Source organism: Vipera berus (assembly GCF_964194415.1).
Source record: "Vipera berus genome assembly, chromosome: 9".
NCBI classification, from domain to species: domain Eukaryota; kingdom Metazoa; phylum Chordata; class Lepidosauria; order Squamata; family Viperidae; genus Vipera; species Vipera berus.
Window position 1 is genome coordinate 24193396 of NC_138212.1, and position 70723 is coordinate 24264118.

At 46.8% G+C, this 70723-nt stretch overlaps 3 protein-coding genes across 7 annotated transcripts; 1 reads left to right on the plus strand and 2 right to left on the minus strand.

Moving 5' to 3' along the window:
- Positions 1 to 1830: 1830 nt before the first annotated feature.
- On the minus strand, positions 1831 to 12564 carry NDUFS5 (NADH:ubiquinone oxidoreductase subunit S5; the record flags this gene model as incomplete). The annotated part of the gene is given in 5 exon segments (XM_081334868.1): positions 1831 to 2015; positions 2017 to 2079; positions 3483 to 3700; positions 12364 to 12481; positions 12538 to 12564. Coding segments are annotated over 5 exon segments (450 nt in total). The 3' UTR covers positions 1831 to 1991.
- A 102-nt stretch (positions 12565 to 12666) lies between these two features.
- AK2 (adenylate kinase 2) lies at positions 12667 to 57857 on the plus strand. 5 transcript variants are annotated; one of them, XM_081334751.1, is made up of 7 exons: positions 12667 to 12846; positions 31732 to 32034; positions 49047 to 49172; positions 50772 to 50882; positions 51131 to 51225; positions 52276 to 52348; positions 54973 to 55340. In XM_081334751.1, exons 3-7 carry the CDS (start codon positions 49098 to 49100, stop codon positions 55192 to 55194), a joined length of 576 nt encoding a protein of 191 aa, XP_081190877.1. In that variant the 5' UTR covers positions 12667 to 12846; positions 31732 to 32034; positions 49047 to 49097; the 3' UTR covers positions 55195 to 55340. The 5 variants fall into 5 exon arrangements, with proteins under 5 accessions (XP_081190877.1, XP_081190878.1, XP_081190876.1 ...); XM_081334750.1 differs by lacking the exons at positions 12667 to 12846; positions 31732 to 32034 and adding exons at positions 46219 to 46349; positions 57609 to 57857 and having other exon boundaries at positions 54973 to 55168; XM_081334752.1 differs by lacking the exon at positions 12667 to 12846 and having other exon boundaries at positions 31716 to 32034.
- On the minus strand, positions 20425 to 30022 carry AZIN2 (antizyme inhibitor 2; the record flags this gene model as incomplete). Its single annotated transcript, XM_081334559.1, has 9 exons — positions 20425 to 20628; positions 21475 to 21689; positions 22736 to 22848; positions 25218 to 25380; positions 26442 to 26607; positions 26996 to 27130; positions 27261 to 27433; positions 29288 to 29461; positions 29915 to 30022. The coding sequence occupies 9 exons, from the start codon at positions 30020 to 30022 to the stop codon at positions 20484 to 20486; spliced, it is 1392 nt and encodes a 463-aa protein (XP_081190685.1). The 3' UTR covers positions 20425 to 20483.
- Positions 57858 to 70723: the final 12866 nt, after the last annotated feature.

Below are 70723 nucleotides of genomic sequence, written 5' to 3' on the forward strand. Positions count from 1 at the left end.
ATTAGCATATCTCAAGCATGAAAATATGCGGACACTTTGTTTTGAATGCCATTTATTCTATGATGTTTCATATCCCAACAGGATCTTGGAAATGGGATATGCAAGGGTTGTTTTTTTTAAATCACAACGCACACAATATTCTTAATGAGAAAAATCACCGCCTTCTTTGTCTGTTTCCCGCCCTTCCCCTTGAATTACAGAAGAGGCTGCAGAACCAGGCTTGGTGCCTAAGAGCCCAAGTCGGGTTGCACAATTGGCTGGATCCCCAGCCTTTTTTTTGGAAGCCTCTGCAGGAGGGACCCTGCCTGTCCTACGGTGAGCACGCCTGTTCTCCCAGGGGAAGCCCCAGCCCCGGCCAGGTCAGAGGCTGCGGAACCTTGACAGAAACCTCATCCCTCTTCTCTTCTTCTCCCCCACCCCCAGTACTGCTCAATATACTTGCAACTAGCCACACGAACACTTACCTTTGTTGCCACTTTGCTGTTCATCCTCAGGGGCCAGGAGACAGGCAGGCAAGGTCCCCTCTTCCCTCTGCATGGACACATCCAGACTTGTGGGGAGCAGCTCAGCGAACCACAGCACAAGAGCATGCAGGCATCCTAGCCGTTACGTTCTGCCTCTGTGGTGCCCAGCATTAAAGGATGCAAAGAAAACAGATTGACTTCCACTTCTTTCCTATGCAATTTCCTTCTGCCCTCGCTTTATTGGGCCCAGCAGTGACCTTCCAGCTTAGTCTGCAGCATCAGAGCCCCAAAGCTACCCTGTCTTGCCCTCAATAGATCCAGCCCACACTTTCTGTCCTGACGCAAAGGTATGCCTCCATTTTTTCTGTCCAAATAGCCCAGCCAGCCTCTTCTCAGCAAGATGATCGTCCAGAACTTCTTAACCGAGCCAGTGATGGGCTGTGCTGCCTCTCTGACCAAGGACCCAGATGCTGTGGGCATTTGCACTGTGTCGCAGGTTCTGCGGGAGGAACAGTCCTCCCAGAATCTGCTTTGGCCACCCTATTCCTACAAGCAGCTACTGCATTAACAAGCAATTACAACGCCAGAATGGGCATCATTTTCTGGATCAAGGAAAGTGCCAAGGACAAACAAGGGGCTGAAATCCACCCACTAAGTAAAGAGACCCCAAGCCCATCCCACTTTCATACTTCTAAAACCCTTCTTCATCACAATGAATTGCAAGAAGTAGCATCATGTCCACTTTGAAATACTTTTTTTAAAATGTTAAAATTTCTCCTTTTAAATTGCCCCAATCTGCGTGCATGGCTGTTTTGCTGGTCAGGGCCAACTGGAATCCATAAATGGAGTTTTAGAAGTTACAGGCCTCACATTGGAAATCAGCAAGATGGAAAATGCTAGAAACTGAGCCCTTGTGGGGGAAGAGAGTGGCTGGGGAGGCTGCATGCAGCTCAAGGGTGATGTGCCTGTCCCATTGCAGGCCCTGGTCTCTGGAAGCTCAGCGGTCCCAGGAGAGGATGGAAAGGGCTGGTTCTGCCAAGAGTGGAAAGGAGAAAGTGGAAAGGGAGGCCTGCAAATGATGAAGGAACAATGCTGGGGTGATATTTGGCCAACAAAATATGAATTAGCCCAACCTAAGCTGGGGACGGGGGGAGGAAGAGGAAGATATAAGAGAGACTGCAACAGGAAAGCATTAGGGAAAGAGTCCAAGTGGCACTAGCCAACACAGGGAAAACATCTAATTATTATGCAAGAGAAACTCCCAAGCCTGCAGTGTTTGACTGGCACCCTCGTATTCCCAATTTTTCTTGCAAGAGGCGATTTATACTTTTGACATCACACAGGCAGAGCCACTCAACCAATTACATTTCAGGTCCCAAAGAAGAATTTTATTCACAGGTTGGACTAGAAACCAAGAGAGAGAAATGACAAGGTTCCAACAAAACCATTCTTTAAGTATTAAGAACAGATCTCTTCGGCTCCTAGGGAGCAAAGAAAGTTTTCTCCTTCAGAATCACAGCGCAATTTTCAGTCATTCTGGTGGTTGGGGGGGCGTGTATTTCCCCTCCTTAATCATTAAGTCCCTTTGCTTCATGATGGCTCGGATACGTTTCATCTGCAAAAGGGAAGGAGCAGAAAAGACGGGGTCAGAATGAAATTACAGGCCTCTCCTGTCCCACCCAAGATGGAAGTGGTAACAATAATAGTAATAATAATAGTAATAAATAATAATAATAATAATAATAATAATAATAATAATAATAATAGTAATAAATAATAATAATAATAATAATAATATTGTAAAGGAGCTTGGAGATCATCTAGTCCACCCCCTGCTCAGGCATGAAACCCTGGCCTATACCATTTCAGACAAATGGCTGTCCAGTCTCTTCTTAAAAACTTCCAGTGTTGGAGCATTCACAGCAGGTTGTTCCACTGGTTAATTGTTCTAACTGTCAGAAATTTTTCTTTAGTTCCAGGTTGCTTCTCACCTTGATTAGTTTACATCCGTTGCTTCTTGTCCTGCCTTCAGGTGCTTTGGAGAATAATTTGACCCCCTCTTCTTTGGGGAGCCCCTGAGCTATTGGAACACTGCTGTCATGTCCCCCCTCATCCTTCTCTTCATTAAACTAGACTTCCCCAATTCCGGCAACCGTTCCTTATATGTTGGCTGGCTCATATTTAAGTGATTGTCCACTAGGACTCCAAGATCCCTCTCACAGTTACTATTAGTGAGCAAGGTACTACCTATAACACGGGTGTCAAACTCACCATGTCACGTGACATGTTGCAATGTATCGTGACTTTTTTTTCATCACTGGAGCTCGGGTAAGCACGGCCTCCGTATGATGCAACCAGCCCATTTGCATTTGTTTTTTCACTTATTCCTATCACAGTTCATATAAATTTCACTTTCCACAAAAGAACTCAGCTGTCACTGCAATTTAATATCGCCTCTCCCACACAAAAAGACATGATTTTTGCTATTATTGGTAATAATAATAATTATGGCCTTGGCAAGGGATATGGCCAGTGATTCCTTCAGGAAAAGTCGAATTCTAACATGTCTAGTCAAAGGGGAAAAAATAACAACTCACATTCCAGTTGTGACAAAACAGGGAGTGGGGCAGATGCAGCCCTTGGCTTTCCCCTTTCTAGCCTCTTGCTCACCATCTCCCACTGGTGGTTCAGGGTCCTGAGCCAAACTTTTTAGGGGACCGTTTCTTACATAAATTGCAATTTGTTTGGGTCTCACGTAAGTTGCCAAAATATTTTTTAAAAATGTTTGTGACTGTAGCTGCTACGCCCTGCAACCAATCCCCCCCTTGGCTTTAGTGCAGCGGGTGAGCTGGTCAGGACGGTACCGAAGTGAGAAGCAGACCGCAGTAACACGCCTGTCTGGGGAAGGAACCACCCAATCCTTGTTTCCCGCTGCCCGCCCAGCCTGCCGCCGAAACACCCGAGGAGGACTCAAGGGCTCCCAAGAGGCGTCGAGTGTCCCAGCTATGCCCCTCTCACCATCTTGCGCTTGGTCATGCACTCCTCCAGATCTTCGGCCTCCAGCCGGCACTCCTCCTTGGCCCGGGTCATCCCGATGCCTTCCGAGCACTCCAGCCACTCCTTCTCGAACGTGTGGCACACGCTGGGCTGCTGAAAGGGCTGCTTGCTACTCAGGCGGAGCATCCATCTGTCTAGGTTAATGCCCAGCTGGTTTTGGAGATCAAGAAGTGGCATGGCTGAAAGGCAGAAGGGACACATAAGGGGCGAGAGGGGATTCAGTCCCTAGTCAGGAGCCGAGATGGGATGGAGTTGGGAGGAGCTTCAGGTGTGGAAGGGGAGGTTTTCATTTATTTAAAAAGTTTTACAATACATTTTGACTTTAATCCCCCCCTCCCCCACCCCTATCCCTCTCCCCCACTCCCTCCTCCCCCCCCCCCGACTTCCCAGAGCTAAATACAGGGCATAAAATCAAAAAACAAACATAAACACCCCTATGTTATCAACAATAAACTATAAATTCTATCTCTCTCTAGCTCATATAAAATGAGTACAAACAATATTAATATTACAAATAAAGTAGAAAAAAAAGAGGAAAACAGAAAAAGATCTTTACTCAAAATAAATTTTCTTAATCCCAGTCCTTATTCATATTAATTTCAAAAAAAAAAGAAAAGAAAAAGAAAAAAAACTTTCACCTGCTATTTGCATTCTACCACCTTTCTCTAATTTCCAAACAAATTCTCAGTTACGCACCAAAAGCGCTTATCTCTATTAATCTTAATAATCTCCGACCAAACTAAACTATAATCAAAAATAGTTCTTGCATGTATCACGCCAAATGTCTCGCAGTTCCAAATCATCCTTAAGTTCAAATAAAAGTTCAAATAAAAAGAGTATATAAAAAAAATTTAGGCAATCTCTAAGACAACTTGTTGTTAATTAGGAGCTTACATACCCATTCTTAGTTCAACACATACTTTAAATCCATAACCCTAATATACTTTTCTAGCAAGCAAATAACATCAATCTTAAATTGTGTAAAATATTAAAAAAGAAAAAAAACTTTCTTTCTCCTCTATAATAATTTTACTCCATTGACATTCTAATCTAAAAATTTAATCAGCAATCTTAACGCCCCAAAACTTTTGGAGCACCTCTGTCATGACCCCCAAAACGTCTTTAGACCGCTCTCCTGCCACATCTTCACTGTAAGCACACTTTGAAGATTCCATAACTTTCTGCTGGTCTTGCTCTTGCTCTCGTCTCACTCTTCTTAGGGCGGCACGCGTCATCTTCTGGCCTCCTGCAGCAACCGATGAGACTGTGGCTTGATCCCCTCCAACACCATTGTCCTCTGTCTGTCTATCTGCAACATCTTGAAGCTTTCCCACACCGTATCCTTTTGCAGCTTCCAAAAATGATAGGGGGGTTGCTTTTAACACATTACTATAAAAATCACGTGCCTGAGCCACAGTAACCAAACGATGTCTTTTACCTTCGTGCGTCGCCACCAACCCAACTGGAATCTCCCATCTAAACTTAATATCACATTTCTTAAGTTCCTGTACTAGAAATGCAAAATCTTTCCTTCTCCTTAGGATCTTCAGAGGGATCTCTTTTAAAACCAAAACTTCTTGCTCAGCCACTACCAAATTAGTATCATAAGCAGCTTGAATGACTTCATCTCTAATTACTCTCTTTGTAAAATAGACCACCACATCTCTGGGTAACTTCCTCTGTCTTGCAATCCATGAATTTACACGAAAAACTTTGTCCATATTTCCCTCAATTTCAGATGCTGACTGGCCCAGTACCCCTTCCAGAACCTCAGAAATCAGCTGCTTTAAATCTTCTTTACCATTCTCCTTTAAACCCCTAATTCTAATAGCATACTGCATCTGATTATACTGAACAAGGCTCAATTCTTCGTCCATTTTATCCCTTATATTTTCATTTTCTAATACCTTTGCTTCTAATATAGAGTTCATTTGACTGAGATCCTCCACTTTTATATCCAGCTGTAGCACACATTCAGCTACGGATTCAACCTTAGACAAGATGTCCACCCTCATTGCTCTCAGCTTCTCTTCCATCTTCTTCTCCAATTTCTCCATTTTCTCCTCCAATTTCTCCTCCAGCTTTTTCAACTTTTCATCCATCATATCAGACATCAATTGTGCATGCTTTCCAAGAGCGTCTTGTAAATCCTTAAGCGTCAATACCGGGGGAGATGCAGGAGGAAGCAAAGCTTGCAATGAGGTCTCTTGCACCAGGGAAGACCCCGCATTCCGAAGAGCTTTAGAAGTTTTAGTCGCCATCTTCCCCCACTTTCACTTATTACGCACTTTCACTTTAAAGCTATAAAATCCATTGAGCTAGAGAGTAAAAATAAAGAGTCCACTTCACCTTGACCTCCTGTACCGCTCTGCCTGCATCTTGATAATCAAAAGTATTTCCTTTTGGCAGGGGTGGTTGCTAACGCCTGGCTCTGCTCCAAAAATCCCAGAGCAGAGGCGCTGCGCAGCTCGGAGCAACCCAGGCTTCGGGGGGGCTCATCCTTCAGCCGCCCAAGCTCTCAGCTCAGGCGGCCCCGGAGAGCTCAACCCCTACCTGGGGCCTCACCCCCTCCTCTTCTCCCGAGGAGGGGGCTTCAAATCCATCTAAACAGCTGATCGGCGCTGTTTACGATGGAAAAACACAGCTGCGGAGCGGGCAGCCCGAAAACGGCTGTCTTTCGACGTCGCGTCGCCACCGGAAGTCGGGAGGTTTTCATATGCAGGGATAAATCATCTTAGGCACTGGAGGAATACAAATCTACTTTCTCTTTTTAAAAAAATATATTTTATTAATTTTCTACAATAACAATCTTCAGTGCTTCATGAACAGTGTGTTGTCTGGGTTCATATATTTAAAACAATCAATGATAATTAATTTCTACAATTAATCAATATGTTGGTAATATATTTCTAGATCCTCTCTTCTTCCTGTAATATTCTCCTTTTGTCTACATTAAGGTAAAGGTAAAGGTTCCCCCGCACATGCATGCTAGTCGTTTCCGACTCTAGGGGCCGGTGCTCATCTCCATTTCAAAGCCGAAGAGCCAGCGCTTGTCCAAGGACGTCTCCGTGGTCATGTGGCCGGCGTGACTAGACGCCAAAGGCGCACGGAACGAACGCTGTTACCTTCCCACCGTAGTGGTCCCTATTTTTCTACTTGCATTTTTACGTGCTTTCGAACTGCTAGGTTGGCAGAAGCTGGGACGAGTAACAGGCGCTCCCTCTGCTACGCGGCACTCGGGATTCGACCCGCCAAACTGCCGACCTTCTGATTGACAAGCTCAGCATCCTAACCCACTGAGCCACCACGTCTACATTAAACAAATATAATTCTTAATATTTTCAGTATATACCAAATTGAATATAAACATTTAGTATTTATGCATATAATATAAACATATAATATTTTTAATCAGCTTATTTCCATTGCATTTATAAAAGTCATCTTATTAAGTCATTATATGTCCTGTTTTCAAGATTCTTATTGAAGCTTAGTTTCCCCTCAGTATTCAGACCACTCTCATCAGTCAGTTTTCTCAAAATTCAATACCTTTAAATATCCAAACTTTTCATTTAAATAGACCCTCTCAATGTTTCAACATTTCATATATTCTAAAAGTATTATACTACTTATATATCGTATTCCTCTTTCTACAGGGCCTCTTTACAAGCTTTATTTTTTGGGCCATATTCCAGCAATATTTAATCCTATAATACACCATCTAATAATCTTTCCCTAGGACAGTGATGGTGAACCTTTTAGAGACCGAGTGCCCAAACTGCAACCGAAAACCCACTTATGTATCGTCGGGTGCCGGGTGGGCTTGGCCCATTTGATGGCTGTGGCCCATTTGGTGGGTGTGGACAATTGGGTGGGCGTCACCGATTGGGTGCGTGGGCTGCAGTGGTAACGGCAGACTGGATGGGACTAAAAAGTTCAGTCAATTCCAACTTTGCGAGATCTCTTTTTTCCTGCAAGAAGTTGAAATTGATCGATTGATTGAACCTTTTTTTTGCACACGGCAGCATAGGGCTAAAGCGAAAAGGTTTAATAAAACCCAGCTGAAGGCCTAGGACTGGGATGACGGCGCGCGTGCCTACAGAGAGGGGTCTGCATGCCACCTGTGGCACGCGTGCCATAGGTTCACCACCACGGCCCTAGGACCTCTTTTTATCCACATACATACACACACAAACACACACAAAAATTGTATTCAAACAAGTGTTTAGTCATATAATATTCCATCTGATAAGCTGAATCACATCTCGACTCCAACTTTGATTTTCTTTTGCCAGGTCATTTTCCAAATCAGTAAGTTTGGCTTGCCAGATTGTATTTTTGTAAGTGTTGTTGGGGACAAGTATCATTCTTTTGACAATTCTTTAATCCATTTTATTAGTTCTTTTTTTATCCTCAAATTTGTTTTGAAGTCCTGGAGAATAAAGCATCTTTTTTGTCTTCTTTATTATAGTGAGTTTTTGCAGATTTTTTTGTATTAAATTGTAGTTTTCTTCATTTGTAGTTTTTGTATTTAAGTCACTTTCATTTATGTTCTGTTGTCTCATTTGTTTGTTCATTCTTTGTCATTTTTTGACTGTTATTTAGTTGTAGGTTTAAGTTAGAGATATATTTGTTTATATTGTCAAACTTATTTCTAATCTCATCATGGTTTGAAACAATTGTTTGAATCTGTGTATATTTTCTCCTGGAATGTATTTGTTTTGTCTTGAGTTCCTGCAGATCTTTGAAGATCCAAACTGGGGTCTTCAGGAGGTGCTGGATATGGTTTTCTATCACTTTTAGATAGGTATATAATATCTGCTTTATCTCTCCCCTCTAAGTAGTTTTTCATCGGTGTCAAATCTTTTTAATTAGCTTTATCAAGCCAGCCCATCTTAAAATCCAAACAGCCAAATCTTATGTAGTTCTTATCTTTATATAATGGTTTAATCTGTTTCCAATTGTCAAGGCACCGCTGAAAACAATATTTTGTGACGGTTCTTCTTTTCAGGAGTCTTGTAATTATCAACCAGTCACCATCTAAAAGTTTTCCAGTAATTTCTCCTTTAGAAGATTAGCCAAAGGCCAATATTTTTGTTTCTCTGCAAACAGTTCTTAGGTTTAAGAATGAATGAATGAATGAATGAATGAACCTTTATTGTCAAAGTACAACCATGTATACATTGAGATTGGCTCAGCCTCAATGCAGCTCAGTATGTCTATAATCCCAGAAGGTCAGCAGTTTCTAAACATATGTAGTTTCACTCAGTAGTAGATAGCTCAATGCTTTGTTCCCAGCTGTTGTTTTTTTTTGCTATTTCTAGGTGTCTTGCCAAATTCTGGGTCAGTGCTGCTATAGTTTTCTCTAATTCTCCACTAGATGTCACTGATCATTTTTCAACATAGTATTTTATATTTTTATTCCCCATAAGAGTTTAATACACCGCTTCCATCTATAGAAGGGTGAGGTATAATCCCCTCCCTTCTCACTTTGGGAGGCTTTTTGCTTCTTGGGGAACTTTTCCAGGAAATCAGATATAAAATAGGAGACAGAAGATCGAATTCCTCACCCAGTTTCAAGCACGCTGTTCACTGTTGTGCTGGTTAGTGCCTTTGGACTTTGCCTGCAAGTAGCTTGGGTTGGTTAACAAAGTGTGACCAGCCTTTCTCCTGTCAGGTTAGAAGGCTTCCCCCAAATCGAGCAAAACGACCACCATCGTTCCAGAATCGTCAGGGCACCCTTCTTTTCTTCGCCGCCTCTCCGGGGCGACTTAGACCCATTTAGGGTCCCCTGGCAGGGTGAAACTAGCTGTGGGGTGCGGAGGTCCATGATTCCACGACTGGGCAAAACTGGAAGTCCTCCAAAAATCTACTTTCTCACAATTTTATTTACTCTACTCCAAACATTGAAAACCCTGCTCATGAAAGCTTGTATCCAGATAAAATCATGGGAAATGTTTAACCAGTTGAAAAAAGTACAAGTATTTATCTATACTGCACTAATAATGTATCTACAGTACACTGATTATGTACCATCAGCTCTTAGCAATCAGATAGACCGATTTTCTCCAGGAGGATCTGTCCCTAAGCAAGTCCTTCAGATCTTCCAATGGTACACCTGTCTCCACTGAAACCGAGTCCCTCCAGCTTGCTGCTGATTGTTCTCTTCTTCTTTTTCCTTCTACCTTTCCTAACATAGGAGCTTTTCCAGAGAACTGAGTTTCCATGTATCTGAAATAGGGTCACTTGAGCCCTGAGTGAGAGTTCATTCGTTCAATGGTCCATTGGTTTGTGTTCTTCACTGTTCATGGCATTCTCAGGTGTCTTCTCCAACACCAAAGTTATCAATACTGTTTCTATCCTGCTTCAAATTCCAACTTCTGCCTTCACAGAAGATTACAAGGAAAACCTCTGTGTGCACAATTCTGATCTTTGTAGGGCTAGATACAGCATCTGAATCTCTTTTCCAAGGCTTTCACTATTACGCCAATCTAGACTATGGTGTATTTCTTGACTGTAATTGTTGATCCTAAGAGGCAGAAGCTTTCCACTTCCCTATATTCACTGCCAATTCTAAAGCAGGTTGTTCTACTGATGTTTTCTTTACATTTAACTTTAGACCCATTTTTGTTCCTTAAACTTTTATTACTAGAACTTGCTGAACCTTTGCATTTTCAACTATCAGGGTAATGCTATCTGTCAGGACCCACTTCAATCCCACATCTTAAGAAAGCGGAACTCTTGGAAACAATTTCTTCCAACAGGAACTTTTATTAAGAGTAGTTGATAGCAGGCATAATAGACAGGATCTGAGATTTCCCACGCAGAGCGATAGATTAAAGCAGGGCTTTTCAACCTTTTCACCCATTGTACCACTTTTAGGATATGGCAACATCCGAGTACCACCAGTCGCCTACCAAGGTGTCAAAAACGTGATGATCAAAAAAAAAGAAAGGAAAAAAGTGATGAAGTATAGGTAGTCCTCGACTTACAACAGTTCGCTTAGTGACTGTTCGAAGTTACAATGGCACTGAAAAAAGTGTTCCCCAAGCCACAGCCAAGCAAGACACCTGTCTGCCTGCCCAGCAGCGCTCTTCCTCCTGTCCGAGGTTTTCATTGTTGTGAGCATTTCTGTTGAGGATTGGCAGCGAGTGTGTGTGTGTGGGTGTTTGGTTTTTATTTCCCCCCCCCTCTGCTGGGTGGTTGCAGCAGGTTTTGGTCACTTCACATGACCCTGGGACACTGTGACTGTCATAAATATGAATCAGTTGCCAAGCATCTGAATGTAAATCACAAGACCCTGGAGGTGCTGCAACATTTGGCGCTTCCAGCTGGATCCTGGCGCTGATCCTGGTGCTTCCGCTGAGCCTTGACAGCCCTCCAGCTCCAGCCATCTTTTGCTCAGGCTTGTGCGGTGCTGCCACCGGTTCAGCTCATTCCCCTCCCCCGCTACCACTTTTCTAGGATGTTTGCGTACCACCTGCCAGGTGCCAATGTACCACAGGTGGTACACGTACCACTGGTTGAAAAGCCCTGGATTAAAGCATCTCCAAACAAGACCTCAACCCATAGTCTGCCCGCCTGGTATGGGACGGCCAATTCCCAGGTATTAAGTCCATTGTGGGGAAAAGGGGAGATAACATCAGCCCGCTCCAGTTCACACAGTGATGGTCAGTGGCTTCTTCACACCTTCCTCTGAGAGCATAGACAAAAACCAGGCACTGAGGTTAGTTCCTCATTTCCTCCCTTGTTCTAGCTGACAGTTTAGGGAGATAGAGTTCAGAGAGAGATAAGGCAGGCAGCAAATTGTTACATTGCAGCAGGTGGGTAGAGGACACAGAGGCAATAAAGGAAGCAAAAGGTTACATTGTAGCGGACAGAGGAAGCAAAGGCAATAACCCCACATCCCCCCTCCCCCCTGGGAGTATGGCAGAACCCAGAGAAAGGTGAGATTTGATTTTGGGTCAGAGGGGAGAGAGAGAAGTGAAATAAGAATGGGTTCTGATGCTATCAGCATAGCGCAAATGATTTGCTTTCCTCCTATTTTAAAAACATGCTCATCCTCTGCCAAACCACTCAAATGCAATAGCTGCCATAAAGTGAACACCACAGTTCATTGATTAATGTATATTTGGCATAAAAGCTGAATAAGTAAGAGGAGAGGATTAATCCTTGAAAAAGTTGTATCTATTCAAGCAAGTTTAGTCTGCTTCAGTAATGGGCAGAGACCTTGTTTTTTCCAGAAGGTCCATTTTTACAGCAAAAGCTTTGGGGGGGGGGACCTATCACATCCACTTTCCCAGTGGTGGGATTCAGCCAGTTCGAACCAGTTCGGCAGGACCAGTAACTAATCTTTTGTTGCCCAGGCCCAGAAGGGACTCCCGGAAGCGGCACCCCCGCAGAGAACCGGTGGTTCGGCTATTTGAATCCCACCGCTGCACTTTCCTGACACGCGCACACAGAACGGCGCAGCCAGCCGGGCCTTCCGTCCTTCCCAAGAACCCGGGACGCCGCTCGCCTCGTCTCCGGACAATCCTGTTGCGCGCAAAGCCGCCTTCCGCACCCGACCGAGGGCGACCTTCTCAGGGCGGAGGGGGGCTCAGGGGCTGCTCCGGATTCTCCGGGACCCAGCAGGGCTGCTGCTCTCTTTCTCTCGCTCGCTCTGCCGCTTCCTCCCGTCCTGCCTCGCCTCGCCCGCCGCCCCCCGCGCGCCCCCCGGGCCCGCCGCGCTCCGGGCTTCCTCGTGGGCGCCCGGCCTTTCCTCCGCCGCTGGGGCGGCCACGCAAGGCGCCGGGCGAAGCAGCCCCCACCGGCCGCGCAAGGCTCCGGGGCCGCCGCCTACCTTTCCTCGGGCAGCGGCGCCGGCGCTCCCTCTCCCCCCGCCGCCGTCCTTGCGCGCCTTTTACGTCACCGCGGCGGCCGTCGCGCAAACTCGCGCCGGGAGGGGGCGGGGCCCTGAACTAGGTATGCGCCATAGAGGGGCGAAAGGACGGAGGAGTCCATCCTCCGTTCTGACAGGCAACTTCCGGGGGCTAAATGGCATCGTCCGTTTTCCCACGGCCGGGACTTGCGCAATGTCCCATAAATGCTCCTGCGGGCAGTTTTCGCCCCCAGCAGTGAAGGGCGAGCCGGAAGACTCGCAAGGCCACGCAAAGGAGCTCCCTCCGCCCCCCCGGAACATTGGAACCACTCCCGCAGCCCGGTCCCAGCTGCCCCCCTCCCGTGATGAGACTTGCACCTCGGGGGTCTTCCAGTCCAGCCCCTGCTCGGGCAGGAGACCCCAGGCCATGCAGATCCGTGGCTGTCCTTAAAAGCCTCCAGTGAGGTAAGTTGTTCCACTGGTTAATTGTCTCAGGAAACTTCTCCTTAGTTCCAGGTTGCTTCTCTCTTTGGTTAGTTTCCATCCGTTGCTTCTTCTCCTGCCGGCTTTGGAGAATAGCTGGACTCCCTCTTCTTTGGGGCAGCCCCTGAGATATTGGAACACTGCTATCGTGTCACCCCTCATCCATCTCTTCATTAGATCAGACATACCCAATTCCAGCAACCGTTCCTTATATGTTTTAGCCTCCAGTCTCCTGATCATCTTTGTTGCTCTTCTCTGAGCTTTCCAGAGTCTCGACATCTTTTTTTACATCGTGTTGACCAGAACCAGAAGCAGTATTGCAAGTGTTGTCTTACCACAAGGCATAATAAAATGGTACTAATCTCCACGTGATCTTGATTCTATCCTTCTGATAGTGCAGCCTAGGATTGCTTTGGCTTTTTTTGCAGCTGCAGCACATTGTGGTTTGTATTTAAATGGCTGTCTGTTAGGACTCCAAGACCCATCTTGCAGTTACTACTATTGTGTCAAGTACCACCTAGTCTATACTTGTAGATTTGATTTTTCAAAGACATTCATAGAGCAAACCTGCTGAAGCCTCAACAGCAATGTTCCGGTTCAAATGAAGTCACTGCTTTTTGTCCATTTGGGAGGGGACAGCGCTGGTCTGCAGAAGAAACAATGAGCTATATGTTATGACCTAAATCTTCTACAAGGCTTAGCTCTACAGATAGAAGATCTAATTGCCTCATTGTCAACACCCTCTGGTGGCCATGGACAGGAAATGCTTTCGCAGCTCAGCTGGTTTGACCTTTGCTTGTTGCATAAAGGCCAATTTAGAGTTGCCAGCGATTACACATAGGTGTTGCAGGACTAGATGCGTGAGCGCAGGCTGGAGACAGGCTGATGTGCATCTTAGATACTGGGTTCGTTGCTTCAATGACAAGACGAGGCGAGTGAGTTCAGTAAAGATCATTGTTTATTTGGTTGCAGGAACTGAACTGGGGAAAGGGCTGCGAATGCAGCAATTTATACCCTGGCCTCTAGGCGGCGGCCAATAGGTTTAAAGCAACCTATTGCCGCCTTAGAGGCAGCCAATGGTGGCGCTGGAAACGGTTTGTCTGAGCTGGGCCAGCTACCCTGCTTGAGCAACCTTCCAGCAATTAACCCCACGTGATATCCCTTAGCAAGACAAAACCCAATACATTACACCCCTCCCCCCTAGAATGTACACACATTATAACAACAAAGGGAATGATTACAACAATTGCAAGTTTACAGAAATACAAAAGTAGTATGCAAGCGTACACATTTCCTGGTACTTGCTAATACAGAGGCTCTCCTGGCTAGCAGCAATCAATGACACATTCAACATTATAGCTTAGTTATTTTGGAACAAAATCTTGTAAATATGCAGGAGGCTTGTGAACCCTTGTGGATCGCCTGGGAGAGCCAGGCACTCCCTGGCCTGCCAGCTTGCCCACCGGGCTGGGTAGACCAGGGTCCATACGTTCAAAGGAGTCTGGCTGACTCGGACTTTTCTGGCTGGACATTTCTGGTCAGCCCACCCCAGAGTCCAATTGTTCTGCCACATTAGCACATCGGCTATAGTGTTCTGGTTGGCTTTCTCTGTCAGGGGCCCCATGTTGTACTCCTGGGCTTTGCCCCCCTATGACCACCTCCCCGTTGTTCTGACTGCTTGGGACATCAGAGCGTATGGACTGATTGGTCTGGCTGCCGGTTTGCAGTCTGTGGATGGGACCTGGGACGAAGTCCTCGCTTTGTGGCCGTTCTGGAAAATGTTTCCTAAGCTGATCGATATGGCGATGGATGACTCGCCCACCTTCTAGGCCCACTTCGTATGAGAGAGGGCCCGATATTTTGGTGATTTTCCCTGGCACCCACAAGTTCCCATGCCCATAGTTCCTGGCCCACACCCCGTCGCCCACTTGCAGCCTCCTCAGGGGTTTTGGGCGAGAGGCCTCAGCTGCCACCCGGTCTGGGTGCAACCTGTCGAGTTTCATGATTAGTCACCTCCCCCAGCACAGCTCTGCTGGGCTTTTACCTGTTGCCGTGCATGGCGTGGAATGTTGGCAGAGCAAAAAGTCGGCCAGTCTGTGATGCCAGTCCCCAGTCACTATGCTTCAATGATTCCTTCATGGTGCGCACCATTCGTTCACCTTGACCATTAGTAGATGGGTGAAATGGAGCCGATGTCGCATGCCTAATGAGGTTTGCCCTCAGGAAAGCCTGAAATTGTGCTGCAGTAAATTGGGTCCCATTATCGGATACTACTATGTCCGGTAGCCCGTGCATTGCAGAGAGTTTCCTAAGCACCTGGATGGTCCTAGCAGTAGTCATATTTGTGATTGGTATAACTTCTAGCCACGTAGAGTGGCTGTCAACCACTATAAGAAAGAGCTGTCCTTGAAAGGGCCCAGCAAAGTCTATATGAATCCTCGACCAGGGGGATGTGTGTCTCCTCCACCTGTGGACGAGAGTGTGCAGCATTTCAGGCCTGGATTGCTGGCATGTGTAACACCCATGCACTTGAGCCTTAATGGCTTTATCTAATCCTGGCCACCATAAATAGCTTCATGCCACAGCTTTCATGCAAACAATACCCGGATGACCTTCATGAAGCGATTGCAATACCCTGTCCCTTAATGAGGTGGGAACAATGATTCTGTTCCCCCAAAGAATACAACCCTTGTGAGCTGAGAGCTCATGTTTCCTTGTGAAATAGCTCTGAAAATCAGGACCTGGGCTTTTATCTAGCCACCCCATGTGTACTTAAGAGAGCACTCTGCTTAGATTCTTATCTGCTGCCGTTTCTGCAGCTAAGTCCCCCGTGTGGAGGGGAAACTCTGGCAAGTCCTGAATGGACAAAACGCAGGCCGCTGGGGCTGGATCTGGTTCGATTTGAGGCAGTGGAAGCCTGCTCAGGCCATCTGCATGGCCCATATCCGGGTTTGTGAATTGGCTTAAAGCTGTAAGCCGATAAAAAAAATAGACCATCTTAGCATCCTAGGGGATAAGATGTGGGGTGTCTGTCTGTAGTGAATATCCCCAATAGCAGTTTATGGTCTGTGAAGACCGTGAAGTCCTGTATAAGTGCTGTATAAGTCATGGAATTTTTTTATTCCAGCTACTATAGCCAGTGCCTCCTTGTCGATTTGAGCGTAATTACGCTCGGCGGAGGACAGTGTCCTCGAGTAAAAAGCAATTGGAACTTGAGTTCCATTGCTCTCTAAGTGACTTAGGACAGCCCCCACCCCGTATGGAGACATGTCACACGCAAGGCATACCGTCATCGATTCCTTAAAGTGAGCGATCGTGGAACTGACTGACAGAAGAGCCTTCAATTCCTGAAAACTTCTTTCGTGAACACTAGTCCACTTCCACGTAGTATTTTGTCCAAGATCCGGTGTAACGGCTCTGCCACTGTGGCCTTGTTAGGAAGGAACACATGGTAAAAATTTAGGAGGCCTAGGAATGCCTGAAGCTCTCCTTTCATTTTGGGGCTGGGTACCATCTGAATGGCTTTTACTTTAGACTCAGCAGGGTGGATGCCATCAGCATCTATACAGAAACCCAAGAACTCAGTTGAAGGGACTCCAATACTACACTTGTTCTTTTTAAGCTTGAGGCCTGCTTCGCGCAGCCTTTGAAGGACGGCTCTGAGCCTCCTTGCTAGCACCTCAGTGGACTCACCGGTGATGCGCACGTCATCAAAATAGGGGCAAACCCCCAGAATGCCCTTGAGCGTCCGCTCCATAATGCCCTGAAAAAGGCCGGGGGCTATGCTGACCCCAAATTGCAGGCATTTTACTTTAAACGTCCCCCTGTGGGTTACAATTGTCTGTGCCGCGGCTGTGGCCTCATCAACAGGAACCTGTTGGTAGGCCTGAGCCAAGTCTAATTTTGCAAAAATTGTACCGCCTTGCAAAGACACCAGGATGTGGCTTACTACTGGTACCAGGTATGCATGCTGTTTGAGTGCACAATTAATTGTGCATTTGTAATCGGCACAGATTCTGACCTCCCCGTTGGCTTTTAGTGGCGTTACGACTGGGGTCTCCCATTCACCCCCATCTACTGGCTGAAGTACTCCCTGTTCAACAAGTTTATCTAACTCAGCATCTATCTTGTGTTTAAGAGCAAATGGCACCCTATGAGGTTTAATCCTGACTGGCTCTATTTTATTTTTTTTTATTTTAATTCCATTTATATCCTGCCCTTCTCCGAAGACTCAGGGCGGCTTACAAGCTTAGCAGTAGCCTTCATTCTATGTATATGCCTGCTTATTAGGGCTTTCACACATACGCCCAAGCGGCATTATTACAAAGTCAGCTTAATTGCCCCCAACAATCTGGGTCCTCATTTTACCTACCTCGGGAGGATGGAAGGCTGAGTCAACCTTGAGCCTGGTGGGATGCGAACCTGCAATAATTGCAGGCAGCTGGTGTTACTTAAGGAGGCATTAGCCCACTGCTCCACCAAGGCTCTACAGTAGGATCTAGTTTAAATGTGATTGGTGGGCCTGTGTATGTCCCCAGAGCTGAATCAAACACATCTGCGAATTCCTCGCATACTGTTGCTAAACTCGCGACTTGCATCTGTTTGATTCTGGTTACTTGGATGCCTAGTGCATCAAACCAATTGAGCCCGATCAGGCTCATTCACTGACCCCCTACTACAACAACATCCAGGTGCCCAGAAAACCCCTTAAATTTAACAGCTTCACCCTTGGCTGCGACTCTGGCATTCTGGAAATCAGTTAGTATAATATCGGATGGCCTCAGCTTGGCCCATCTCTTATTACGATTACAGACAAAATTAAATGTCTCAAGTGAAATAATAGATACAGCAGAGCCCGTGTCCAGCTCCATCTTGCAGGGGACCCCTTGCAGCTCCACCTGAAGTCTAAACTTCGGTTTAATAGGGTGGTGAGCTCCTGTACAGCAAATGCTTCTGCGGCCGGAGCAAAACCCTATGCTATACTGTCCCGGGGCCCCGGTACTTCTCCTGGTCGGGATGTCCAACTGGCGATTCGATGGCCGGTCCCTCTGGCGACCTCTGCAGATGGACGCGATGTGGCCAGTCTTTCCGCAGGCCTGGCACATGGCTGTCCGGAACCTACAGTCCATGCGTTGGTGGTGGCTACCACACCCTGGGCATCTAAGGAAGGGATCTAACCTTGTAAGTTGCCCCTTGTTGCTTGTCGCTGAGATGCTGTTGGTCGTTGTGTCTTTGTAGCTTGTTGACTTCTGTGTCGTCTTCGGGGTCTTCTGTGTGTTCAGCGTCCTGGTGGTGGATGGCTTCCTCGTGCTGTGCTGTTTTGGTGGGCCGCATGGCTCGTACTGCCCCACCGGCAGCTTCATCCACCATGATTTCTTTCAGTACGTCTGGGAACGACAGAGTCTCTTTGGCGAAGTGTTTTTGCTGTAACTCTCAATTCCGGAGACCGCAGACAAGCCGGTCTTGTAGCCTCTCCTCGATGTCGGAGAACTGGCACAGGCGTGCGACCTGCCTCAAGGCCGCAATGAATTTAGTTGCTGTTTCACCTGGTTGCTGACCTCTCTGTTCAAATGCATGGCGCCAAGCAATCACTGACAGCTTGGGCTGAAAGTGGTCTCCAAGCCTCTTCTTCAAGTCCATGAATGTTACGGACTCCAATAGCGTTGGCGTGAACAAGTTCTCTGCTATGTCGAACTTGGCTGGGCCACACACACAGAGGAGCGTAGTGGCCTTCAGGCCGTCCTCGGCGACTTGTTTCGCCCGTAGATAATTCTCGACCCCGGATAGGTACAAAGACCATCTTTCCAGGTGAGCTATGTCAAATTCTTCCAGCTTTCCGACCTTTGCCATTCTGCTGGTTTTCGCGGCTGGGGGCTCATTGTCTTCTTGTCCTGCTCCTCCGTTGCCCAGGGACTGGTCTTCTGGGCACGTGGTTGCTAGCGTGACTGTGCTAGGCCGACCGTAGGGGGGGGAATTGCTTTTCCCGCCAGGCATGTTCGGCCTCTCCCCTAGTGACTCTTCAGCTCAGCTGGAGGAGCAGGATCCCACCTTCGTCGCCAGTGTTAGATACTGGGTTCGTTGCTTCAATGACAAGACGAGGCGAGTGAGTTCAGGAAAGATCATTGTTTATTTGGTTGCAGGAAATGAACTGGGGAACAGGGCTGCGAATGCAGCAATTTATACCCTGGCCTCTAGGTGGCGGCCAATAGGTTTAAAGCAAACTATTGCCACCTTAGAGGCAGCCAATGGCGGCGCTGAAGATGGTTTGTCTGAGGAGCTGAGAGCCGTTAGCCATCTTCCCTGCTTGAGCAACCTTCCAGCAATTAACCCCATGTGATATCCCTTAGCAAGACAAAACCCAATACATTACAGTGCACATCTCCCAATTCCCAAATATGTGTTAGGTGTCCTGTGTGTTGATTTGTCTGCCTGTTCTGTGCTTTGCTGTTTTGACGGCCCCCTAGCCAGAATGTTACATTTGCAGAAATACAAATGGAACTCGTATGCACCATCTTCGAAGGATGGATGTAGAGTTCCTTCTGACGTGCAGTGCAGGAGAAGTCTGCTTAACCCTTTAGCCAGCACATGTGGTGGGGGTAGCAACCTGCTGAACCCCAAAGAGGAAACTGATTTTTTTTAACCTGCAAGAGAGCCAGCTGCGGTCCATCTCTGGAAAAGTTAGGCCTCCCTTTGCCTAACTCTGGATTCTTCCCAAAATCTAACCACAACTGTGTTCTCAGTTGCATCCCAATGTCTCTGTGGCCTCACATTCACCGAAAGCGCAATGCAGGTGTTGAACCAAACGGAGTTCTGCTGCAGTGAAAGTAAACCTTAAGGGTTTAGAAGGCTTACCTCTAAGGCAGGATGCACATTCTTGTCCCCATTTTGTCCCCATTGGCAAAAGACATAAAAATGGGACATCTTTTCTGAGCAGCAAGCATGCCTCTTTGTACCAGCTTGTGAACTCTGAACAGCCAGGTGGGGTGGAGATCAAATGAGATTCAATTTAACTTAAATGATATTAACTAAATGTAATGGATAAGATGGCTCTCTAGTCACATGACTTCCCATTCATTAAAAATGTCATTTTGGTATTAGCTTTTGTGGGGTGAGGGCTGGGTCCAGGTGTTCAGGACTCCTTGAACCTGCATAGATTCCACCTTGTTATTTTAAATGCCCAGGTTGCCTTCACACATCAAAAGTAACTCTCCCCGAAGATCAGACTCCGTCCCGTGGAAGGAAGCACTAATGTGCAGCCACAGCAGCCCCTGAACTGCCTCATCTGGAAGTCGGTAGAACTAAGGGCTGCTGTGGCCGCCCTTCCCACTTTGCACAGCTGCAGGGGGCTGGCCTGGCCTCCAATCCCTGCGCCGGTTTTGCCCCCAGTATGCCCTCAAGAACACCCAGACCAGGCTAGGAGGAACAGGATTTATGTTGCATACTTAAAAACCACACTGCTCGATAAGGAAGGAGGAGGAGGAGAAACCAGGTCCTACTTCAGGGCAGAATATGCAAGAGGCAGGCGGCCACTGACAAAAAGAGGAAGAGGTGAGGCAGGAGAGGACATGGCAGGACTCTGCTGGGAGGGGTTTGCCCCCGTGATGAAGGACTGGCGCAGCTTACATGATGCTCGCTGGAGTGAAGACGGGGGCAACGCACAGGGTGTCTGCGATCTCCCAGCCACAGGAGGGAGGGGCACACGTGCTCTCCCGATCCTCTTCTTCCGGATACAGCGGTTTCCCCTGGAGGAGCTGGACGGCTTCCCTGCAGGAGAAAGGAGTCAGCTGTGGGAAAGTCTCACAGGTGTGGGGGGGGCTGAGCTTAGAGCCCTTGCACTGTAGAAAGCGGCAGAGGCCTGACCTCTCCCGGGGTCCTTGAAGCCTCAGATGGCCCTTCCCAAAGGGATGCAGTCAGCCAAGTGAGATTCTTGTAACAGAGGTGACTAACAATAAAGCTTTTGCTTGAGACTATTCACAAGTGTTTCTGGTGGTTTGCAACCGACATCAGCTCAGTGTCTGGAACTGAGCTAAGTGGTCATGGGGCCAGGGGACCGTTCCCACTCTGTGACTCAACGGGCATTTAAAATATCAGTTGCAGAAGTCTCAGCCTAAGAGGTGGACCAGATCAGAAATGGGCTCCATTAGGTGACTAGAATTCTGTTTTACTCGGACAGACTCCAGGAACAGAATTTGGCTTGTTGGTTTTTGTTTGTTTCTCCTTTCTCCCTCCCCCTTCAGGGACCTGGGGAGCCAGGCTGAGCTCTCTCTCCCATTTGGACTCAGTGCCGGCTTCTGCGCCTGTTGTTGTGTACGTGGCTTCTCTGTTTTCTTCAAGTCATCTCTTGGGTTCCCTACAGGCTTTGGGGTAGCCTGCAATTCTTCTGTATTTTTTAAACAATGGGAGAGAGAGTCTTGTATGGGAAGAATGCGGTCCATATGCTCTCCTGGTTTCAGCATGCTGCGTGATCACCCTGTGCAATTTAGGGGCCAGAGCAAGACGCAGACCAGCATTTTCTGGTCCCTGGTGGATTCTATTTCGTAACCGGTGGCTTTGTGGAGTGGACATGCAGGTGCTCCTCCCCCTTTCCTTCCACTCTGAAAACCATCTTACCAGGCCACTCTTGACATAGCATAGTAAATTTGGGTAGGCGGAGGTCCCAGGGAAGAGGAGGGAGCGAGCACAGTGTGGGCCCCCATGTTCTCAAAGATCACCCAGTCCCCGACCTGCAGCTCAGGCAGTTCCAGACCATCTGCAATTTGGTCCAACCTGTCACCAGTTGGTCCCCAGAAGCTGCTGTGGTGCAAAGGGAGATCTGGTGGGGGTTTCTGAAAAGACAAGAAAAGAGCTGTAACCAGCCAGATCTTCTGGGATCCTCCACAGCTACAGTTTAAGCTGATTTTCTGATGACTGTAGAGTAATGATCTCCAGATAGTCCTTGATTTATGACCACACTTGAGTCCAAAATGAAGGCTACTGCTTAGATTGTAAGCCGCCCTGAGTCTTCGGAGAAGGGCGGGATATAAATGGAATTAAAATAAAAAAAATAATAAATGGAATTAAAAGACTGTTAAGTAAGCTTTGTCCCATTGTACAATCACTGCAGTTGTCAAGTTAGTAGCTCTTGTCAAGAGAATGTCTTCTCCCATTGACTTTGCTCATCGGAGGGCCACAAAAGGGGACCACGCGCCCCTGGGACACTGCAGCCATCATAGATATATATGCCACTTGCCAAGCGGCCAAATTTTGATCAGGTGATCACAATCTGCAACGGTTGTAAGTGTGAAAAACAGTCATGTCACTTTTTTCAGTGCCACTGTAACTTTGAATGTTTACTAAATGAATGGTTGTAAGTCAAGGACTATCTGTATTCTGAGATGTTTTATAAATTCTCAGAATCCTAAATCCTATTTGCAGAAATTTTATATATTCTTAGATATTCAGAATGTCTGTGGCAGACAATTTCCAGTACTGCAATGTTACCTACTCTCCCTCTGTATGCCTGGATGGCTCTGCAGGAAACCGCTGCCCTTCGAGGCAGACCCTTCCACGTAAGCAGACTTCGAGAGTTCAGGGCCGCTTCCACGGGGATCCCCCTCTCTGCTTATCCCCATAGCAGCAAGTGGAAGAAAGAGTCACCCACTGATTTCCCGGGTTGTGGGTGGAAGTGATCCTAGCCCCATAAGCCTGGGCAGGCCTTCCTGGCGCGATCTGCACTGTATCGAAAGCACAAGCGCTGCCCTGCTGGCCCTGCTGGGTGGTCCCTCCAAGGCCAGAAGAGAGCCCTTGCGGCAGGGGAGACCAGAGGGAGGGAGGGAGGGAGCAGGCCTTGGCACTCTGGCTCCCCTTGGCTGAGCCAGGGGCCTCTCCTTACCTTAGGCAGGACGGGGACGGGGCGGATGTCGCTGAAGAGGACCGAGCCAAGAGACCCATAGACGCCATCGTTAATATGGTAGACAAAGCTCTTCTTGCCCTCAGCGTCTTCCTCTGAGGAGACCAAACGGCAGTCAGGGAGGCCTTGGGAGACGGAGGATGGGGGCTGATGGGTGGCTTCGATCTTGAGTTGCAGACCCTCCCACCTGTGGGAACCTGGACACCCAGCCCTCCCACCCTGGGGGGGAGGGGGATTGAACCTCAGGGTGCAAAATCAGAATTGCACTTCTCTGCCCAGCCAGAATCGGGCCACCCATTGGGTGGACGTGGGGAGGTTGCTATGCTCCAAGGGAGAAAAGCAGCGGCAGCAGAAACCCCTCCATTGCAGGCCAGGCTGATAAGGAAACGCAGCCGTGGTGACAAAGACCTAGCACAAATGTCGTTTCGGCATCAGTTGGACCCAGGGTTATTTCTGCCTCAGCTGGGATTATTGTTCTCCACCTGGAACTGACTTGGTAGCTGCATTTGGTCCAGAATGTAGCTGAGCTGGTTGTTCTGTCCCAGCCTATGTACATCCTTGTTAAATGCACAAGGACAAAACCCTTCTGACAAGTATGCTGGAGACTCAGAAGAAAACAACCCCCTTTTAATATTGGTAACAAACCTGCCAAATGGTCCAAAAACAAAGGCAACAAAACACAATCCAAATGGAGAAAATTGTCCACACAAAACACAATGCAAAACAGCGAATTATTCACCGGCAAGACCAACAGAATATGATCCCATGAAGTACTTTGCAACGGTTGCCTTAAGCAACCAGCACCGCCCACACATTTCCTTTTTGTAATTCAGTTCTCAAGGTGTGGCTTCCCAATGCCTTCTTCCCCTTTCCCCAGAGTCGCCCCATTGCCTCCCTCTGGCCTACTCTCCTGGCCTGTCTTTGTTTATGGGCGTCTCTAATGTCCTCCAGCTGTGCGTCCTCCAAGTCCGACCCAGCCTCCCCACATAGCTGTGTCTCATCCTGAGCATGAGCGGAATGTAAGTCACTGGAATGTAAGTCTTGAAGCTCATCAGAGCCTTCCTCTGACTCTGATGGCTCCCCAGGCCCCTCCTCCTGCTCAGATTCCCCGGACTCAGCTGCCAGGATCACAGGCTGGCACAGAATCACAACACTGGTAGTTACAGACATGCAAAGGTGCCCGTGTGGGCACTGGGCTAGGGGGCCAAAATTTAGGTGGTGCCAATTTGGCCCCTTCTTCCCAAAACAAGGGACGCGGTGGCTCAGTGGGTTAGGACGCTGAGCTTGTCGATCGGAAGGTCGGCAGTTTGGCGGGTCGAATCCCGAGTGCCGCGTAACAGAGTGAGCGCCTGTTACTCGTCCCAGCTTCTGCCAACCTAGCAGTTCGAAAGCACGTAAAAATGCAAGTAGAAAAATAGGGACCACTACGGTGGGAAGGTAACAGCGTTCCGTGCGCCTTTGGCGTCTAGTCATGCCGGCCACATGACCACGGAGATGTCCTCGGACAAGCGCTGGCTCTTCGGCTTTGAAACGGAGATGAGCACCGGCCCCTAGAGTCGGAAACGACTAGCACGCATGTGCGGGGGAACCTTTACCTTTACCTTTACCTCCCAAAACAAAGGCCACAAGAAAAATGTTTAAAGTAGGTAAAATGCAAATTTGTGTCAGTGGGAGGTGGCATTATCTGCCCACGTGGCCTAGAGCTGTCTTGGGGCCTTGCACCCATGTTATACCATCGTTCTGGAAGCTGCCCTGGCTTCTGGTGGATGCAGTGCAGCCGATCATCCTTTATGAAGGCCAGCTGGGCAGAGGGCCAGGTCATTTGCAGTCCTATGAATTCTGCCTGGGCCCACCAGATCTGAAAGAGCCAACCGGCTCCCACTCCCTCCTGTCAAGCAGGGCCACCCGAGGGGAGCCACGGAGCGCCGCCTCTGTCAGGGTGCCGGTCAGTGGAGCAGCCTACGCCCCACATTTGCACAGCCCCAATCCTGCTATTCCTCTCGACCGACTTTGAGCGATGGTCAAGAGGTGTTTTGCGGAAATTTACTCAGTTGCTACATTTTGCTCTGAAGTTGATGATTTCATGATTTTTAAACATGAGTGGTTTTGAATTGGGCCACTTTATAAATTGAATAATTAAATAAATTCTAGGTTTGCGAAGCAGCTACAGCTAAGGCTGAGTTTTCATTGGGTTTAGAATGGGATGGACAGCAAGGAGGTTGGCTTCTTGATTTCCAACTGGTCATGTCCAGCCAGGCTCCAAGAGAGGCAAAGCTGGGCAGTCCCAGGACAGCGCTGCCCCTCCAAGGACAGACAAGCATGGTCAAATTAGGGGCAATGTGTCCAGCCAGGGTGAGGCTCCTTCCTCCTAGACTTGGGTCTTCTATGCCCCCAGTTGCTGGCTGTAAGCCAGGATGGAGGGTCCCTGGGAGGGAGAAAATCTGCTTGGGAATGCTGAGCCTACCATCTGAGCACAGCTGACCCAGAGGAACTTCCTTCTTGGCGATGATGCTGACCACCAGGGTAAAGGCCGAATGCACGTAGTAGCGCCCCAGCTCAGCAAGGATCTCAACCCCACAGCCTTCAGGGAAATAGAGGTCCAAGGCAGAGTTGATCACAGCTGCTGTCTGAAAGAGTCCGGTGGGTGGGAGGGAGAAGAGCGGAAACCTCACCATTATACCCAAAGGCACCCGAAGTCCTGCCTGGACTTTGCAGCCGTTGGGAAAAGAGGCAGCTGGGACCGGGGGGGGGGGCAGGCAATCTGATAACTTTTGGTTGGTTGATTTTCATAGCAGCCTATAGCCAGTAAGATGGGAAGGGGTGCTAAGTAGGATGCCAGTCTGGCACAAAGCATGGAAGCCCTTCCGTGTACTGCAAAGACCTAGTTCTTTCTTTCTTTCTTTCTTTCTTTCTTTCTTTCTTTCTTTCTTTCTTTCTTTCTTTCTTTCTTTCTTTCTTTCTTTCTTTCTTTCTTTCTTTTTCTTTCTTTCTTTCTTTCTTTCTCTTCCTTCCTTCCTTCCTTCCTTCCTCCCTCCATCCCTCCCTCCTGCCCTCCTTCCATTTCTCCTTCCTTTCTCCCTTCCTTCTCTCCATCCTTTCCTCACGCCCTCCTTCCATTTCTCCTCCTGCCTTCCTTCTTTCCTTTCTCCCTCCTTCCATTTCTTCCTTCCTTCCTTTCCCTTCTCTTCATCCATCCATCCATCCATCCATCCATCCATCCATCCATACATACATCCTACCTTGCCCTCTCCCAGCTCACTGTTGATTCTTAAGAGAAGCATTCACCCAGTAACTCTGCACAGGATCTCGTCCCATTGCAAAGGGTCCTGGTTATGTCCCAAAGGCCCAATGGCAGGTACCTGACCCAAGCCTGCAGGCTGGGCAGCACAGCAGCCGACCCCATGAAAGTGAAGTGGAGCCTCAGACCGTCCCTGTGGCGTTTCTGGCCTCTGCCTTACAGAGCCCTGCTGTTTCTGCAGGACACAGGCAGTGTGCCACCTGCTTGAGCCACTCCCATTGATCCTTCAGGCTAATATTTTGTTTTTTTCATACACCATTCAATTCTTGACTTGATTTTGGAGCATGCCCCTCCCACCAATCAAGAGGCCAAAGTACTCCTGGCTGGCCGAGAGGACTTTGGGGCCCTCAACGTGCTCCCAAAGCAGGATTCAAACACAAGGGCTCCTACCTCTTCGAAGCGCTTCCTGGACTCTTCGGCACTGGGAAGCCCTCCTCCGATGACCAGGAGACGCATCTTGTAGCCCAGCTCTGCACCCATTTCCATGACCAGGCGAGCGTCTGCTATGGACTGGGTGAAGATCTGAGGGTCAGTGCAGCTGCTTCCAATGTGAAAGCTAGAAAGGAAAGCAGATGAATTCCCTGTGAACGCTTCTTTCTTGAAGACTTACTCAGTGAAACTGTGGGGTGCACTGCTAATGTTGCCCTCTGCCTGATTGGGTGGCAACTTCTGCAGGTCACCACCCAGATAGTTGGGGTCCCTGTCTCTGACACTTCCATGGTTTTCTTTCTTTGGTCAGAATTGCACCTCCTGAGTACATCAACACAAGGGCACCACAGCAGGGGCTTTCAGGTATTTCTGGGTGCTGCCTGTCACTCAGTCTTTTCACCAGGCACTGAGACCTCCAACCAAAGGGGAAGGAACCGTGCCCGTTGGACTCAGTGCACAGTGGAAGGACCAGGGAGAGTTGGCAACTGGCATGAGAGAAGGGTCTCTTCCCCTACCTGATGCCCACCACCTCGATGTTCATCTGCTTTGCAATCTCGAGGAGATGTCGGCAGGTTTTAAGGGTGGCCCCAAATTTCACACTGAGATGATTGGCGCACCTGGAGTCATCAGTGGCCAGCTGCAGAATCATTCTGGGGAATGGGAAGAACAGACTGTGCTTTCCCTTCTGTTTGCACGATGCAACTGCGCATCACAAGGTCGTCATACAAATATGTAGATTACATAATTCCTGCATAACGTCCACAGATGCCTATGCCCTACCTGGCAGACAGGTACCTCCGTGCTACTTTCCCAAGCTCCACTTCATTGTCAAAAGTCATCAGCTGCACCCCTTGGCTGGCCGCATGTCGGATCAGCGAGATCTGCTTGCAGGGACTGGTGCAAATGATCCTCTCTGGTGGAACTCCAGTACTCTTCACCAGGTCCATTTCTGTCTGGTGGGGTGACATCCAGAGAAGGTCATCTGAACTTGGGGCTGGGCCTGATGGGGGCCATACAAGACCAGCACTAACCCCCAGATTCCTGCATCCTGTGAAACCCTACTGGAGAGAGGCAGTGGTAAAGGGTTCAAGTCACCACGAAACGCTGACCTTAAGGGGTCAAGGATCCAGAAAGCCAATGGTGGGCTTGAGAGCCAAATGCCCATGGAACTCTGCTTTTCTTTCCTGTTGTTCTCACTGCACGTGTTTCCTTGTGGCAAGTCCCTTGGCCTGCTCAGCTCTATTATCCACTCGAGGGTGGCAAATGTGGGCCCTTAATAAATGGGACAAATGTGATTCGCTTAACTACCATGACAAAAAGGTAAAAAAATCAGGCACGACTCACTTAGCCAGCACCTCACTTAGCGACGGAAAGTCTGATCCCAGTTGTGGTCATGAGACAAGGACCACCCCCAGTGCCTTCCAGTCAGGATCACATGGCAGGCAGACACTGGCCCCTCCCTGCTTCTAGGAGCCTCCCCCCCTTTCCTTCCAGCAGCTCTGATGGCACTAATGGAGCTGATTGAATTCAGACCGTCTAATATCTGTGTACACTTACCCAGGTAGTATGGCTGTAATATTATTGTCTATTCTTATTTTCTTCTCTACTCCCCCTCTGACTGGTATGATGATGATGATGATGATGATTCTGCTGCTTTGCATGTACACTAAGAGCTTCTGCACTAGAGAGAAATTGCTTGGGTGTCTAATAACACTTGGCCAAATAAAGTATTCGATTCAATTCAGTTTGACTTCCATCTTAATTACCATCAGGTTTTTAACCTTCTGAGGCCTTTCTGGGCACGCTGACCTTTTCTTTTTTAAAATATCACATGTATCTTACTGATGCACATTGATCTTGAACCTTTTCTTAAAGGAAACATCTGAGGAACAGTTTGCAAAACCTTTGAGGAAGTCATCCCTGGAGGAGTTGCAAAGTTAGACAGAGCTATTAGAGCCCTCTGTGTAGAACTGCTCCATCCTCAGAGCATGCAACGCGTGTTCCAAGCCTCCACCTGGTCTCTCTTGGAAGCCTTTTTGCCTGACTGCTTTTCTCCCAGGTTACTGAAGTAGCTAAATCCAGATGTTTCTGAGTACCAAAGGCTGTAGTGCCATCGGAGCTGCTGGATGGAAACTGGGTGGGCTCCCAGTGGGCTCCCCCGACTGGAAGGCACCACGGGTGGTCCTCAACTCATGACCACAGCTGGGATCAGACTTCCCGTCGCTAAGCATGGTGATGGCTAAGTGGGTCGTGCCTGATTTTTTTAGGTAGTTGTTAAGCAAGTCACACAAATCCAGTGGCCCCATTCACTTTGTCATCAAGGGCCGTCACGTGATCCCCGGGGCACTGCAGCCGTCGTAAATGCACGCTGGTCTTGTGGCTGTGAGGAGGGTAAGTGGGAGGACTGGTCATAAGTTACATTTTTCAGCGCCGTTGTAATCTCGAACAGTTGCTAAATGGATGGTTGTAAATGGAGGACGGGCAGCAGCCAGACTGTCTATCAGGATTCCAAGACTGACATCCACACATGCTTTTCTTTCCGTGTACATAAGGGCGGACCTGCTGCAGGAGAGTTCCACAACTCAGGGGGTCCTGCCTCAGATGGAAAGGGAAAGCCCCCCAAAGGTGCTTTTTTTGAGAAGGCAACGGGACTTCCTTTGCTTTCCCATTTCTCAACCGAGAAGCTTCTTCGGTTGGGGTGCCTGGCTTCATGCGACTCAGTGTGACTGAAACTCCCTGCCTCAGAACCTTTTTGCCTGCACCCTGCAGCCCCCCCCCCAACGTCTCCCCGGGCCACTCCACCCCACCTTGTTGGTGCAGCTGAATCCGGCCCCCAGCCCTGCCAGGATCTGCACCACTCCCCTGCTGCTGTTGCACTTCAAGGGGTAGACAGGTGTGACCCGTGGCAGGGCCTTGAGGAGGCGCACGTGTTTCTTCACCACGTCCTCCAGATTTACCACAAAAAATGCTTCTCGGCTACCCTGGAGAGGAAGAAGCACAAACAGCACCATCAGAAACAGATCTGTTCTGCACGCACTTCCACAAAGATTGGAGTCAGGATAGTTCCCTCCAGACACCGTGTCCCCACACCCCCAGCCAGCTCCACAGGGGTGTTAGTTTGGTCATCGTGGCCTGTCTTAGGACCCTGCCTCACAAGATAGTTGTACACACCAAGCAGAAAACTCTCCTTCCACTTTTGCGGGGGGGGGGGGAGAGGGACACTTAACTTTGATTGCACAAATTCTGCAATGGAAGAGCTGAATTCCGTGTACATTGTGAGGTCTTGCACATCGAGGCGTCCTATCCTTTATCCCAAATGGCTCAGCCACAATTGCCAATGGGCAGTCCATGCCTTGGGATGAGTATCCACCCACCCACCCATGCTCACACTCCCTCCGTCCTCAGTGCATGGAAAGCCAACTGTTGGTCCTCACCGTCTGGGCAGCCTTGAGGAGGAGACTTTCCAGGAGGTCCCTAGCGGTGAAGCCCTCCTCCACCATCATGACATCCGATTCGTCTGGGTACCTGATCATTGTTACCATCAGAGAAGGATCTTTTTTGGAAAGACTCCGTCAGTAAGGGGGATAGTTTTTAAGTATGCAACACACTGTGGAGGGAAAGAGACAACATCGGGAAGCTCCTTCTCAACCATCTGAGATGGAAAGCAGCTACTTCACAGCTCTTCTGCCAGGCACCGGATGGTTTCTACACATTGAAGCAGGAAGATCACCAAGGCTCCTGGATCTCTTTCTCCACACTGATGCCCAGGATGGCAAAATGTTTCAGGTTGGAAAAGGTGGTCCGGAAAGTCTGATGATCTGTTGACCAGCTATGATGATGAGGATTTTTGAAACTTACACCTTTTAATACAATTGGTTAGTTGGAAAAGGTGCTACCAGCCTTGCAATCAGCACATCTACATGTACAGTAAGGACCTTTCAGTGGCTACGATATGAGGCCTGGGGTGCAGACTTGTGTTTTACAGGTCCAGCAGATGAGGCTGACCCGAAACTTGGTCAGTGTGTTTGCAACATCTGCTCTGCTTTTACATCTTCTGATCAGATACAGATGGTGACTTTGTCTAGCTTGCTGAAATGCAAAACGCCAGCCTGCTGCTTTCTCCCACACCTATAAAAAGGATAAATGTGGCTGAATGCTTTGCACATTGCCTGTCCTGTTGTTTAATGGAACTTTCCTATGTTGGATGGCAGGGCCGACCATGAGCCCTGTTGGTCCACTTTGCTCCAGAAGCTTCTTAGAAGAAGATAATGGGGTGGGGGCACTGCAGTCCCTGGCCTACTTTGTAACTGCAGACAAAAGAAGTCTCTGTGCAGAAAGCAACATCCCAAGTTTGTCCTTCATCTCTAGCCCTCTGGTAGCCACTGGGTAAGTGCGCAACCCTTCCCATGGCACCCAACTGCCGTCAAAATTCACTTGTGGCCTTTGGGACACAGTAATTGCTGATTAGCAGCCTTCATGTCAGTTCTACAAATGTGCATGGATGTAGCCATTTTTCCTACTCCTTTTCAGTTGCCACATAGCATGTAGGGACGGGGGTTGCCCAGGTGCTTCACTAGTTAAAGTAATCTTTTGTCCCGTGGGAACCAAGGTCATCGGCTGCTCCCGGGACTAGAGACTGGGTGTTTCATAAAAAGCCCGCCAAATAATCATATTGGGGAACGTAGTTGCTTACATAGCTTTTGTGGGTGGGACATTAACTTTGTATTGGGGAATTGTTGTTTATGTATCCAGACTTGGTTTCACTCTTGACTATGCCAATACTTTGTAACTAATAAACATGTTCTTTGAGGAACTTGCAAGCCTCGGAGTTCTGCTTTATTCATCTCTGTTGGAACCATGACACTTCTCTTGTTTTTGATTATTGTGTGTAAAATAAAGGGTTGTGGAAATACTTGGATTGAGGCAGATCTGTTAGTGAAGTGATAAATTGTGAGGGTAGCAGGCATCGGGGGGGGGTTTCCCTATTTTTACTGATGAACAGGAATAAGTCCTGCCTTAATGATGAAAGCCAGCTGGGTGACTTTGGGCCAGTCTCTTGCTCACAGGGTTGTTGTTGTGGGGAAAGTAGGAGGAGGAAGGAGTGTTGGATAGGTTTGCCCTCAACTTATTTGTAAAAAATAATGAAGATGGGATATAAATAAAATATATAAATGGTCATCCAAGTGAGGGTTTAGAAAACATTCTAGAAGCAAGGACATTGATTCTGATTTCCTTATTTTTGCTCCAGCAGATTTACAAAAAGGAAGAAAGGAAAGAAGGAAGGAAGGAAGGAAGGAAGGAAGAAAGAAAGAAAGAAAGAAAGAAAGAAAGAAAGAAAGAAAGAAAGAAAGAAAGAAAGAAAGAAAGAGAAGGAAGGAAGAAAGAAAGAAAGAAAGAAAGAAAGAAAGAAAGAAAGAAAGAAAGAAAGAAAGAGGAAATAAATAAATAAGCAAGCAAGCAAGCAAGCAGGTTCAACCAGTTCTGATCAGAGCCCTGCTTGTTCCATGTTTTGGGAAGCATCAAACAAACCCCTGACGGAGAGGAGCTGCATACAGTAAGCTGAGGAGAGAATTTTGGATTGCATGACCAGGAAGGGATTCATAAAGGGGAAGGATCTGTGGAAATAATAATAATAATAATAATAATAATAATAATAATAATAATAATAATAATAATAATAATAATAATAATAATAATAATAATAATAATAATAATAATTTTATTTATATACCGCCCTTCTCCCGAAGGACTCAGGGCGGTGAACAGGGCAGATATATAAAAAATACAAAAATACAAAAGTTTAAAAAAAAATTAAACATATGCCCAACTAAAAACAGTAAATACATATATTAAAAATGACAATAAAAACCAAACCCATCCCCCATCAGGCCAGGCCGGCTTGTTCAAATAAGAGTGTCTTCAGATCGCGACGGAAGAAGCGAAGGTCGGGCGCCATCCGGAGCTCAACCGGCAAACGGTTCCACAATTCCGGCGCGCCCACAGAGAAGGACCTCCCCCTGGGGGCCACCAATCGACATTCTCTGATCGGTGGCACCCTGAGGAGGCCCTCTCTGTGGGAGCGCACAGGGCGGAGGGAAGTTGATGCCGGCAGCAGGTGATCCCTAAGGTACTCCGGACCCATGCCATGTAGGGCCTTAAACACCATTACCAGTACCTTGAATCTCACCCGGAAGACAACTGGTAACCAATGCAGCTCATGGAGCAGAGTAACATGGGAGTATCGGGAGACTCCCAACACAACTCTCGCGGCTGCATTCTGTACCAGTTGGAGCCTCCGAGTGGTACTCAAGGGCAGCCCCATGTAGAGAGTGTTGCAGTAGTCCAGACGAGAGGTCACGAGCGTGTGAGTGACCGTACATAAGGCATCCCGGTCTAGATAGGGCCGCAACTGGTGCACCAGGCGAACCTGGGCGAAGGCCCCCCTAGTCACAGCTACTATATGGTCTTCCAGAGTGAGCCGTGAATCTAGGAGGACTCCCAAGTTGCGAGCCCTATCTACGGGGGGGGGTAATAGTTCACCCCCCCATGGAAAGAGATGGAATGTTCTGAATATCCCGGTATGCCGGTATGCACAGCCACTCAGTCTTGTTGGGGTTGAGTTGAAGTCTGTTCCTCCCCATCCAGACCCGAACCGCCTCCAGGCAACGGGACATCACGTCGAGGGCATCACTGGGGTGGTTTGGGGTCGAAATAAAAAGCTCAGAGGAAACCCTCTGAGACTGAGAGATCTCGTCAAGTTCATTCAGAGAATAAATCCTGTTCCCAGACAAAGCCCTTACTCCAGGGTCGGCAACCTGAAACAGTGAAAGAGCCACTCGGAACCGGTTTTTTCACAAAAGGAAAAACTGGGAGCCGCAAAAAAAATGTGTGTGCATGCGCGTGCATGCGCACATGCACAGAACAGGGTTTGACTAAAGAGTGGAGCCAAGGCGAGACATGCACCTGCCCGGCCCCCTCCACTCTCATTCACTCACGCTTTGTTTGGAAAAGCTTCTCTCTCGCTCTCATTCACTCGAAAGCCAGCCGCAGCGCCTCCATTGACTTCCATGGGGACACTTGGCAATGAAGGGGCCGATTAAAACCACTCCCGGTAGTGCTGCTACTGCTAAATTTTCCACTTGCTGCTTGGTTCCGATGAAACCGGAGAACCTCCGGATGCCACTGCTGGGGGTGGAGGAGGCTGCCTGGGTTCGGCCGTAGCAGAAGCCGATAGTAGTGGTGGAGGTGGCGGCGAGAGACACTGGAGGTCTGCCACATCTCCGTCAGCCTTCGCCTCCACCGCAGAAACAAATTCCCGAGCCAGCCCCCATGGCAGCAGCGGGCCCCAAGGGCTGAGCAATCGCTCTGACGGCGGCGGCTGCTGTTGGAGCAGCCTAGTGCGCTCACTGAGACACACTGGAGGTGCTCCAGGCCGGTGTGGTAGCCGCTGTGCTCGCTGTCTTTAGCCCGAAGGAAGAGGAGGCGAAGGCAGAAGCTCCGCCAGCCTCTGCCGCCACCTTCCCTCCGCTGCCTGGCCCGAAGTGGAAGGGGGTGGTGGAGGCTGGCGGAGCTGCTGCCTTCGGCTCCCCTCCTCCAAACACACCGCTTCCATCTCGCCCGACTCTCTTTCCACCCCACTTTTTCGCAGCAGAGCCGTCCGGCCCTTTTCCCCTCTGCTGCAAATTCCTTGGGCTCCCCTCCTCCAAACACACCGCTGCCACCTCGCCCAGGGAAGTTGCAGCCCCTGCGCAGCTTTGGCGGAGGGGTAGCAATCCCTGCCTGCTGGGTGAAACAGGAAGGTTGGCGGCGGTAGCGGCTGCTGCTGTTGAAACAGCTTACTGCCCTTGCACAGATACTGGAGGTGCTCCAGGCTCGGCGGATCCACCACGCTCCGCGGCTTTGGCGGCAGGAGCAGCGGTGTGTCTGGGCAGCACCGCCTGGTACTTGGAGGGGCGGGAGCTGCCGGTGCATCGCCAATGCCCGCTTGCCGAGTACTGCCTGCCGGGCATCCTGCTGCCGCCGCCTTCCTGTTTCTTCCTCCCGGCAGACAGGCGTTGCTACTCCTGCTGCGGAGCGTGACGGCAGCCTCCGCCTCCCCTGCAGAAACAAATTCCTGGGCCGGCCCCCATGGCAGCAGCGGGCCCCAAGGGCTGAGCAATCATTCCGGCGATGGCTGCTGCTGTTGGGGCAGCCTAGTGCACTCGCTGAGAAATGCTGGAGGTGCTCCAGGCCGGCGTGGTAGCCGCTGTGCTCTCTGTCTTTGGCCCAAAGGAAGAGGACACACACACACAGAACTCCCCTTCCCCGGCACGCCCCATCTGACCGACCCACTCACCTTTCCAGCAGTCCTCCTGTCTCTTCCTCTGCTGCCACCATGTACAGTCCGAGGAAGAAAAGAGGTTTGTGGGCAGTCCCACAAACAGCTTGTGGGAAGTCCCGCAAACCAAAGAACCTCAACCAATCAATTCAAGCTTTGCAAGGTTTTTTTTCCATGAGAAGTTTGAATTTATTGGTTGAACTTTTTATTGGTTGAACATGCGGCTCTGGAGCCGCGGGTTGCTGACCCGTGCCTTAGTCGCTTGCGGAAATCCCCGCTCCATCCACCCACCCACTCACCCATAGAAGCCTGGAAGAATAAAACTTAGTAGGGAGTTAAATGGGATAACAATCTGGATAAAAGTTATCTGAGAAGGTGCATGTTTATATTTGTTTGTGTGCATCTCTCCTGTCCTTTAAATAAGTATGGCATTTCTTTTTAAAAAATTGAGCTTTTGTGAGATTCTCTCCAGTGCAGGCCAAAATCCACCTCCCCTCCCAGGTTCTCCTGCGAATCCCCACATGTCAGAGGGAGGACGGGTGGCAGTTAACCCATATTAAAGCGTTTAAAGGGGTCAGAGAAAAGGGAGCAGCAGATTTCCATTGCTCCTGGCCTTTTTCCATGCTTTGTGGGGGGCAGGATGCTTCCCCGACCCCTCCCTGCACCCCCAATTCCTTGCCCGGGGGGCCTCACCGTCCCGAAGCCTTCCTCCTTCTCAGGTGGCTAGGTGTAATGCCAGGGGGGTTCTCCGGTGAACTCTGAGCTTCTGCAACACCCCGAGGCGCAGTTGCTGCTGGGGATCCGAGGTCTCTGTAGAGGGGCAGGTGGGAGACAGGCGGGAGGATCAGGACCCTGCAGGCTCCCTAAGCCACAACCCAACCCCTCCCCCAGGCCTACTACTCGACCCATCTCCTCCCTTCCACCCACCTTAAAAAGCATTTAAACGGATTTTGCCCATGGGTCTCCCAAGAGTAAATATAGGCTTCGGCAGTGGCTCCTCCTCCTCCTCCTCCTCCAAAGCCTACACCATGCAAAGCAGCACCAGCTAATCTTCAGCTCTGGGTGGATGCTGGTCCCTTATATATTCCCCCCCCCCCGCGTCTCTCCTCACAAGAGTCTCCATGGTGACCAAGCCCAGCAATCCGATTGGCTGAGGGGGAAGAAAGAAAGCAGGTGTCCTGGAGAGATGCTGAACTGGTGGTCCAGAGGCTGGAAAGAGGGAGGCCACAAGGGCTGAGGATGTTCTTTGGGGGTGGAAGCAGTTCCCCAAATAGCAGTTCCCCAGGAGAAGCAGTTGCAGATCGGGGGTCTCCCCGAGGAAGGACGCCAAACAGGATTGATCTCTCAGCAAGAGGATTTATTTATAGCCAGCTGGACAACTGCCACCCTCCTGTAATAGCAGGCGCCCAGACAAAGAGTTTAGGGATTTTTTATACATTTCTGCATTAATGTAAGGGCCCACTTAAATTTACATCTTTAGAAGACGGAACTTGCTAAGCACATTGATTTGTGCTTAGATTGTAAGCCGCCCTGAGTCTTTGGAGAAGGGCGGGATATAAATGGGATTTAAAAAAAACAAAAAAAAACTCTTGGAAATATTTTCTTCCAACAGGAATCTTTAAGAGAAATTAACTGAAGGCATGCTAGACTGGATCTGGGGAGCCCTCCCCATCATTCAACGTTTTAAAGTGTTCCCTGAACAGCCCCCCCCCCCCAACCCACAGTTCTTCCAGGCGATCCAAACCAGCAATTCTAGGTGTTTATTTCAGGGAAGATAATTTCAGTCCGGCTCAATTGACACGATCATTCAATCTTTTTATTGCCCAGACTCCAAGTGTTGTATCTTCCCCCCTCCCCTTTTCCCTCACTGTTGGCACAGGGAAGATCTTCAGAGAGGCATAGGATGAAAGGCAGATGGCTATATTGTATACCCAGAGTGAATCAACAAAAGGTTACTTTGTAGTGAAGACAGGAAGTGAAAGCAACAAAAGTCCCCATGCATTCCCCCTCCCCTTTTTTCGTATGACAGAATCCAGGAGAATGCAAGGGCTGGATTTTTAATCAGAGAAGATAGGTAGAAATGAAATCTAACTGGATTCTGACATCCGGATCCCCTTAAAAATAAGAGAGATCCACCTGTAAAGAAAACAAAACAGATATAAAAGTTAGTCTGGCTTGTTAGGATACTCTGAATGAAACGTCTTTAAAAGCTTCGGGGCTTTTACATGACATTTATGGAACCACTCATTTTGTGAGTAGGGGAGGTGTTTCCATGCTACTAGATATTGAGTTGTCCCATGGTATCTTCTAGAGTCTAGGATTTCCTTTGCTTCAAAGTGTTGTTCTCCTTCAACCATGATTGGAGGTGGTGGTGGTGGGGATTTTGGGCCGTAATGATGACTGTTATTCTCTTTTCACTAAACTGCAGTGAAAGATTGGATGTATTTGTCTAAGATTTTTGGGTAATTCTAATTCTGCTGTTACTGAGTTTATGATTCTTTTAATTGGAAAAGGTCCGATGTATTTTGGTCCATGTTTTTTACAGTTGTAAGGATTTTAGGTATATTGTAGACAAATATACCATTTCACCTCTAATGAATGTTGTGGGTTCAATTCTTTTTTTATCTGCTTGTGCTTTATATGCTTGTCTAGCTTCGTCTAGGGCTTTTCTAACTATTGGCCAGGTGTTTTGTAATTGTTCTATCCATTCTTTCAGTGAGGAGATTACCGGTTCGTTTGGGGTTAGTTCTGGCATGGGGTTGAAACTTTGACCGGTAGCTATTTGAAAAGAAGTGTAACCTGTGCTGGAGTGGACTGCATTATTATAGGCAACTTCTGCAAAAGGAAGTAGGTCCGTCCAATTCATTTGCTGGAAATTAATAAAGCATCTAAAATATTGCTCAAGTACTGAGTTAGATTTTTCAGATTGACCGTTCGCTTGAGGATGATGACTAGATGTCAGTCCCTGAGTGGTCCCTAAAAAGGATAAAAATTATTTCCAAAATGCCAACGTAAATTGCACTCCCCTATCAGATATGATGCACTGTGGTGCCCCATGCAATCTGTAAATACGCTGAATGAAAGGTTTCGCTAAGGCTTTTGCGGTGGGAATCTTTTGGCAAGGGATAAAGTGCACCTGTTTGGAAAACAAGTCCGTGACCGTCCAGATGACAGTATTCCCATTGCTTTCTGGTAATTCCACTATGAAATCCATGGCTATTTCCCTCCAGGGGGCTGAGGGATTTGCCACTGTTTGTAACAGTCCGGGCGATTTCCCTTGCAACCTCTTTGCAGTTGCGCACTTTGGGCAGCTGGCCACGTAACTTTCTATGTTCTTTTTCATGGATGGTCACCAAAATTGCCTTTTAATGAAGTGTAATGTTTTTACAAATCCAAAATGCCCTGCTGACTTGGTGTCATGGCAAAGCTGCATGAATGTGACCCTCTGGGTGGTTGGTATGTATAACTTTTCCCCCACCCAAGGCAGTCTGTCCTTAATTGTGCACACGTGTCTATCTTTCTGGAAACATTCATCTGTTTCCAAAGTTTTCTGGAATTCAATTCCGGTTTGGCTACCCAGCTGCAGTTTTAATTTAGCTTGGGCTCTGGTAGTTACTGCCGCTGCCAGTTGTGATTCCCCCGTAAGTGGTTTAGAATCGGTGGTTCGTGTGCTGTTATATTGGGGCATGCAAGATAGTGCATCTGCCATGAAGTTCTTTCCCCCTGGCAAATGCTTGAGCGTAAAGCATTTTCTGGGTGTTTTCAATGCTTCTAGATTTTTGTGGTCTGTTCACACCTGAAAAGGAATTTTATTCCCTTCAAGGAACTGGCGCCACGTAAGTAATGTCCAACGTATCCCGTATGCCTCTTTCTCCCACACGGGCCAGCGCTGTTCCGTTTCGATGAGTTTCTTGGATATATATGCGCAGGGTTGCAATATCCCTTCATCGTTTTCTTGTAACAGTACAGCCCCCACTGCCACATCGCTTGCATCCGCCTGTATTACAAAGGGCTTATCCATGTCTGGGTGCCTCAGTATTGGTTCTGCAGAAAAGAGTCTCTTTAACCTCTCAAATGCCGCTTGGCATTCCATTGTCCATTTTAGTGGCTGGCTAGGTTTTACTGAGGATACCCCCTTCATTTTTAGTAAGTTCGTGAGGGGCAGGGCGATCTGGGCAAATGAGGGGATGAATTCTGGTTGGTAATTCAATTATAATTCAATTATAAGGGATGTAAATTTAGGAAAGGACACAGAGGTTTTGAAAGAGGTCAAGTGTCTTCCAGGTGCTACTGCCAGTAGGGACAAGAAGCGCATTTCTAAAATAATCAAGAATGCCAGCAAGGACTGTGATGTGGAGGCTATTGTACATCTTGGCACTAACGATCTGTCCCAAAAAGATGTACTCTCTGTGCAGAATGATTTCCAGAGCTTGGGGCAGCAACTTAGCACAATAGGCTATAGGCTTACTTTTTCAGAGGTTTTACCAGTATATAAGGAGCAAAATGGAAAAGGCCAGCGTATAGCACAATTCAATATGTGGCTAAAGGAGTGGTGTAAAGGGGAAGGCTTTGGATATATTAGTCACAATGTCTGTAGCTGGTCCAATGAAAAAATGTACAAAAGAGATGGTTTGCATCCTTCAAAGAAAGGGACTGACTAAATTCACAGATTTTCTGGAGGAATATTTAAACTAAACAGCGGGGACAGTGAGTTAATTGATACAGAACATCCCTGTCCCCAGCAATCTAAAAATTATAGGGCTATCAATGCATGTAACATAGATGTGTGTGTGGACAAAAATACTAACCTTGCTGTCAAGCAAAATCAAGCTTCTATTAGCTAGTGCCACACAAAGTGCACTAACCAAATAGGTAGTAAGATAATAGGGCAAGGGCCGGCAACCCAAAACAGTGAAAGAGCCACTCGGAACCGGTTCCCTCAGAAAAGAAAACACTCGGAGCCGCAAAGAAGGGTGTGCATGCACGCGCATGCGCAAAACAACAGGCTCCAACACTTCCCCCCAGGAAACAAGAGGTTCGCGGACCGGTTTTCACGCCGCCTTCCAGCTGCTGCCACTACTGCTGCAAACTGGAAAGGGTGATTTGTAGCTTCGGAAGCCCCCTAAGCAGGAAAGCGTGTCCCGATGAAGCCTTTTCCTACCAGGCTTTGCTGCAAAACCCCACATCGTCCAGGGCCCCCGTGATCGCCCAGAAGTGACCCAACAAACAGTTAGCACACCTTTCTCAGGCTGCAAAACGGCACAAGCGCAGCAAACGCCCTCTCCGAAGGGAACCGGGAACCCTTCCGCTCCCTAAACCCAACGATTGGCGAATGGCGTCAGCTGGTCTTCTCGCTCCTTTCCCTCCCTCCCTCCCTCTGCCGCCTGCCATTCCCACGTCACCTTTACTCCTCGCCTTTACCTTTGCTAAGCCTGCCCGTGACGAGTTTGAAGACGGTGCGGGCAAATTTCACGAGGCCGCGTTTGCACCACTTCCCACACCTTCTCATGGCTCCCGAGGAGGAAGGGCCCGGCTTCTCTTCTGCTAGCTAGCCCGAAAAGTCCTCGCCAACTTCGAGAGCACAAAACTCCCAACTGAAGCCGGGTGGGGGGAAAGGGAGGTGGCCCTTTCGCTGCTGCTTCCCCGGACGCCGGGCTTCCCGTGCGAAGCTTGCAGCCTTGGGAGGCACCTGCGCGGCAGCGGCGGCGAGTCTCCCTGGCACTGGGCGCTGGGTCGCGGTGCCGTTTTCAGCCCGGGCACCACCAGAGCCGCCTGAGCGCCCTGCCCCTCCCCCAGGGCCTCCAAACCGCTGCCACCGGTTTGGAGATCATGTTTGACGAAGGCGGAAACTCTGCAAACAGGATGGTTGAGGTTTGGAGAGCTGCGCGTGCAGCTCTCCAAACCGCCGTTGCCCCGTTTGGAAAGTTGCTGCCTTCGTCCGCATTTGAAAGAAACACGGAAGGGAGCAGCTCTCCAAACGGGGCGCTGGAGGTTTGGAGCTCCTCTGCCCATTTGGATATCTGCCGGCTTCGTCCATGTTTGAGGAAGCCAGCAGCCCTGCAAAAGGGGAGGAGGAGGTTTGGAGACCTGTGCGTGCAACTCTCCAAACCGCTACCGGCCGTTTGGAGATCTGCTGGCTTCCTCAAACATGGACGAAGCCGGCAGCCTTGGAAACGGGGCGGAGGAGGTTTGGAGAGCTGCGCGCGCAACTCTCCAAACCGCCGCCGGCCATTTGGAGATCTGCTGGCTTCCTCAAACATGGATGAAGCCGGCAGCCTTGGAAACGGGGCGGAGGAGGTTTGGAGAGCTGCGTGCGCAAGCTCTCCAAACCGCCGTTGCCCCGTTTGGAGAGCTGCTGCCTTCGTTTGCATTTCTTTTGGCCCCGAAAGGCATCAGCTCTCCAAACCTCCGCCGCCCCATTCTCTCAATGGGACTTTTTTGCAGAATGGCAGAGGAGGCCTGGGAGCCGCATGAGATGGCTTAAAGAGCTGCATGCGGCTCCGGAGCCGCGGGTTGCCGACCCGTGTAATAGGGGAACTCAGGCACCACACAGGTTATGTAGAAAGTAAACACATGGTCAAGTCATAAAGAACTCAGATGTCTATACACCAATGCACAGAGTATGAACAGCAAACAGGGTGAACTAGAACTTCAGGTTAATGAGGGCAGATATGATATTGTTGCAATTACGGAAACATGGTGGGATGAAACCCACAAATGGAACACACAGCTAGAGGGATTTATATTATTTAAAAGAAACAGACCAAATAAAAGAGCGAGGTGGAGTTGCTCTGTATATAAGAAATAACTACATCTCTACAGAAATAGAGCACAACAATAATGAAAACTGTAAACTTGAATGCATTTGGGTCAATATAAAAGTGTGTGGGGGATAACATTGCCATAGGTGTATACTATAGGTCACCCAACCAAACAGAGGAAATAGATGAACTTTTTGCTAGACAGCTAACTAAGGTATGTAGGAAGCACATCACAATAGTAATGGGGGATTTTAACTATCCTGACATCAACTGGGAGACAAACTCTGCACCAGGTGGAAGATCAAACAGATTCCTGACAAACCTAGCAGACAACTTTCTCTCCCAAAAAGTAGAGAAAGGAACTACTAGGGGATTAGCCATTTTGGATCTAATTCTCACTAACAGAGATGAAATGATAGAAGGTGTTGAAGCCACAGGAACCTTGGGAGGAAGTGATCATGCAATATTGGAATTCAACATTATGGAAGCACAAGCAATAGAACACAGCCAAACTAGAGTCTTGGATTTTAAAAGAGCTAATTTCAATAAACTTAGAGAGAGCTTGGGAAGGATTCCATGGATGAGAATCCTCAAGGGGAAAACAACTCAGGAAGCTTGGGAAATTTTGAAAAGTGAGATAATAAAAGCCCAGTCTAGCACAATACCAACGAAGAGGAAAAATAACAGCTCTCTAAAGAAACCAGCATGGCTGCATAAAGAACTCTCTGACAAATTGAAAGATAAAAAGGACAAGTATAGAAAGTGGAAAGAGGGGCACATAACTAAGTCAGAATATCAGCAAATAGCCTGAGCCTGCAAAGATGAAGTGAGGAAAGCTAAGACTCAAAATGAACTAAGGCTTGCGAGCAAAGTCAACAATAACAAAAAAAGCTTCTTTCAACATGTAAAAAACAAGAAAAAAGTGAAGGAAATGATTGGTCCATTAGTGGGTGAAAGTGGTAAGAAGGTGACAAGCAACAGGGAGAAAGCAGAACTATTTAACTCATTTTTTGCATCTGTCTTTACACAAAGGGAAAAAACAGACCAAGCTATCAAAAATAGTGCCATAAAAAACAGAATAGAAACACAGGTTAAGATAGGCAAGAAAATGGTAAGTGAGCACCAGCTTAGACGAATTCAAATCACCAGGACCAGATGGATTACACCTCAAGGTTCTCAAGGAATTGGCAGATGTGATCTCAGAACCACTGAACTATATTTTTCAAAGATCCTGGAGTACTGGAGAACTACCAGAGGACGGGAAAAGAGCTGATGTAGTTTCCATCTTCAAAAACAGAAAAAAAATGGATCCAGGAAATTACAGACCTATCAGCCTGACCTCAATACCTGTGAAGATTCTGGAAAAGATAAATCAAACAATGAATCAGCGAGCATCTAGAGGTAAACAAAGTCATTACTAAAAGCCAACATGGGTTTGTCAAAAACAGATCATGCCAGACAAATCTTATTGCATTCTTTGACCAAGTGACAAAATTAGTGGATCAGAGGAATGCTGTGGATATAATTTACTTGGACTTCAGTAAGGCATTTGATAAAGTAGATCACAACCTACTACTCGATAAGATAGAAAAATGTGGGTTAGACAGCATCACCACCAGATGGATTCCTAGCTGGCTGACCGGCCATATTCAGCGTGTGGTTCTCAAACTGCATCTACATGGAGGGAAGTGTGTAGTGTTCTGGGCCCAGTGCTCTTCAACATCTTCATCAATGATTTGGACGAGGGGATAGATGGGGAACTCATCAAATTTGCAGACGACACCAAGCTGGCAGGAATAGCCAACACTCCAGAAGATAGGCTTAAGATACAGGAGGATCTGGACAGACTTGAACACTGGGAGCTATCTAGCAAAATGAAATTCAATGGTGAAAAAAGTAAGGATCTACATTTAGGCAAGAAAAACCAAATGTACAGGTATAGGATAGGGGGTACCTTGCTCAATAGTAGTAACTGTGAGAGGGATCTCAGAGTCCTACCTAGTGGACAATCACTTAAATATGAGCCAGCAGTGTGTTGCAGCTGCCAAAAAAAAGCCAGCACAGTGCTAGGCTGTATTAACAGAGGAATAGAATCAAGATCAAGTGAAGTACTAATACCATTTTTTATAATGCCTTGGTAAGGCCACACTTGGAATACTGTATCCAGTTTTGGTCACCACGATGTAAAAAAGATGTCGAGACTCTAGAAAGGGTACAGAGAAGAGCAACAAAGATGATTAGGGAACTGGAGACTAAAACATATAAGGAATGGCTGCTGGAATTGGGTATGTCTAGTTTAATGAAAAGAAGGATGAGTGCTGACATGATAGCAATCAGGGGCTGCCACAAAGTAGAGGGAGTCAAGCTATTCTCCAAAGCACCTGAAGGCAGGACAAGAAGCAATGGATGGAAACTAAACAAAGAGAGAAGCAACCTAGAACTAAGGAGAAACTTCCTGAACGCAACCTGCCTCCAGAAGCTGTGAATGCTGTGAATGCTCCAATACTGCTCCAATACTGGAAGTTTTTAAGAAGAGACTAGACAGCCATTTGTCTGAAATGGTATAGGGTTTCCTGCCTGAGCAGAGGGTTGGACTAGATCAGTGTTTTTCAACCACTGTTCCGCGGCACACTAGTGTGCCGCGAGATGTTGCCTGGTGTGCCGTGGGAAAAATTGAAAAGTAATTATAAAATACTTTCTTTGTGTTTATTTGATTCCTATTCAAGAGAATTACTTTATATATAGTCAATATAGGCACAGAGTTAAATTTTTTAACATTTTCTAATGGTGGAGTGCCTCGTGATTTTTTTCATGAAACAAGTGTGCCTTTGCCCAAAAAAGGTTGAAAAACACTGGACTAGATGACCTCCAAGGTCCCTTCCAACTTTACTATTATTATAACTTTTATTCATTAAACATGAAACTCAGTCAACTGAACACTCAAATTGACTGGCACTAATGGTTGACACGGGTTGCTGCCAGCATCCTAAGTATCAACCAGGTATCTCCTTAAAATGTAAGATGTTCTGAGTATATCTCTCTCCCACACAGTTTTTTTGCACTAACTTAAGAAATTAACTGACTTTTTCCACATCCTACCTTAATGAGAATGGCAGAATTAGAGCAAGGACAAAAAGGCCACCTTTCATTTAATGTGATGTAGCTTAGGCCAGGGCTTCTCAGTCTCACCAAATTTAAGCCGTGCGGACCACAACTGCCAGAACTGTGAGGAGTCAGTCAGGTTGGTGTGAGGGGTGGGGTCCTGTTCTGGATAGATGCAAACTTCAACTCCCAGAATTCCCCAGCCAGCCTGGCGAAGAGTCTACACTTCTTAAATTTGCAAAGGTGGTTGGGAAACAGGGCTGTACAGGCAGGGAACGGCTTTTCCTGAGCACACTTCCAAGGCCCACTCAGAACATGTACCAGGAGAAACATTTTTCCTACAAGTAGCCCTTGATTTATAACCATTTGTTTAGCAACTGTTCAGTTACAATAGCACTGAAAAAAGTGGCTTATGGCCGGTCCTCACACTTACAACCATTGCTTCATTCCCATAGTCCCGTGATTGAAATTCAGCTTCTTGGCAGCCAGCATGTATTTACGATGGTTGCAGAGTCCCGGGGTCACGTGATCGCCATTCGCAAGATTCCAACAAGCAGCCAACGGGAAAGCTGGATTCACGTTAACAGCCACCTGATTAGCTTAGCAACTACAGTGATTCACTAAATGAGTATGACAAAAGAGGTCTTAAAATTTTGGGCATGACTCATTTCACAACCTCCTTGCTTAAGAATAGAAATCTTAGTTCCATAACTGGAATACCTGTTATGTTGGGGTTTGATCCCTAGAGGGCACCAACGGGTTACCCCCTCTCCCCACTGCGATCTGGGCGATGGCTGCCACCCAGAGGAGGCGCTTGGGAAGTGCAGGCCAAACTGGGGGGGGGGGGGGAAAGGCGGCTTGAGGGGGGCGACTCTCACTCCAAAGAGCAAGCGCTCTGGCCTGGAGACGGACAAGTTGGGGATTCTTTTAAAATGCAGCGAACGGAAGAGCAGCAGAAGTGGAGGCAACGAGTGTTGCTTGTGGTGGAAAAGTCTCCCGCCAGAAAGCCGACCGTGGCCGAGGGTCCAAGTGATCGGCTCACTGAGGAAGCACGCTGCGCTGAGTCACTCGCGGAGCTCCAGGTGGAGCTCCAACAGGTGCCGATCGAGGGATTCAGTACAGTGTAGAGTAGAACAGCGTTTCTCGAAGTCAGCGACTTTGAGAGGACTTCAACTCCCAGAATTCCTCCCAAACGTTGCCCGAATCCGTTTCCGAGCCCGGTAGACCCGCCCGGAGGGAGCACGCGAGCGCCACCTTCCGATTACCAGGCGGGGGAGCCGCAGAACCTTTTATTCCCATTCCCCGGGAATACGTCGGAGCACCCGATCAACGGCCGCGCGGCCCAAGAGTGAAAGGCACTCCCTGCCAGAGAGTGCGCAGGCGCAGCTCCACCATCCACGCCTCCTTTGAGGCGGGACGCCCAATCAGAGGCGAGATCCCGCCGCCGCGATAAGGCGACTGGGCGAAAGCCGTACGCGCCGCCTGAGGGACGGCCGTCGGCCCAATGGCCAGGCGCGCGGGGCGGGTCTCCCGCGCTCGGCCGCTGGGACGGGGGCGGCGCAGGAGGGCCGGGCGAGCGGCGCGATGGCTCCGAGCGCGGAAGGCGGGCGCGAGGCGGCGGGACGCGGGGCCGGGCAGGGCGTCCGGGCGGTGCTCCTGGGGCCGCCCGGGGCGGGGAAGGGCACTCAGGTGGGCCGGGGGCCGTGCCGGCGCGTCTGGGCGAGGGGCGGGCGGGCGGGCGCAGGTTCTCCCCGCTGGCCGCGGGATTCCGCGCGTGGAAGTGCCCGGCGGCAGAGCAGCACAGCGGCGGCGCCTCGCGTGAGAAGGCGGAGCGGGAGGTTTTCTTGCAGCTCGGCCGCCGGCGGTTGCCCTGGCCGGAGTCCGGGGCCTTTGGGCGAAGCCAGCGCCTCGCTCCCTCCCGGGGAAGCCCTTTGCAGCGCGGGGCGGCAAGCAGGCCGAGCGCTGGGCCGGCCGGGCGGGGCCGAGAGGCGGGAGAGGCCGTTGCCCGGAGCGGCCAGGGACCAGGAAGGGGAGGGCAGGTTTAGCCCTCCGAGCTTTTTGAATGCGGCTCTTCTGCTGCTGGAACAGGTGGCTGTTGGACCTCCTGGCTGACGGTCAAGGGAAGCTTTATGCTTCCTTTCATATATTTCCTCCGAGGATTATCTATAGCACCCATTGTACCGCTTTTAGGATAAGGCAATGTCCGAGTACCACCAGTCGCCAGGCAAGGTGTCAAAAACCTGACCAAAAGGAAAAAAAATGGTAAAGTACAGGTAGTCCTCAACTTACAACAATTCTCTTAGTGACTGTTTGAAGTTACAACAGCACTGAAAAAGTCACATGACCATTTTTCACATGACTTGCAGCATCCCCTGGGTCATGTGATTTACATTCGGATGCTTGGCAACTGATTCATATTTATGACGGTCAGTGTCCCAGGGTCATGTGACCACCTTTTGCAACTTTTTGACAAGCGAAGTCAATGGCCGCGGGGTGGGGGGGGCAGCTCATCCCTCGGGTTGCAGGGTGCCTGTGTGGGGGGAATCCATGGGTTTCTGGTGGAGGGGCGTGGGAATGGGGTGGGTGCCCTCCTTCCTCCCTCTCTCCCAGCAACTTCTTTCCTTCCTTCCTTCCTTCCTTCCTTCCTTCCTTCCTTCCTTCCTTCCTTCCTTCCTTCCTTCTTTGTCCCTCCCTCCCTCAGGTTGCAGGGTGCCTGTGTGTGTGTGTGGGGGGGGGGAAATCCATGGGTTACTATTGTGAATGGGCAGGAGGGAAACAAAACTTTTCAATAGGCATGTTACTGTTTATACTCTGAAGGGCAAATATCCCTACCTTTCTTCTTCCTTTCTTCCTTCCCTCCCTCTCTCCCCCTGTCACTACCTTTCTTCTTTCCTTCCTTTTTTTTCTTCTTTTAGCTTGATCGTATTTGAAGAAGTTCTTTTTATTCTTCCACCAACCTCGGTTGATTCTCAGAAGTTCACAGTTCTGGGCTTCTTCTTTTGTCACCTTTTTGTTTTCCCAGTTCTTCCCTAAGGTTTTTTGGGTCACTTCTTCTCTTTTCTCCTCCATTCTCCGAGCAATTGTGCTTTCAACGAGTCCAACTCCCCCTCCCCACCTCGTCTCCTTTCCCCATTATTTCCTCTTGCTACCAGGCACTCCCGGTTTAGGGGGCAGAGCCTGGAGGGAACTATTCAGAGGGAACTCGCGGCTCCTTCCCCGGGCACTTCACGTCCTGCAAAGGGCGATGGGAGAGGAGCGGGCACAGGGCCACTAAGCAGCCCTCCTAGGGGGCAAACTGGCATGAAGAGAGAGAGAGAGTGCCTCTCTGTCTCTGTCTCTCTCTCTCTCTCTGCAAATGCTGGAGGACTGGGAGCCGTAGTTGAAGGCTGAAACGCCTTCAGCTGTAACTGCTTGTGTGTGTGTGTGTGTGAGAGCAGGGAGCTTCAGTCCTGGCAGCCCCGAAGAAGCACCGATCAGCTGCAAAGCGGCGCTGATCCTTGCGCTTGAGCCCTGGCAGCCCCAGAACCGGGCCACCAGTTTAAGTTTATTGAATTTTTATACCGCCCTTCTCCCGAAGAACTCAGGGCGGTGAACAGGGCATATAAATAGAAATACAAAAGTTAAAAAAGGATTAAATTATTGCCCGAATTAAAACAATCAAAATATAAAAAAACATTAAAAACCCTAAAATTTCCCCATCAGGCCAGGCCAGCTTGTTCGAATAGATGGGTCTTTAACCACCTCCCCCCCAGCCTCCTCACTGGCCAGGGCTGCCACCGGGAAGCCATTGACCCGCCGGGAATTCTCTGTGGACTGGAGACCATCGGCGGAGGTCGGGGCCGGCTGTATGGATTTGCCAGCTGATGGGTGCGTACGGCAGGCCCTGACCTCCACTGACGGGCTCCAGTCCACGGAGAGCTCCCGGCAGGTCGACGCAGCAAGGCTGGTGCATAGGCGCGATGTGGGGGGAGGGGGAAGGCGACGCCGCTTACCACCAGCCTGGTGCTCGTGTACCACCAGTTGAAAAGCCCCGATCTATAGCCCATAAAAATGGAAATCTTTAGTGGAAAAGGAATAATGAAGTATTCCTTAGTATTTTCTTCTTTTTAAGATACATGAAATGGTTAAGGTGCAAAAGAAATTATATTTCCTCATACTAAATCAAAAACCATATTCTTTAGTTCAATAATTTGCTACAAAAAAATAAAGCACGATGAAAGTACAGATAGTTCTGACTTACAGCTGATTCCTTAGTGATTGTTCAAAGTTATGATGGACCTGAAAAAGCTACCTAAGACCCAGATTCGAACTTGTTCTATTCACACACACTCCGCAATCCTGTATAATAACCGTCATGGGAACTGCTGACTCTTCTTTCTTGTCCAGGCTCCTCATCTCGCTGAAACGTACTGTGTGTGCCACCTGGCTACAGGAGATATGTTGAGGGCGATGGTGGCTTCGGGCTCAGAGCTGGGGAAGAGGTTGAAGGAGACAATGGACGCTGGGAAGCTGGTGAGTGAGAAGAGGTAGTTTTTGGGCCGTGCTTTCCAAAAGTTCAGGAAGAAAATTCCTCTGTCTACTGAATGTTGAGATTCCCAGCAGTTGACTTAAACCAGCCTCTCCTGTCCTGTCACATTGTTCCCCAAATAACAGGCCAATGGGGGGCAGGGAGGAGCATCTTGACCTCATTGCAAAGTGGCAGGATGCATGGAAACCTTGGCTTCCGCAGATGCCTCTGAATGGACCAGAATCCCATTAGATCCAATTCCAGAAAGGGGCGGGGTGTGATCCTGGCTTGCTCTGCTCTAGTAGTATCCGTTGCTCTTTGAATTACAGACTTAAACATTGCAAAGCTGCACCCAAACAGGCAGGTTGAGCAAGGCGATTGTAAATCAGCTGTGGCCCTTCTCTGGAGAGGATCCAGTTCACTAATCATAAAATGTGATTAAGGAAATGGAGTGTAACTTGAAATCCAAATTATACTGCCTTTTCATTTTTAGGGAAGGGTGATTTATTTTTAGCCTTCCTAGGTCTGGGAATGTGATATTATTGTCTACACTTCCTTCCACATTTAGAGCTCAGAGTCACCAAGGCCTGCTGTGCAGGTTATCTTCGTTTAATGACTGTGGTTGGGACTGGCAACCCCATTCCAGGCATAGCATTATGTGACTGTGCCAACTTAGGACAGCTTCAGTTCTGGTTGACATCATCAGCCCTGACATCACAGGATTGACATTTGCGAGCTCCTGCCGGCTTCCCAATTGACTTTGAGGGAAGCCAGCAGTGGAAGTTGCAAGTGGCAGGACACTGCAACCACCGTAACTGCGAGCTGTTGCCAAGCACAATCGTTGATTATGGGGACACTGCAGTAGCTGCAGCTTACGGGCACCAGTCATCAGTCTCTGCGTTTAATGCTGCTTAATTTCAAGTGGTCACTGAATGAGTAGCTGCTAAATAAATCTATCAAGGTAGATGGTGTAGTAGAGCTATAAGGAAAAATCAGCAGAAGGGGGATCTGCTTCCATACATCACCTCTGTCATAAATATTTCTTGCTTTTAAACCCGGTATTTTGCTTTTTTTCTTCTTTTTATTAGGTATCAATGCAACATTTCTTACAGAGTTTTGCAGGGAGCCTGTAATGGCTGTTCTTTATTTATGGCCTTCATTTAGAAATGTCATTATATCAACATTAGAAGGTGTTGCTGATGTGGCTGGATGGACTAGATCAGGTTTGGGAAGTGAAGCTGCCTGTCCATCCTCCTGGAGAGCTTCTCAGGTGGGGCTGAGCTGGGAGGCGTTGGAGCCCCTTTTCTAGGGAATGGGGCCATTACTGCACGGGCTCAGTCCCTGCGGGCAAAATGGCAGTTTATTCAGTGCTGCTGTCCAGGACAGAAACACACTGTATAGTCTGCACATGTAGAAGTTAAATCAAAAACCTGAGTGACTTGAATCTTGAAATTTGGTATCTTTGTAAAAGGCCAAGGGTGGAGAACAGAATCTGGCTACAAAGGCCAGTGGTGGCCGGGATCAGCACAAGCATAATTTTTTAGTGGATTTGAGTGGATCCAGCAGCTGCTGCACCCTGCGGGTTCCCCTTCCTCTTTTATTAGGTGAGCGATGAGATGGTGGTAGAGCTGATTGAGAAGAACCTTGAGACCCCCCTCTGCAAAAATGGCTTCCTCTTGGACGGATTCCCTCGCACTGTGCGACAAGCAGAGATGGTAAGTGCTCTCCTTGGGCTCAGACAGCACTTGTGCCCTGTGCAAAGCGACACCCTGTGTGTTGCCAGTACTTCACGGAGGCACGTCCTGAGAGGGGGCCTTAGTCCTGCCAGAAGTGCCAAGGAGGGAACGTGCTCTGCCTTTGACTCCGCTTGCTGGCTGCACAGGACTGCCTTGGTCCAGAAGAGGTTTGGTGAGCATCCGTGCAAATTAGCTCACTAGGCTGCCTCCTTTTCACAATTTTACAGCTGGACGAGCTGATGGTGAAGAGGAAAGAGAAACTAGATTCAGTCATCGAATTCAGCATTGCTGACTCCTTGCTCATCCGGAGAATCACTGGACGGTAACTCTCATTTTCCTTGGGGGATGTGGCTGTCTTCATGTCAGAACCCGCTCCAGTCCACATCTTAAGAAAGAAAGACTCTTGGAGGCAAGATTGTCCTAGCAGGAACTTTTACTAAGACATGGATGATAGAAGGTATAATACACAGGATCTGAAAAATCATCTCACAGATTGATATTTTTAAAGTGTCCCCGAGCAAAACCCCACCCCTCACTTCATTTGGTCAGTTCCGGATCAGTCAAGTGTCAGGTGGCAAGCCCCTCGTGAGAAAGGGAGAACCGTCAATTCCTTCGTAGCACAATCACTCCCTCCCCTTCACATTCCATCTGGAGACACAAACCAGAATTCCCCCACCGCCTTTCTTAGTTTTTCGTAGATCAGAGAGAGAGGATTCCTTTCATCGATCTTTTTGCAATGGCCAACAGGCAGGCTAGATAAAAAGTTATATCTAAGGGGAGGAAATGGAGGCAATAAACTCCCCTGTTTATTCCCTTTCCTCCTTGGGAATGGCAGAATCCAAGGTGGGGGGGGGTGTGAGATTTGGGTTTGCACAGAAAGAGAGTTAGAAATGAAATATAAATGGATTCTGACACTTGCTGTCTTTGACCACTGTGCTACAAAGCCAAGGGCAGAGTGTGTGGAAGCTTCTTATAAAGGAAAGTTTGCCCACTTAGAAGCATATTTTGTAATACAAGGGGAGCAGATCAGCCCAATGTGACCAGTGGTCAGTGACTAAATAGGGAATACCTGGAGTCCTACATAGGGAAACCTCTAGTGATGCTGCAAGTCCATGTTGTCTGTGCGTGTGTGTTGTCTGAGTGCTAAAAGGAAACTCCCCCTCCTTGGTGGCCTTGCACCGCTCCCTTGATGTGCCCAACATATTTCCACTTTCTACCCTCTGTTTCCTTTTCATTGATGAAAAATTGCTTTCCTAACCTTTGGAAATCTGCAGAGGTTTTAAAATTATGCTGCTTGCAGACTAGCTCTGCCCCATGTAGGTAGGTGCTGCAGAGGAGAGAGGGATGAGGCTTTTCTGTGCTTCCCTTCCAGGCTAATCCACCCAGGAAGTGGCCGTTCCTACCACGAGGAATTCAACCCGCCCAAGGTCTGCATGAAGGACGATGTAAGTGTCTCTGGGGGTTTGTATTGAAATGCTTCTAGTTGTTCTAAAGCCTTAGGATATCTTGGGGGGGGGGCTTCTAGAATTTTATTCTGTATTTGTTTTTATCTGCATGACTTAAGATTTATATCTTGCTTGCTTTGCACCAGTCATTCAAAACAGAGGTCATTCTCACATACTTTTGATTAGTTGCTACCACGTGGGTGACTTGTGCAGTAGCATTGATTGGCACAAATTGTGCTTTTCAAACTGGGATAGTGATAAGTGGCAAAAGAGGGTTACTTCAACCATGGTGATTTTCTTGTTGTGGGGAGGCAAACACGTAAGGTAACAAACACGTAAGGTAATATTCCCTGGATGATTTTGAAGAAATCCTTGAAAAGTTGGTATTGCAGAAATTACAATTTATAGTAAATCCTGTGGCTAGAGATTGTTGGGACTTGAAGTCCACAGATCGTAAAGTTGCTAAGTTTCAGAGACACTGATCTAGAGTATTTGGCAATCTGTCATTACTTTTTGATCCTCAGTGATGATTAGCAAAATCAAGGTGAATATTCAAAATAAATTGTTAATTCTGCAAAGCAAGAAGGTATTGATGTATGAGACTGATGTCCTTTTTACACAGACAGCTCATCTTTGGTGCAGATTTGTCTGTATTTTTGGGTAAAGTTAAACATTTTGCACAGAATTCTTCCCCTCCTGGTGTTGGAGCAAGGCCCACAGCACCACACAAGTCTCCCGCCCCCATCCCTGTGCTATCATTTTCAGCAGGAAAGAAAGCATAGGAGTCTTTCCAGAGGATGATTTCTTACTATTTCCTAACTCCTGCTAACCTTGTGCTTCTTAGAAGCGTCCTGTTTTCATGCCTTCTGAGGCTTGAGACGGGGTTACCTGAGAGTTTGCCTTTTTCCAACCTGATCTAGCAGATTGGAAATGCTGCAGATCCCCTCAGCCAAAATGTGTTGGCTGTTGGGAAATAGAAATTATGGTCGGTTTTTTTCCGCCATGACCCCTGCAGGGTGGAACATCCTCCCCTTGGAGATCAGAATGGCTCCAACCCTGTTAGTCTTTTCCAAGGCCTTAAAACCTGGCTGGGCTCCTGAGCCTGGATGGCTGACGGTGCTAAGCTGTGCCCAGCTTCCTTGCTGTACTGCTAACTGGCTAAGGAACTTGGCTGTTGTGTGCATTTGTTTTGGATGTTTTTATTGTATTAAGATGTTTCAAATATGAGCCTTGGTGGAGCAGTGGGCTAATGCCTCCTTAAGTAACACCAGCTGCCTGCAATTAGTGCAGGTTCGCATCCCACCAGGCTCAAGGTTGACTCAGCCTTCCATCCTTCCGAGGTAGGTAAAATGAGGACCCAGATTGTTGGGGGCAATTGAGCTGACTTTGGAATAATGCCGCTTGGGGGGTGTGTGTGAAAGCCCTAACAAGCAGGCATATACATAGAATGAAGGCTACTGCTAAGCTTGTAAGCTGCCCTGAGTCTTCGGAGAAGGGCGGGATATAAATGGAATTAAAATAAATAAAATAAAATAAATACATTTTTTGATTTGCAAGCCACTCAGAGTCATTGACTGAAATGGGTGGCTATAGAAAATTCATTCATGAGCAAATTAATAGGCCAGTGGCAGGAGGAAGATCGGCCCAGGAGCTGCCATCACCGCTCAGCTTCCAGCTGGCGACCTTCTCTGGGTTACTTTCAAGCCAGGCGTCAGGAGAGGGCCCAGTGGTTGCCCAGGCAGGCCCTGGCACACGCGCCGCACTGGACACTGCTGTGAGGACCCCCACTGTAGGGAGAGCCAGCGGGAGCTGAATGGTCAAACAGAATGAAGGGAGTCCACAAGTTACGACCGTAAGGGAGCCTGGCAATTAGGCTTGTGAGTCATGACGGTCATAAAGAGGGTCATCCTGTGACTGGACCCAATCTTGCCACGTTTTGGGGGGCAGTCATTAAATGAACCCTGCAGTCATTCAGCAAATGCCACAGTTGTTAAGCGAATCCGTTGTTCGTTGGTTTTATTGGGACCAGGAAGCAAATTCTGGATTCTGGCAAAAGCACTGTGGATTGCAGCCGTGGGCGCTCCAGCCGTCGATGGACCGGTTGCCGAATGCCCAGAACGCAGCCCTGTGGCCACAGGGGTTGGGTGACGTCAGAACTTTGGAACAGGGCCACAAGTAGCTTTCGGGAGGTCTGTGATAATCTCAGGGGGTCACTAAGGGACTGGTAATGTGCCAAGGACTCCCTGTAAGACACGGGTGTCAAACTCATCACGTGACGTGTTGCAACATATCACAACTTTTTTGCATTGCCAGAGCTGGTGTGGGTGCAGCTTCTGCATGATGCAACCGGCCTGCAGGCTGGCAGTTTGACACCCGGTTCAATGCCAGGCCAAGTCACTGACCGCAGCATTGGCCTCGTGCTTGGCTGAAAAGAGGGACAGAGTGATTGGGAATCATCTCAGCAGCCTCAGAACAGCTCAGTGGCGCTTTGTGCCTTCAGCTGCTTGGGCTGGCTTGACATCCGTGTCGTTAAGGGTTGGGTGCCAGGTTTTTCCAGCTCAGAAATGCTGACAGTGGTGGGTCCTTGGCTGGTGCCCTCACTGACAAATTGCTGCCCTTGCCAGGTCACTGGGGAATCTCTGATCCGCCGGTCAGATGACAACGAAGCAGCGCTGAAAACACGCCTGAAGGCTTATCACACCCAGACCAGTCCGCTGGTAGACTACTACTCCCGGCGTGGAATCCATACAGCTATTGATGCTTCCCAGTCTCCAGATGTGGTTTTTGCCAGCATCCTGGCAGCTTTCTCAAAAGCAACAAGTAAAGACCTGGTTATGTTCATATAAGGCTCTTCTCTTCCTTTCTTCTCCTTTCCTGTCTTCCGGGGTCAGCAAGAAAGAATGCTGTGGGAGTAGGAGCAAAGCAATTGTGGAGAAAGGCTGTACAAGCAGTCCATTAAACAGACATGTGACTCTTCATTTGTAACGGATATTATTTCTTTTTTTAATACACGGGAACTCTGTGGCTGTGTGCACAGCTGGCCAGCAGGGAGCGCACTGCAGCCCAGACCTGGAGCCTGGAAACTATTCGGGGGGGGGCGGGGGGGGGAAGTAAAAAGGCATTTGACATATCTGGAGAATTGGTTAAATCAGGAAATGCTGCAGTTTCTGCTTTTCCGGCTAAGGATCAACTTTTACAGCAGTCCTGAAGGTCCTACCTGAATAGCAGCCGGAAGGAAAGTGGCTGGAAGGCCGCCACAGCTTAAGAGGGAGTCTACATACCCAGATTTGTTCGCTTGGGCGATTCACTGAGGTTTGAATTATTCTTCTCCTTTCCTGCCTGGGTCAAGTGGAACTGCCTGGCACAGCATAAGATGTCCCCAAGGCAGGGTTTGTCCCACACAACCAAGCTGGAGATGAAAGGAAAAGCTTTTGTAGGCAACGTAGAATTCAGAGGCTGCTTTATCTATTTCATTTATAAAAAAAATAAAAATTCATGTGGTTATGAAGAAGTGACTTGGAGATGGGAAGTGGGTGGTAACATTTCTAGGCTTGGAGAGAGGGTTTTGTATGTTCCACACAAATATGTTTTAAGTAAAATTAAGTAAAACAGCATTCTGGGCAGTTTTTTGGGATGGAGAATTCAGATTTTCTTCATGTAGAATTCCAGGGAAGAAGAATCTACTGAGGTCAATGATCAATCTGGGAATTCCACATTGGTTATGTCATATTGTCATCACATAACAAATCCGAGAAAGCTGGCTCAGGGTTTCCAAGCTGCATCGAGGCCAAGTGGCCGTGCCACGGGGGTCAAAGCCACAGAACTGTCTGTTCTTCCTTCTTGGGTCTTTGGTCAGAGTTGAGCCTCTGAAGCCACATCCTGCTGTGTCCTGGAATGGAGTGGTTGCTGGCCGCCTGCCTAATGCCCTTTTGTTGGGCGGGGCCAAGCGGGCCCTTTTCTATTTTTGCCTCTGAGATTTTTGGCCAAGAGCCTCCAGCTGCCCTTGAGCCAGCAGGCAGGGGGCTCCTGAACTCTGCCTCCCTCTGGGAGGGCCTTGCTGGGCTGGTTCGGTGCAATGTTCCTTGACTTCCCCGCACTTTGGCCGTACGGCCAGGGCAGAAATGCTGAGGATAGTCAGTAGCTGGTTGGTCATCCAGTTGCACTTGGGGGTCAGAAGGCAGCCAGTGTTTGGTAGGATTGAGAAGCGGAGGAAGCCTTTCTCGACTGCTCTGTGTTTTCCTTGTTTTCCTTTCTTTTTTCCTCCTGCGATTTGTGTTTCTGTTCTTCTCAAAGAGTGAAGTTCTAAGCAGCCAAAGTCATCTCCTGCCGGGCAAGGAAATGCAAACATAATAGGTCACAGAGAATTTTTCAGCCTTTAAAAGAAAGGAAGGCAGTGAATTAACATTTCTACCAGAAATTACTTTTTTAGTGACTATTAACAATCCTATTTGCACATTGGTGACCGTTCCCAACTCTAAAGTTGCAAATGTGACTTGGATGGCCACATAAATTAATATAATAAATATATAAAGCTATCATGTGGGTCTTAAGGGTTCCAGCTTCCAGAATAGTTAACTGGCAGCTAACATCCTTCCCCACAAAGGTTCAAGAAGACTATGGTTTGGGGACCAAAGGCAGCTAATTAAGATCATTAAAAGACCTACAAATTTCTGCTCCCAATTTTACTTCTGCTTCTCTCAATGCTTTTAAAGAACATTTCCATTTCAGGTGAGTAAGCAGCGTTCTTTTTAAAGCGACCTGGTCCCCGCTGTTTTTGGGATTTTTGGCTAAGAGCCTCCAGCTGCCCTTGGCTCCCAGCTCCTGGTGGCTTTGGCCACACTGGGAATTCTGGGAATTGCAGTCCCTAACATCTTGGCAGGCCATGTTAGAGACAAAGGTTATTATTGCCCTGGTGTTCTCAAGGCCTGGAGTCCCATCTGTCTGTTAAGCATAAATAGGCTTTTTGCAAAATAAAGGTGGTGCTACAATTAATGGCAAAGGGAGCTGGGGCTGTTTAGCCAAATGGCAGGTTAGTGACTCTCCCTGACATCCTTGCTGCAAACTGCTTTTGTGTGCATTACAAGGCACCCTGAGATAAATGCGACAAAAGGTAGGACCTAATTGCTTATGAAGAACAGAGCTGTTCAAGTGCCTGCTTTGCTTCTAAGCTGTACGTCTCTGCTGCCTGTCTGCTATAAAGTATGGTTTATTATGAGTTTTTAAGGATTGTTTCTCTTCTTTATATTTGTCTTCATTTCAGCTGTGTGATTCCAGACAGCAAACACAGCCCACGACTGCATCAAGCACGGCATGTTCAACAACTCCCTCCCCCCCCCAGCTTTGTTCTTAGAACAAAGAATGGGGGTGGGGGTGAAATGGAAGGCCTCATCAAAAGAGGGAAGGAAATTGCCAACTGTTGGGGTTCTCTCCAGAATTGCACTAAGGAGGAAATCCTGTTCTTTAAGAAAAGCAAATCAGGAAGATAAGAATAAAGTGTTGCTGCAGGCTTGAGGGGCAGAGTGCTTAATTGTGAAATCAGTTATTTGTAATCTTTCAAAAGGGGAATTTTTAGCAGTTAGGAAAGCAGGATCTACCAAGCTTGACTGCTAGTGCCTTTTCTCCTGATTATTTCCAAGGTTTTTAGATGGCCCTGGTTCTGCATGTGTTTGAGGCTCCCTTGCAACGGAGCCCCTAGCTCTGGGTTTATCCTTTGCCTCCTCCTACCCAAGTGGCTTCTCCCTGGGTTGGCTGGAGAACCTGTGAGAGGGATCGCGGAGTCCTAGTGGACGATCCCTTAAATAGGAGCCAGCCGTGTGCTGCAGTTGCCAAAAAGGCCAACACAGTGCTAGGCTGCATTAACAGAGGGATAGAATCACTTGAAGTGTTAATACCACTTTACAAGGCCTTGGTAAAGCCACACTTGGAATACTGCATCCAGTTTTGGTCGTCATGATGTAAAAAAGATGTTGAGACTAGAACAGACATGTCAAACTTGCGACATCACGTGACGTCGCGCAATGTATCGGGACAGTTTTGTCATTGCTGGCAATGGGGTGGGCACAGCTTCCAGATGACACATCTGGCCTGTGGGCCGGCAGTTTGACACCCCTGCTCTAGAAAGAGTGGAGAGAAGAGCAATGAGGATGATCAGGGAACTGGAGGCTAAAACAGATAAGGAACGATTGCTGGAATTGGGTATGTGTAGTTTAATGAAAAGAAAGACCAGGGGAGACACGATAGCAGCATTCAAATATCTGAGGGGCTGCCACAGAGAGGAGGGGCTCAACCTCTTCTCCAAAGCGCCTGAAGGCAGGACGAGAAGCAACCGATGGAAACTAACCAAAGAGAGAAGCAACCTGGAACTAAGGACAAATTTCCTGACAGTTAGAACAATTAACCAGTGGAACAACCTGCCTCCAGAAGTTGTGAATGCTCCAACACTGGAAGTTTTTAAGAAGAAACTGGACAGCCATTTGAAATGTTATAGGGTTTCCTGCCTGAGCAGGGGGTTGAACTAGATGACCTCCAAGGTCCCTTCCAACTCTGTTATTGTTATTGTTAACCCTAGGTGGAAAGATCTATTTCAGCCACCAGTGTGCAGAGATTTCCAGTAGGCAAGTCCATACAGCTGGCTCTGAACTTTTCTTGGGTCACGTGATTCTCATCCTGGCAGCTTTGTGAACATTGGTGAGGGAAGGTATATCTTAAGCTATTCATAGGCAGGGATCAAAGAAAGCAGTATTCTTTTTCTCAAAGTTTTTAATCACAGGCACTTTAAGCTTTTGCTCTTCTGAGGCCACCTTTTTTTTAAAAAAAAATCCATTTCATGGACCCTTGCTCCCTCAGATATTGAAGGCACAAAGCCAAGAGCCTCTTCCTATCTCGTCTCATCTGAGAGAGTGGTTGCCAGTTTCCACTTGGTTTGTTCCCTTCTCCAGGATAGCAGCATCAATAAAGTTGGGCCTGAACCACTTGGTGACTGGTTTTTGTCCTTGGGCATTTGGCCCAGGGCTGGCAGGGAGAAGTATATAAGCTTAGATGGAGAGGGATAGTCTTTTAAGCAGAAGATTGAATTATGGATGAAAAACTAATCCTAAGCCTTTTGATTATGATTCTCATCAAGAGAAAAGTTCCCAGTTGCTTGGCTCATGATTCATAGGACATAGAATAATAGAACTGGAAGGGACCTTGGAGGTCTTCTAGTCCAACCCCCTACTCAAGAAGGAGATCATTCTGGACAAATGGCTGTCCAATCTCTTCTTAAAAGCCTCCACAACTTCTGAAGGCAAGCCATTCCACTGGTTGTTTCTTGTCTTGCCTTCTGGTGTTTTGGAAAATAGTTTCACCCCCGCAGCCCTTCAAATATTGGAACAGTGTTGTCATGTCCACCATAGTAGGATTTGCTGGTTTTTCCCCTCTTTTTTTAAATGACCCTGTAATCCCTTGCATCAGGGTGGAGTCAGGGCGACTGAATGAAGCTGAGTGTTTACTGGCTGGATGCCCTTCCTGACTCTTACGTGGAGTTCACAGCAGAGAGAGAAAATGCTGCTACCTAGGATTGAACTCATAGCCTCCTGGTTGTCAGGCACCTTCAAGCCACCACGTCGCTCAAGTAGCACGCTGTCCTTAGTTTACTACAATTTTTGCTTTGCTTGAATCCCAGAGGTGGTTTTGAGGGTTGGGGTTCAGCCACATGGCATGCATTTGAAGCACCTCTAAGCAAACGCAGAATACTTTCTATATTGCAGCATCTGAAAGTTGGAAACTTCTGCTCTAAATGCCAGGACAGCCTATCAAAAATCCACTTTTTCCCCCTGCCCCATATTATTCTGTGGAGTCATCGTGGTCAAGCTGTGAAACCAAACAGCCGCTTCAAACTTTGCCTTGGTGATATATTTGCTGGCCTAGAGAAAAACCATCTCCATCTCAGAGGGCTTGCTAGAAAGAGAACTACAACATTCTGTGCAGAGTCTCCTCATGGTTCTAGCAGCCTTCCCCAGCCTGGCGCCCTCTGGGTGTGTGGGATTACAACTCTTGGGATACCTAGCTGGCGCTTGGTCATGGTAGTCTCACCCATCAGAAAGTCATTGTGTCCTCACAAGTTGCGAGCAACAGAGTCAAGAAACGGAGAATCCTGTTTGACCTTTTCTGCCTCCTTTTTGTCCCATTGCCCCCCAACCCCCCCCCTCCTCTCCAGCACACCTGCGCTTGAGGGTATAATGGAGGGCTCACTGTTTGGAGCAGCCTTTAGCTTCCCTGCATCATTCCTGTATTTACTGGATGTTTGGATGGCGAAGAAGAGAAAGTGCCATTCCTAGCCGGGCTCCCCCTGGAACGCCTTGCCTTGCTCACGTGGCAGAAAAACCGATTCTCTCTCTTTACCAATGATCATTTGGTTAATGATCATTTGAAATTATGACCTCAGTGAAAAATTGCAACTTATAACTGGATCTCACACTTATGACTTTTGTAGACACATGATCAAAATTTGGGTACTTTGCAACCTGCATGTATTTATAATGATTGCAGCATCAGGGGTCATGATTGTCCTTTGCAACCTTGGGGGGGGGGGCTTCCAACAAATAAAGTCAGTGGGGGAAGCCAGGTTCTCTTAATGACCATGACAAAAAAGTTAAATTGGCCACAACTTGCTTAACAACCACATCACTTAGTGGCTGGCCACAATTGTGGTTGTAAGTGAAGGCAGCTGTGAGCCCATGCACATTCCCTGCTGGCATCTCCAATTCAGGTTACCCTTACAAACCCAGAGAGGGAATTTGTTAACATGGCTCTGGCTGATATAGATCCACACTCTTAACTTCCAGTAGCCAGGACTCGAGTCTGGCAGAACAGAGTAGCAGAGCGTGGCCACCCATTGTGAATCCTTTCATGCAGGCTTTAAGGAGCTCACAAGCTGCAGCTGCCAGAGGCGGTGAAGATGCTGAGGTAAGAAGGACCAAAAGATGGAGTTTCCCACTTGCACTGCCATAGCAACTGTTTCCATGGGAAATGGTGAACCTGCGGTAGGCTGGAAGGCAGTGTTCATGAAGGAGAGGACACCATTGGCCGAGGAAGCAGCGGGAGGGGCTGGGGAGACGGGGCTTCTCCTGAGGAAAGCGAGAGCCGAGAGCCATCAAGAGGGAGGCGACTAAGCAGTGAGGAAAATCTTCCATTGTCTTTCCAATTTGGTACCAGGGTGGACGCCCTTCTGCCCTGAATTTTTTTAGGTGTGTTTACAACTTTCCCCATCCTCAGCTTGGGCCATGCCAGTGGGGAAAAAGTTCAACATCCTGGAAGGCACCAGGTTACTGAAAAATTAAGTTGCCTATTAATCAGACCTCCTTATCCATTATTGCTCTTCCAACATTGCAAAATTCTCCGCTTTGTGAAGAGAACATTGTGGTTAACAGGCTAGTTAGGTTGGGTGACATGCTTGTTAAATGGCACATAAATGTATGCAGCCCTCAAAACTCTACTCAAGAAACACTTGATCAGCCCTTCCTCAGAACAAGAGCCACAATGTTCAGTCCTAGTCCCTTTGCTTTTCAACATTTTTATTAGTGACTTGGATGAAGTGAAGAAAATGTTTTTTAATATATTTTATTGATTTTTTTTTAACATAGTCACCTTAATGTTTGGTAAACAGCGTGTTGTCTGGGTTTATATTTAAAAACAATAATTTCTATAATTCCATAATCCACATAGTAGCTTTCTTTGATTTTCTCTTCTTCCAATAATATTCTTTTACCAACCTTGAATTAGTACATTTCCTAGTATTTTGATAGATAACAATTGAATATGAACATTTTCCTAGTATTTAACAACCACAGCAATGTAAAGCTTCTTTTCTAATTGATCATCTTAATTACCTCATCACAGATCCTGTTTTCAAAGTTTTTATTTAGATTCAGTTTTTATTTAGATTCTTACCAGTTAAGATTTTCTCAGAGTTAATTGCACTTAAGTATTTAAGTCTTTTCCTCATACAAGCTCTCCCAACAATTTTACATTTCTCATATCTTAAAAAAGCAACAAAAACGAGAAGAAAAAAGAAGGAAATAGTATACTACTTGAGAAACATGTCCCTCTTAAGCTAAGATATATTTATATCCAGAATTTTTCTATTCTTTTTAACCATATTCAAACAGATGTTTAATCTTTAAATAGTCCATCTAATAAATCCAATCATCTAATCTTTTGAATCTATGGTTAAAAAAATAGAAAAATTCCCTCTTAAACTAAAACACATTTATATCCAGATTTTTTTCTATTTTTTAAACCATATTCAAACAAATGTTTAATCTTTAGATATTCCATTTGATAAATCCCATCATTTAATTTCTTAATTCTAACTTTAGCCTTTTTTTTTGCCAAACATCTTTCCTAATCTGTATGCTCCTCTGGACCAAAAAGTCTTCCCATAGTCTTGTAGATGTTGTAAGTACAAGAGACAAATCCAGTGAGATGTTTTTGTGGGAGGGTTTCACCCCTTTATATTCATTGAAAATCTTTTCCTTTCTCTCTTAATTTCTGTTATCATATTTTGTCTCTCAAGTTCTTGTAGTTCTCCTGACAGCTCTATAATCCATTTTGTGGAATCTTTTTTCTTGTCCTCAGACTTATTTTGCAATCTTGAAATGTAGGTTATCTTTTTCATGTCCGATATTTCCTGCAATATTTTCTGAGAGGTTTTTTTTTTGTTGTAAGGTTAAATTAAAGATGTGTTCATTTATATTTTTCAAGGTTGTTTTTAATTTCCTCGTGGTTTGAAATCATTGTCATTTGAATTAGTTGCAACATAACATACATTTCCTCCTGGAAAGTATTTGTTTTTTCTTGCTACATTGTTTCTGCAGATCTCTGATGTTCTATGATAGCCAAAAATCAAAGTTTTCCTTTCTCTGAAAGCAGCTTTAGAGTCACAGTTCAATAAGTATTTATAATTTATTTATTTATTTATTAAATTTTTATACCGCCCTTCTCCTGAAGGACTCAGGGCAATAAATAAATAAATAAATAAATAAATAAATAAATAAATAAATAAATAAATAAATAAGTCACAGGGCAATAAATATTAAAAAACAAAGTACAAAAGTTAAAAAACAATTAAATAATTTATGCCCGACATATACAATAGTTAAAACCATATTAAAAAACCCAACCCCAAACCCATCAGACCAGGCCGGACTGCTCAAATAAATAGGTTTTTAGATCCCGCCAGAAGGAGCAAAGGTCGGGGGCCATCCGGAGCTCAATCGGCAAGTGGTTCCACAGGTCTGGCGCACCCACAGAGAACGCCCTACCCCTAGGGGCCACCAGTCGACATTCTCTGATCGGAGGCACCCTGAGGAGGCCCTCTCTGTGGGAGCGCACTGGACGGAGGGAGGTTGACGCCGGCAGCAGGTGCTGCCGTAGTTAATCCGGACCCATGCCATGTAGGGCTTTGTAGGTCATTACTAGCACCTTGAATCTCACCCGGAGGGCAACCGGCAGCCAATGCAGCTCGCGGAGCAAAGGTGTAACATGGGAGTATCGGGAGACTCCCAACACAACTCACATGGCTGCATTCTGCACCAGTTGGAGCCTCTGAGTGGTCTTCAAGGGCAGCCCCATGTAGAGAGCATTACAGTAGTCCAAACGAGAGGTCACGAGTGCATGAGTGACTGTACGCAAGGCATCCCGGTCTAGATAGGGCCGCAACTGGCGCACCAGGCGAACCTGGGCAAAGGCCCCCCTAGTCACAGCTCCTATATGATCTTCTAAAGAGAGCTGTGAATCTAGGAGGACCCCCAAGTTGCGCGCCCTATCTACGGGGGGCAATAGCTCACCCCCCCCATAGCAAGAGATGGAGTAATCTGAATTTCCCGGGATGCCGGCACAAACAGCCACTCAGTCTTGTCAGGGTTGAGCCGAAGCCTGTTCCTCCCCATCCAGACCCGGACCGCCTCCAGGCAACGGGACATCACGTCGAGGGCATCACTGGGGTGGTTTGGGGTTGAAATGAAAAGCTGGGTATCATCAGCATACTGATGATACCCAACTCCAAAACCACGAATGATCTCACCCAGAGGCTTCATATAGATGTTGAACAGGAGAGGCGAGAGGACCGATCCCTGGGGAACTCCACAAATGAGAGGCCTCAAGGTCAACCTCTGCTCCCCTGCCAACACCAACTGCGAACGTCCCAGAAGGTAGGAGGAGAACCACTGAAAAACTGTGCCTCCCACTCCCAACCCCATGAGACGCCGCAGCAGGATACCATGGTCGATGGTATCGAAAGCCGCTGAGAGGTCTAATAGGACTAGGACAGAGGAACAACCCCTGTCCCGAGCCTGCCAGAGATCATTCACCAGCGCGACCAATGCGCTGGTGAAGATCAATTTTTTCCCCCTAAGGTTTATAGTTCTCGCCTTGTAGGTAGCCCAAAATGTTCCTGACTTGGAATGTTAATGGCCTGAATTCACCACAAAAAAGAAAGAAAGTATTTCATTACCTGAAGCAACATAAAAATGATATTGTTTGCTTACAAGAAACTCAAATTTGTGCGAAAGATCAAAGGTATTTGATTAATTCCCAACTGGGATTACATTTTATTGCATCTGCTCCAGATAAAAAGAGTGGAGTGGTTATCTACTCAAGAAAAGACTTACCAGTTAGATTAAATGAGACTGATGTACAAGGAAGATATGTTATTATTGAACTACTGTTACAAGCAAGAAAGTTCTTATTATTGGATTATATGCACCTAATCAACAGCAAAGAAAGTTTTATAAGCTTTTACACAACAAAATAACTCAATTGGATTATAAATTGTTATTATGATGGGTGACTGGAATGGTGTTTCGGACTCATGTAAGGATAAGAAGGGATCTTTTAAAAATACCCCTAATCATTCTAAACTGCCTAAAGCCTTTTTTGATTTGAAAGATGATTTGGAATTAAGAGATATTTGGCGGGAGCGAAATTTGGAGGACAGAGACTTTACCTTCTTTTCAGACAGGCATCAATCATTTTCCAGAATTGATTTTTTTTAATTACTAATGATCTTTTTTCTAGGGTTAAAAAGGTCAAGATTTTTTCCAGAACACTATCGGATCATAGTCCGGTATGGATGGAGTTGTATAATGAAGATGGGATTAGAAGATCTTGGAGATTGAATGAAAAATTATTTAGATATGATGAGTTCTCGGAGAAATGTAGGGAACATTTCAAAGAAGTTTTTGCTTTGACTATGCATAAAGGTACTTCAATTGAAATGGTTTGGGATGCTAGTAAAGCTTATATGAGAGGGGTTTTGATTTATATGTATAATAGATATAGGCGTAAGCAAATGCAAAAATGTAAAGAGTTGGAAGAAGAAATTAAGTTGAAAGAGAAAGCTCTTATTTTGAACCCATTGGATAAGAGAGTAAGGGATTCAATAAATTTGCTGAAAGAGCAATTTAATATGTTAATAGCGGATCAGGTTGCAACTAACTTGCGGTATGCGAAACATAATAGTTTTTATAATGCAAATAAACCTGGTAGGTGGTTAGCTTATCAATTAAGGAAAAAACAGAAATTAAAGAGGTTTATCAACAAAATTTGATTTAAAAGGGTTTTTTAGATTTTTATGCAAATTTATATGCTAGTGAGAATATACAAGCTTTAGATATAGATACGTATTTACAGGAAGCACATATTCCTACGCTCTCAAATGAGCAACGGGAGGAGATGAATCGATTAATCACTTCTGAGGAAATCATTTCAGCAATTAAACAGTTAAAATTGGGTAAGGCTCCTGGTACAGATGGGTTATCAGCAACTTATCATAAATTATTATTTGCAGAGATGGTAGAACCGTTAAAGGAATTATTTAACAATATCCAGGCTGGAGGGGACGCAGTGGCTCAGTGGGTTAGGACACTGAGCTTGTCGATCAGAAGGTCGGCAGTTTGGCGGGTCAAATCCCAAGTGCCGCGTAGCAGAGTGAGCGCCTGTTACTCGTCCCAGCTTCTGCCAACCTAGCAGTTCGAAAGCACGTAAAAATGCAAGTAGAAAAATAGGGACCACTCCGGTGGGAAGGTAACAGCGTTCCGTCCGCCTTTGGCGTCTAGTCATGCCGGCCACATGACCACGGAGATGTCCTCGGACAAGCGCTGGCTCTTCAGCTTTGAAACGGAGATGAGCACCGGCCCCTAGAGTCGGAAACGACTAGCACTCGTGTGCGGGGGAACCTTTACCTTTACCTTTACCTTTTAGGCTGGAGGGGTGGTGCCTCCATCCTGGAGAAGGGCTTTTATATCGCTCATTCCAAAGAAGGAGCAAGATCCCACTCAACCAAAGAATTATAGACCTATATTGCTTTTAAATATAGATTATAAGATTTTTGCAAAAATATTGGCAAATAGATTAATGCAGGTTTTGAAACAAATGATTCATAGTGATCAGTCTGGATTTATAACTGGAAGACATATGAAATATAATGTAAGACAAATTGTAAATTTAATAGAGTATTTGGATAAGAACAACCAAGTCCCTGCAGCACTGATATTTTTAGATGCTGGAAAAGCGTTTGATCAATTGAATTGGCAATTTTTATTGAAAGTTGTTGATAAGATGAATTTTGGGGATAAATTTTTGCAATCTATTAAGGCTATATATCAACAACAATCGGCACAAATTATAATTAATGGGGGATTAACAGATGCATTTAAAATTGAAAAAGGTACAAGACAGGGATGCCCCCTTTCACCATTGTTGTTTGTTTTAACATTGGAGATTTTATTGATTAAAATTTGTGTATCAACTAAAATGACTTGGTTGTTACACTATCTCAACCGACTCAATCAGTTACAGATTTAATGGAAATTATAACTCAATATGGGAAAGTTTCTGGTTTTAAGATAAATAATTGTAAGAGTAAAATATTATCTAAAAATATGACTATGAATGAAAAAGAAAAGTTAGTAAAACTAACGGGTTTTGAAATAGAGAAAAAGGTTAAATATTTGGGAGTATATATTTCAGCTTCAAATGTGAAATTATATAAGAACAACTATGAGATATTATGGCAAAAAGTACAAAAGGAGTTAGTTGGAAAAAATTACAATTATTTCTGTTGGGGAGAATTGAAGCTGTTAAAATGAATGTTCTACCAAAGTTTCTTTTTTTGTTTCAAATGATACCTATATTGAAAAAGGATGCCAATTTGGATGAGTGGCAGAAGGGTATTAATAAATTTATTTGGGTAGGGAAAAGACCAAGAGTTAAATTTAAGATTTTACAAGATGTACGGGAAAGAGGAGGACTTAAAGTGCCTAATATGAAATTATATTAAGATGTGGTTGTTTTATCAGCGGTTTGTGATTGGCTTAATTTAACAAATGAAAGATTACTTTACCTTGAGGGATGGGACTTATTATATGGGTGGCATGCATATTTAGTTTATGATAAAAAAGTGGATAAGGCATTTAAATCTCACATTTTAAGAAGCGCCTTATTGCACGTATGGAAAAAATATTATTATAAGTTAAATTATAAAATACCAATTTGGGGGATTCCTGGTCATGCGATAGAGGGTGTATCTGTGGGTGTGAGTTTGGATATGACTTCATATAAGGAGTTACTTAGATGGATAGGGAATGGTTGGCAATTAAAATCATTAGGTGAGTTAAAACAAGAAAATATCATACAGTCTTGGTTTCAATATACTCAATTGCAAACGAGGTGGAAGATAGATCAGAAAATTGGTATTACATTAACTGATGAAAATTTGGTAAAACAAATTAAAGATCAAAACCGAGCGCATATAAAGAGAATATATAATGCTTTAATAGAATTGGATTCTGAAACAGAATTAGTTAAAGATTGTATGATAAAGTGGGCTCAAAATATTCAAGAACCAATTTCATTGGATACATGGGAGGTAATTTGGGTTAGAAATCTGAAATTTACCCAGGCTCAAAATTTAAGAGAAAACTTTTATAAAATGTTTTATAGATGGCATTTGGATCCCAAAATATTGTCCTGCATGTATCCTAACTTACAGCCCAAATGTTGGAGATGTGGTAGTTTGGATGCTACCTATTATCATATATGGTGGACTTGTAGAAATGTTAAAGCTTTTTGGATTAAAATTTGGTGGAATATTCAAAAGATTTTTAAGAGAAAGATAAAATTTTCTCCACAATTGTTTTTATTGAGTATTGTTATAGATTGTGATACTAAAGAAACAAATTTGATGTTGAATTTGATAACAGCAGCAAGGCTCTTGGTAGGTCAATATTGGAAGAAAGATAGTTTGCCTACTATAGAAGATTGGTCACTCAAGGTGTCAAATTTGGCAGAAATGGCTAAGATTTCTGCTTATTTGAGGGATCATTCACAAGAAAGATACATTTCGGTCTGGAGAAGGGTTTGTTTATAACTTTTATAAAACTTTTTAATAAAAAAAATTAAAATCATCTTGATGAGTTAGAGAAATAACTAAAAATAACACTGAAGTTTAGTGGAGTCAAACTAAAGCGCTTTATTCAAGAAACAAATGCAAAATATAGGATCAGAGACATGTGGCTTGTCAATACTTCTGGAAAAAACCTTTGGGATGGGTGCCATAGAGTTGGACATGGAAGAATGCTTACAATCTTGACCTCAGTTATAATTGATAGCTCTTCCAAGGTGATTCTAATAATGTCTTCGAGCTCATTCATCAACATCAGTTGTGTTCTTGTGTTGGCAGTTATATTTCTCAACCTTGCCAAGTGTATTCATTTCATGTCACATGCCCAGGGTTTGTGAGTTTCTGCTTGCTGCTCTTCACCTCAAGAACTTGGTCAGTCTTTATTTCCGATCAATTCAGTCTATATGCAGTTGCTATTAGTAATCATTAATATTCATATACATAACAACTTATTTTGCTTGTTGTCTAAATGCTTAGTTTTCCCAACCATATTTTACCACTGGAAAAGCACTGTTTTAGCCATTCTGATCTTTGTGACTGAAATGTCCTTATTCGTATTCTTGTCTATCATTGCCTTCTTCATCTTCTTCTCCAACTAGCTGTCCCTCTTATGCATTCTTAAGCCCAAGACACAAAACAACCTACCATGTTCATTAACTTGCTATTATACTTCACAAAGCATAATGGTTAATTTCTTAGTGGTTAACATTGATCTAGATTTTCACTTTCCATTTTTACTTTTATAATAAACTCTTCTACTGTAAGTTGTCTTTATTCTTGGCAAACAAAGTGCTGTTGTCTGCATATCAATTTTTAGTTTCAATCCTCAATTGATCATAGCTGTCATGTCTTCCAATTCTACATTTGGGCATAAATTAAACAGAAATGAAAGCAACACACATTCCTGTCTCATTCTACTTCTCCAAACTCAGTTCTTGCAGTATCATTTTGTTCACTGGAAAGATCCCACCAAAGAAGGCTCGGGTGTTCTGACATGACTGTTGGCTTTCATACCTTCTGCATTCTGGCACAGTTCATCCAATGACCTTGCTCTGGGTAATGATGCAAAACAAACTGCCACACATTCTCCATTTTCCTCTCTCCATTATCCATTGTACCTGTCATAACTATCTAATCTCATAACCTTCTGCCTTTTCTGAAGCGTATCTGTTCATTTGTAACATCGCTCTCCACATATTCTTCAACACTTCTTTGTAGCATCTTGACCAAAAATTGTTTGTGCAAAAAATTAGTACAATATTTCTATAAGTCACACATTCTTTTGTAACTGCTTTTTTATAGCATTAAGCAGGCCCTTCCAGTCTTTAGGTTGCACAGCGTAGTCCCATATTTGTTGATACTGAATTGTTTGCACCCTTAGCCAATGCTTTTGTGCAACGTTTACCATTGGCAGGTATTTTTTTGGGGGGGGGAACCACCTGTGCCTGATGCTTTCTTATTTGTAACTTATTGCTTATTATACTTTGTTTTTGAGCTGCGCTGGTTCCTGAATATATTTTCTGTCTACAAGCCTTGCTGTATTCTTGTTTGTGAAAAGTTTCTGGTAATCTTTCCAGAGAATATGAGTCAACTATATCAAGTGGCTGCAAGCACATTTTTAGGCTGCATCAATAGAAGCATAAATTTGAAATCATGGGACATCACTTTTATCTGTACTGGCCATGAGGACAAATAAGGCTCCAGAACCTGAGCCCTTTCAAACAAATGGGAAGGCAGAGAGGGAATGCGCCAGTCGTCTCTCAACTCCTGAAAGAACCTGACACAGAAGGGTAAGATCTGCCGTAGAGTATGACACCAAACACAGGTAGTCCTTGTTTCTCTGTTTATCAATTGGGACTGAAAACTTGGTTGTTAAGCAAAGTAGTTGGTAAGTGAAACCACAACAGTCCGTACAATCTGACTTCAGTTTTCCT

Bases quoted from the DNA above. Each gene is read 5' to 3' on its own strand.
- AK2 (XM_081334749.1), top strand. From the start codon at position 46,245: ATGGCTCCGAGCGCGGAAGGCGGGCGCGAGGCGGCGGGACGCGGGGCC. The intron at 50,883-51,130 runs GTAAGTGCTCTC...ACAATTTTACAG, and splicing joins CTGTGCGACAAGCAGAGATG to CTGGACGAGCTGATGGTGAA. The intron at 51,226-52,275 runs GTAACTCTCATT...CTTCCCTTCCAG, and splicing joins ATCCGGAGAATCACTGGACG to GCTAATCCACCCAGGAAGTG.